The sequence below is a fragment of the Hyperolius riggenbachi genome, chromosome 3 (genome assembly GCF_040937935.1).
Source record: "Hyperolius riggenbachi isolate aHypRig1 chromosome 3, aHypRig1.pri, whole genome shotgun sequence".
In the NCBI taxonomy this organism is placed as follows: domain Eukaryota; kingdom Metazoa; phylum Chordata; class Amphibia; order Anura; family Hyperoliidae; genus Hyperolius; species Hyperolius riggenbachi.
In genome coordinates this window covers 38393391-38465479 of record NC_090648.1, presented here as the reverse complement: position 1 = coordinate 38465479, position 72089 = coordinate 38393391, and the positions used below count along the sequence as shown (strand labels likewise).

General features: G+C 45.8%; 1 protein-coding gene across 1 annotated transcript; it reads left to right on the top strand.

Moving 5' to 3' along the window:
- Positions 1–13540: 13540 nt before the first annotated feature.
- LOC137562065 (extracellular calcium-sensing receptor-like) lies at positions 13541–70506 on the top strand. The gene is made up of 9 exons (XM_068273405.1): positions 13541–13617; positions 16330–16551; positions 34912–35203; positions 39043–39873; positions 42657–42869; positions 44591–44714; positions 46506–47261; positions 70223–70330; positions 70433–70506. Exons 1-9 carry the CDS (start codon positions 13541–13543, stop codon positions 70504–70506), a joined length of 2697 nt encoding a protein of 898 aa, XP_068129506.1.
- The last annotated feature ends 1583 nt before the right edge of the window (positions 70507–72089 follow it).

Sequence of the window (72089 nt, the reverse complement as noted above, 5' to 3'; positions counted from 1 at the left end):
GGAACTAGTCTATAGCATAACATAGCATTGACACAGTATACTAGGCTTGGGTGTGAGGTCCGTAGTCACAACACCCCGAAACTAGTCTATAGCATAACATAGCATCGACACAGTATCCTAGGCTTGGGTGTGAGGTCCGTAGTCACAACACCCTGGAACTAGTCTATAGCATAACATAGCATGGGCACAGTATCCTAGGCTTGGGTGTGAGGTCCGTAGTCACAACACCCTGGAACTAGTCTATAGCATAACATAGCATAACATACGAGAATATTCTAGCTCAGTGTGAATTCCCAGGTCCTCAAGGTTCTAACACACTGTAGGATCTGACTGAGGTCTGTGTGCTAACACATAAAGCATTCGCAATGGCAGACAACCAGCAACTGACAAGCAACCTAAATATATAGCTGCTGGAGTCTGCCGCCCCGCCCAAGCCACTCAGCCAATCATGAGTCCAGCAGGAATCAGCTGATCCTCCTGATCAGCTGACACTTCCCCTGCTGGTATAAAGGTCCTGACATCTGGGCCGCGCTCGCGTAGCTCTCCATCTGCCTATGTGAACTAACAGACCCAGCCACACCAACCGCACGCCGCCGCGTACAAACCGCCGTGTTGGACGCGGAAACAGCTGCCTTGCTGTCAGTACCTGCGGCGGCTTTTCCGCGTTCTCTCGTGGTGCCAGGCGCACGTCTCCGCATGCCAGCCGCTGTGCTGGACACGGACTCAGCCGTCCTGCCGTTAGTACACGCGGCGGCTTTTCCGCGTTTCCTCACATTCAGCCACTGTCTGCAGCAGCCGCCGGACATATTTCAGAGGCCAGGGCAGGCAGAACAGATACCGGTCCGGTAGGTAGGATTATTTTAGGAGCATAGTTATATTTTAGCTATGTACTGGGCACTATACTAGCTATATACTGGGCACTATACTAGCTATGTACTGGGCACTATGCTAGCTATATACTGGGCACTATACTAGCTATATACTGGGCACTATACTAGCTATGTACTGGGCACTATGCTAGCTATATACTGGGCACTATACTAGCTAAATACTGGGCACTATACTAGCTATGTACTGGGCACTATGCTAGCTATATACTGGGCACTATACTAGCTATATACTGGGCACTATGCTAGCTATATACTGGGCACATATACTGGGCACTATGCTAGCAATATACTGGGCTCTATGCTAGCTATATACTGGGCGCTATACTAGCTATATACTGGGCACTATACTAGCTATATCCTGGGCACTATACTAGCTACATACTGGGCACTATACTAGCACTATACTGGGCACTATACTAGCTATATCCTGAGCACTATACTAGCTGTATCCTGGGCACTATACTAGCACTATACTGGGCACTATACTAGCTATATACGGGTCACTATACTAGCTATATACTGGGCACGATACTGGGCAATATACTGGGCACTATACTAGCTATATACTGGGCACTATACTAGCTATATACTGGGCACTATACTAGCTATATACTGGGCACTATTGTACTGCATTAAAGGCGGACAAGCCCATGAACGTGGCGATACGGTATATGGCCTACACTTATGGCTCTAGGCCCCGCATGTGACACTTGCCCCAGGCCCCACATACTCTAAGGCCGCCTCTGACTGTAGCTAATAGCAGGCCTGGCCTATGTGTACAGCACACACAGACACAGACAGGACCTAACTAGCAGCTGCTGCACTGCACAGAGTCTAACTATCACACACACTAACTAAAATCAAAATACAAGCTAGCTAACTAAAAAACAATAAAAGAGTGGTATAGTACAGGTGTTTATGTTCAAAAACGCTAGGTATTTTCACAGGTATTTTCACAGTATAAAGCACTTGCTTAGCCAAACAGCACTGGAGATGTCTCTCAATGAGCAAGCAAGGACGAGTTCCTCAACATGGCCGCCGCTTTATATACAGGAGGGGCTGGCCAGGGTTCCCCTCTGTGATTGGTTGCTAGGGCTTCTGCTGGGAGCCCTCTGATTGGCTCAATGACGTCATGGACGTCAACTCCATGGTTACGCTATCCGCATCTGGGTGCCCGAACTAGGTATCCGGATTGCTATCCGGATCCTCATTCCGGATTTGGTCCGCTATCCGGAATCCGAAGTCAGATAGCTGAAAACGTTAGGATAATCCGGGTAGTTTGGGTATCCAGAATCCGGATGAGCACCACTGAAGCCACCACATGGGTGCCACGCACTGACAGCCTGCAGTACCGCTACAGGACAACAGGTGTCATCATGCGGTGGTGACGTGATGATGACTTGATTTTGGATGCAGGCTGGAGGAGGAGTCAAGGAAGGTGATCGTACTGGTAATCTTTCTACTTCCATTTGGCTGCACCGCACGTCACAAGCTCCCTAGTAGTTATGTCCTTCTGCCTCCGCCCCCCCCCCCCCCCCTCTTCTACTTGTCATTCTGCACCCTGGGCAGTCGCCCTGCCCAAGAAACGGCCCTAGTACATAAGTACAGTGAACCGGAGACAATGACATTACATTTCTGGCCAATGTGCTAGCCCGGAGGTTGGGTAAGGTTATTAAGATTCTTATCCAATCTGTTCAGACTGGCTTCATGCAGAGGTATGGAAATCAATTTGAGATGCCTTTATACCAATTTGCAGGTTACACATGACAATCCCGACACTAGAACCATACCATCCTCGATGCTGGAAAGGCGATTGATTCAGTGGATTGGCCGTACCTCTTTGAGGTTATACATCTGTTTGGCGGTTGATGACAAGTTTATTGCCTGGGTGAGACTCATGTACTCTTCTCCCCATTGGCTAGGATTAGAACCAGTGATAAGGTTTCAGATCCCTTCCCCCTGGGGAGAGGCACCCGCCAAGGATGTCCTCTCTCTCCCCGCTTATTTGCTCTTGCAGTGGAACCAATGGTGATTCGGCTTTGATCATCTGCTGATGTTGCAGGGCTCCATGTGGGAAGATTGATTGAGAAAGTGCCACCGTGCGCAGATGACATGATGCTCTTTCTGGGTGATGGGGGACCCTCCTTGACAGCGGCTCCTCAACTTTTACGCTGTCTACTCAGGCATCTTCATAAATTGGGACAAATCCCTTCTGTGTCCTATAGACAAGACTGGCCCACCTTTGATCTCACGATCCCATCTTAAGTGGGTCCACGGATTTAAAGACCTAGGCATTGTGGGTGATGCAGACCTCCATCAATTTATTTAATTAACTCTCCAACTTGTCATTGATCACTTTTCTCATAGGGTTACAACCTGGAAGACACTTCCGCTTTCAGTCGTGGGGCGGGTGAATTTCTTTGAAATGTTGTTTCTCCACAGATTCAATTATGTTTTTAATCAGTCTCCCATCTGGATCTTCCAGTCAGTCTTCCATACACTTGTTTGTTTCCATCATATCTAGCATTATCTGGGGGGAAGGTGTTCCGTGCCTGTCACTTGCCATTCTGCAGCTCCCCATCGAATGACGTATGCATCGCCTCCCACGATGCGCTCCAAGCGCCGCATGCACCGGTCACGTGACTACAAACACTTCCTCCTTCAACCCGGAAGGAGGAAGTGTTTGCAGTTACGTGACCGGTGCATACAGCGCTTGGAGCGCATCGTGGGAGGCGACGCGTACGGACCAAAGAAGACGTCGTTCTGGTAAGATTGACCCCCCCCCCCCCGCCCAGCTTTACTGGGAGATATCCAGATAGCAACTATCCGCATGTCTCCCAGATCAGATTTGAGCATCCCTGGAGATAACACCATAGAAAAATGCCAAAAAAGTGAAAAAGTACTTAGAGTGAAGCATACCAATAAAAGTGCTAGCGCAAAAAGATGGCCAATATAGACAAAAAGTGTCAGTGCAAACCTAAAAGTGTCAGTGCGAACCTATACAGCGTATCCCCCATGAATATAATGCAACAGAAAGTATCAATAAGAAGTATTATAGAGGAAATACCACTTCTGCAGTGAATAGAAGCAGGAACCAAAGTGAAGTGATGAGAGACGCAGAGTAGTGAGAGTCAGTGAGGAATTCTGATTCTTGAAGTTGTTTGAGCATGTCAAGTGACAGGCAGCCTATTGGGCCAATCAAAGTGCAGGGATAATGTCCTTTAAAATGATTTGACCCGCAGGGGCTCAGGGTAGGATGAGTGGCGCTATTGTCATTGCTAATTAGCAGGCATATGTTCGTAGCGCACGCTATGCTACTCTGATAAGGCCCCTTAACTCTGATAGGGCCCCTTAACTCTGATAAGGCACGCTATTTGTCTTAGTGAATCAAGCCCTTTGTCTCTATTCCTGATGTGCCGTTATGGGCCTTTAGAGGCATTAAGCAGGTTGTTCAACTTGGATGGAGTGCTGATTAGGTTTGCCCAATTGAAAGCTCAGTGCCAGCTACCGAGCAACATGTTGTTCCGGCAGCTCCAGGTCTGCCATGTTTGGCGGGTCCAGTTTCCAAGATCCTGGACCTAGGAATCGGACCCACTGGAGGGCCTAGACCTGTGCCAGCATCTTGTTAGACCTTTATCTGAGATATAAACTGGAATGATCCCTCAGACTATGCCTAGACTCGATAAAGCTAGAATGGGGTGGGAGGTGGATGCCGGCCTCCTATCAGATGCTGAATGGGGGATGTCTTGAGCAATATGGCAGGTGTCACAATCTAGGCAGTCGACAAGTTTATACATCTTACGCTTATTTACAGGGTATATCGCACCCCAATCCAGTTACATGCCATCTACCCGGATAGATCTGAAAAAGGAAGGACGGCTCTTTTTTCCACATAGTCTGGACCTGTGACACTGTCCAGAACAACTGGGTAATGGTCAGTACATTGATAACTGCAGTCATGGGCGAGTGGATTGTGGTGGACCCTAAGAGTCTTCCTCTAGGCCTCTATACTGATGCCACGTCATCCAATCACCATGGTCCAGATCCTCAGTATGTATGCCTGGAAGGAACTGTTTCATAAATGGATCTCTGATAGCCCCCTTCCAAGGACTTATGGATTAGAGGGTTAATAAAGCTATGGTATGGTATAACCTGATGTATATGAACAGGAAATGCCCTCAGAAGTTCAACAAGGTGTGGCCATCAGGATCTTCACACACATAGTGAATATCACTAAGTAATCATAGTGAAGATCAAGTGTAATCACAAAACACCCGATCTGGAGTACCATAGAAAGGGAAGGTTAGTAGTGGGGGCCCCCTGCAGCTCTGAGCCCCCCTGTACGCGCAGGGGCTGCTCCCCCCTAGTTACTACGCCCCTAGTTATTCGTGTGTGTTTCTAAAAATAATGGGATTAAATCAAGACTGAAAGTCACTGGTATCTCTCTCACTTTTTCTTTCTTCTGCACGGAGGGATTTGTCACTTTTGACACGTGGTGTACAGAGACCAGTAATATGCGGCCCCAGTGGTAAAACATACAACATAATAATTACTTGTCCTGGTGGAAAGGAAATGACTGTCAGTTTTAGCACAGGGATATACAGTTCTATATATGCAGGTTAAACCTGGCGTGACATTTCTGAACAGAAGCTGGCATACAATGAGGTCGGTCATAATGTCACCTGTCCAAAGGTCTTATAGATGTCACTTATTCTCAGTCTAATATTTCCTGTTTCTACACAGGGAGAAGGAAAAAAGCCCAAGCACATCTTTTCATACATGTGTGCACAACTCACAGCTGAAGAGGATGTTTTGTCTATGTTAGCAATTATTTGTTAATATCAAATAGATCACTTTGAAACACTGGTGTAACAATAGGGGATGCAGCTTCTGCACCCACTGGGGGGCCTGCTCAGGGCCGTTTTGAGGGGGAAGGAGGGTTTCAGCCTGAGGGGAAAGCGTGGCCACACATTGGCGGGGGGGGGGGGCAGCCCCCCCCCCTCACCTCGGGCTCTCTTCTCAGCGCGTTCCCCTCCTGCGTCAATCATCAGTAGGAGCAGGCGGCGGGCAGGAACACATACCTCCAGCTCCCACCGGAGGTTCTGATCTCTAAGTGTCTGATGCTACTTCCTGTTTAAACAGGAAGTAGTGTGAGGCACTTAGAAATGGAGCTCCATTGCGGATAGAGGTATGTGTTCCTTCCCGCCACCTGCTGCCACTGATGATTAATGCAGGAGGGGATCCAATTAAAAAAAAAAACGCACACCAAGAAGTGGAGTAATGCTGGCGCTGGGCATCCCCTAGCAATCTAAATCCAAGAATCAAAAATGGGATCCGCACACAGACTTCTTAAGGAACAATTAAAGGGACTCCGAGCACCTCTCATGGGCATGCCTTAAAGGTGGCCACTAATGATCCAATCTTTTTCAACCAATCTTACCATTTCTATGTAATATAAGGTAACTGCCTGAAGTATCCATTCAGTATATTCACTTAATTTACCCTTATACTACATAGATTTGGTAAGATTGGATGAAAAAGATTGGATCATTAGTGGCCACCATTAGGCAGACGACTTCCAACAAAGTCATGCTATGACCCCTCTGGAGGAGCCTTTCGCAATGGCCATGCGTGTCACTTCCTCTTCCTGCTTCATTCAGTGATGCACTTCTCTAACAGAGAAGACCGGGGTGAACCAGAAGTTATAACATAGCCAAGATGGCAGCCGCGATTTTTAAATTGCAATCAAATGAAAACTATTTGGTGTAGAATGGTGATTCTGGCAACAAATGAAAGAGGAGAGCACAAGCTACAGAAAGGTATGCATCTTTAAAGAGTAACTGTCAGGCTGCAGAAGCTAATGTAAACTTCTATTCTCCTGTGTTAAACAGTTTAGAAGGAAGCTCAAAAGCCATTAGTGAAGATAAAAATCTCAGTTACCTTTGATGTGTGCTTATCAGCAAGTCTGTTATAGACCCATAAAGACGCAAGCCGCATACTAAACTGCAAAGCATTCTGGGGCCCTCCCCTCGGCTGCTAATGAGACGTTACAGCAGCTTGTGTAATCAGTCCAGCGTGTAGCACTGATAAATCTCGGGCAGAGTACACTGCAGGAGTCAGCTATTGTTCCTAGCCACATGGCTCATTAATATTCACTGCACACTGTGTTGTTCAAGTACGAGCTTATCTGTGATCAGGAAGCAGGCAGGACATGACGACACATTTGACAGAAAAACATGGAGCCTGCCATGAGCTGTCAGGAGCATCTATCTCTGCATATACTATATACAAATTCTGTGAAATCCAAACGTGGACAGTGAAATGCATATGTAATGTAAGTACAGCCAATCTTTAGCTACTGATATATGTGTTTATTTTCTCTGAGACCTTATACCTAACAGCTCCTCTTTAAGTACTTTGCAGTACTGGTCAGAGTCTTAATGGCATGCCCATCAGAGGTGCTCGGAGTCCCTTTAAGTTTATTGTTCCAATGCACACATATACAATTACGATTCGTCCAATCTGACGATCGTTTCGGGGCCAGATAGTTCCCCTTTGTTAAGGCACAAACAGAAAAAGCATATACAACCACCACAGTGTAAAGCCACAATATATCTTGAACACAATTGAAACTCCCATATCACAAGGCAAACGCCTCCCTGGCTGCAATATGTCATTCAAAAGGCTCTTGCAATATCATTGGTTTCCAGGCCTGTTGTTTACCTGCAATACAAGGGGCTCGATTCACAAAGCGGTGCTAACCCAGTTAGAGACTTTAGGCGTGATAACCATTGCCCCACGCTGGTGAAAAGCCAGTTTAGGCGTGATACGTTTAGGTGTGATAAGTTTAGATAAGTTTAGATCGTGCGCAAAGTCCCGCACGCAAAGCAGCGCCATTAAACTCTATGCAAAGCGCACCAGACTTTGCTAGCGCAAAACTTTTGATCAGCTGTGCACTGCGGTGCTAACCCAGTTGGTGCTTAAACTTATCACACCTAAACTTATGCCACCTAAACTTATCACACCTAAACTTATCACGCCTAAACTGAGTTTAGGCATGATAAAGGGCTTTTCACCAGCGTGCTAACTGTTAGCACCGCTTTGTGAATCAGGCCCTTTAGGAGTGATAACCATTGCACCACGTTGGTGAAAAGCCAGTTTAGGCATGATAAGTTTAGGCATGATAGGTTTAGGCATGATAAGTTTAGATAAGTTTAGATCACGCGCAAAGTCCCGCATCCAGAGCAGCGCCATTAAGCTCTATGCGAAGTGCACCAGACTTTGCTAGCGCAAAACTTTTGATCAGCTGTGCACTGCGGTGCTAACCCAGTTGGTGCTATAGTTATCACACCTAAACTTATCACACCTAAACTTATCACACCTAAACTTATCACGCCTAAACTTATTACGCCTAAACTTATCACACCTAAACTTATCACACCTAAACTTATCATGCCTAAACTACGTTTAGGCGTGATAAAGGGCTTTTCACCAGCGTGCTAACTGTTAGCAACGATTTGTGAATCAAGCCCAAGGTGTTTGTAAATCGTTCCGCAGGGGGAGGAAAGAAGACCATGTTCAAAAACGGCATGGTAGAGAGTGTATGTCCATTGGATGTCAGAAGGGTTGCTGGACTAGCAAACCACGGACATCTGAAAGCACTGACACGCAAGGGAGGCGCTTTCCCATTGGAGGGGAGTGCTGGTGCTGGTCATGTGACCCGTGCTGCATTACATCACATGGGCCAATCGTCGCCACTCGCCTGTTGTCATGGCGGCAAGTCGTGGGGCTACAAGTCCAAGCAGCAAATTAACAGGGGCTGCAAAACCTTGTTGCAAACGCAATCTAGTCATTATCAAGCACAAAACAGCACATCACTGATGCAAGCAGAAATCCAGACATAAATACACAACAACACCACGAGTTCTAAGGATATAAGTTTTGGCACAGATGCAAAATAATGCTAGATGCATGTCAATGAACTTGTCGCAAGACCTAATCGCATTAAGCACTCTGGTCATTTTATGGCACTGCACAGCACATCACACATGACCGCATTGAATTGGAGGCTAGCCAGATCTCTCTGCTGCAGTAGTGGCTGAATCACACACCTGAAACAAGCATGCAGCTAATCCAGTTAGACTTCAGTCAGCGCACCTGATCTGCATGCTTGTTCAAGGGCTGTGGATGAAAGTATTAGAGACACAGGATCAGCAGGAGAGTCAGGCAACTGGTATTATTTTAAAAGGAAAAATCCATATTCTTCTCAGTTTAGGTTCCCTTTAACAATGAGCAACAGGAACTGATTTTGGTATACTTTCATGTGCAATGACCAGTCTTAATTTTTTATCAGTGAGGGTCACTTCCTGTCTGAGTCAGGACTGAGTCAGCCACTTACATACCTGATATTTAACTATTTCAGACAGAGAAAGAAAATAGGAACACAGCATAGTTAATTGTGTGCTAGGCGGCACTGTACATACACATGTCTATCTCATCATGTCACATGTCACTTCCGATATCCTTTAACCACTTCAGCCAACAGTGTTGTTCACTTTATGCAGCTGAGCATCTTTCTTTCACCTCCCATTCATTCGCCAATAACTTTATTACCACTTATCACACTGAAATGATCTATATCTTGCTTTTTCCGCCACTAATTAGGCCTACTTTGGAGGGTACCTTTTGCTAAGAATTATTTTATTCTAAATCCACTTTAACAGGAAGATTAAAGGAAAGGTTCAGGGAGGGTGGGCAAAAAATAAAAATCAAATTCCACTTACCTGGGGCTTCCTCCAGCCCGTGGCAGGCAGGAGGTGCCCTCGCCGCCGCTCCGCAGGCTCCCGGTGGTCTCCGGTGGCGCGCCCGACCTGGCCAGGCCGGCTGCCAGGTCGGTCTCTATTGCGCTCCAAGGCCCGGAACTTCTGCGTCCCACGCCGGCGCTCTGACGTCATCGGACGTCCTCCGTGCTCTACTGCTCATGCGCAGTAGTTCTGCGCATGCGCAGTAGAGCCCGGAGGACGTCCGATGACTTCAGAGCGCCGGCGTGGGACGCAGAAGTTCCGGGCCTTGGAGCGCAGAAGAGCCCGACCTGGCAGCCGGCCTGGCCAGGTCGGGCGCGCCACCGGAGACCACCGGGAGCCTGCGGAGCGGCGGCGAGGGCACCTCCTGCCTGCCACGGGCTGGAGGAAGCCCCAGGTAAGTGGAATTTGATTTTTATTTTTTACCCACCCTCCCTGAACCTTCCCTTTAAGAAAGAAATGGAAAAAAAAATCATTATTTCTGAGATTTTGACCATTATAGTTTTAAATTAATACATGCTACCGTAAATAAAACCCATGTATTTTATTTGTTGATTTGTCCCAGTTATTACACCGTTTAAATTATGTCCCTATCACAATTTATGGTGCTGATATTTTATTTGGAAATAAAGGGGCATGTTTTCCTATTTGCGTCCATCACTATTTACAAGCCTATAATTAAAAAAAAAATATATTAACATACTCTCTTGAGATGCATATTTAAAAAGTTCAGACCCTTAGGTAACTATTTATGTTTTTTTTTATTGTCATTTTTTTATTTTATTTTTTATTTTATTAAAAAAATGTATTTGTTTAATTTTTGATGTGGGAAATAAACAGCTAATTTTAAATGTAATATAATGTTTTTTTTTTTTTTTTATAAAAAAATGTATGTGGGTGTAGTTTTACTATTTGGCCACAAGATGGCCACAGTCAAAAAGTCCTGGAAGCGAACGATCATGCTTCCAGGAACTAGAAAGAGGACAAGAAACTTTTTTTCACTCAGAAAGATCACGGCCTCTGATAAGAGGCCCTCGGTTTTTCTGCGGGGGACTAAGATCGATGAATGGGAATTATATTCCCATTCATTGATCGGCCGGCTAATGGCAGGCGGCGGGAGCACGCACAGGAGCACGCACGATCATGCGCACTGGAAGCAGCACAGCCTACCTGGACGAACATATTCGTCCAGATAGGCTTAAATGGTTAAAAGGAAACAAATATGGCTGCCTCCATATCCCTCTCATTACAGTTGTCCTTTAAAGGACAACTGAACTGAGAAGAATATGGAGGTTGCCCTATTTAGTTCATGTTACCTGTTGCTGGGATGCCCTGCTGGTCTACTTGGCTACGGTAGTGCCTGAATAACACCAGAAACAAGCATGTGGCTATTCTTGTCAGATCTGACAATAATGTCAGAAACATCTGATCTGCTGGATGCTTGTTCAGGGTCTATGGCTAAAAGTATTAGAGGCAGAGGAACAGCAGGATAGCCAGGCAACTGGTATTGCTTAAAAGCAAATAAATATGGCAGCCAGGCCCGGCCCTAGACTTTCCGCCGCCTGAGGCAAGCTTTTAAGCAAATCACCCCCCCCCCCAAGCCGTGGGTGTGAGGGGCCGCCAGAGCTGGAGGGGATAGCGGGCAGGAAGGGGGTGTTGGGCCTAGCAGCGGGGAGTGGGGTCGGACCCCCCCCCCCCTCCCTCGCCTGGGTCCCCCGTCCTCCGCTCCCCTCCAGCATTAAAAAGTTGCGTGGCTGGGTGCAGCTGTAAGAGGCAACGGGCGGGGATCACTCACCTCTTCCTCATTCCAGCCTAGCCTGCGCTCCACTGACATTACTTCCTGCTATGGTGCAGGAAGTGACATCAGTGGAGCGCACGCTGGAACGAGGGAGAGGTGAGTGATCCCCGCCCGTTGCCTCTTACAGCTGCAGCCAGCCACGCAACTTTTTAAAGCTGGAGGGGAGCGGAGGACGGGGGACCCAGGCGAGGGAGGGGGGGTCCGACCCCCTCCCCGCTGCTAGGCCCAACACCCCCTTCCTGCCCGCTATCCCCTTCAGCTCAGGCGGCCCCTCACACCCACGGACGGGCGGGTGCCGCCCCCCCAGAAGTGTCGCCTGAGGCAAAAGTTTCACCCCGCCTCATGGGCGGGCCGGCCCTGATGGCAGCCTCCATACCCCTCTAGCTTATTTGAATTACATATGACAGCAATGGATTCACACAGACCTGGTCACATAGATAATAATATGAGCAGCACTGGCAGTGCCAAGATCTACCGACATAAAACAGCACTGGTCACGTACATGAGGATTTTTAATGTTAGTTTGGCATACTCGGTCACGTTAGGCAATGTAGATGGCCGCGCATTCAGAACGCGACACATGCAATCTCACATCATCTGCGTTTCCGTGCATTGCTCTGCTGATCCCATTCATCACAGGGAATGGACTCTGTGCTGCATTTTGCCAAAAATGTGTTCAGCAGCAGTGTGATAGTGCATCATACTGCTGCACAGCCCCTGCAGTCTGAACATCAGAGGTGCTGCCTATGCACGTCTGATGTTCCTGCTTGTTGCACACCATATATGCTGCCAAAATGCATAACGCAGCACACATATTGTGAACGAGGCCTAACTGTATCAGTGGAGACACTGGGCACCATCTTCAGACCTTGCTTTTAGTAAAGTGCTATGCAAATACAATGCAGGAATAAGGACAAGAATAGGAGGAAATTTTTTTAGTGTTTTTAAAGTGTTGTATATCTACTGGGCGCCTCTTCACCCTCCGTGCTGTCTGTGGAGAGACACATATTCCATGATGCAGCATGGCAGAGCATTGGGGAAGAGAGTGAAGGGAGGGGATGAATTTAGAGAGGTGTTAGGCTGGCTGTGAGCTGCACAATGAGGATGATTGTTATCAAACTTTCCTCAGACTTAAAATATAAGAAATAGGAAATAAAGGTATACCCAATCTACTCCAGTATAGTCCAAACATATGTATTTATTGCACATTACAGTATATGGACTTAGCCAGAGGCGGGACAAGGTCCTCCAGCACCCAAGGCTGAGACACCAAAGTGCGCCCCTCCATCCCTCCCACCCCAGCCATCACACACTGATTAACTGACTAAGTGGCGCCCCAGGACCCCCCCCCCCCCCAACCGAACACAGTGAATTCAATGCAGGAGACTTGGGCGCAGCCAGTGCCACCATAGGCCGTAATAGGAATTGCAGCTAAAGCAGCGCACAGGGAGTAACTTTGGTGCCGTCAGAAGACGGAGCTGAAGTTACTTTTAAAACACAATAATTATATCATTCCCCACCATCCATGGCAGCCTGGAGGGGGAATAGTATTTAATACGGCCGGGACTTGTGCAGCAGCAGGATGAGTCATATACAGGCTGTATCCTGCGCCCAAGTCTCCTGCGCCGATTCCTCTCGTATGCCCCCAACACCTTAATCTCTAGTTATCTGGATTTCACCCCCAACACCTTAATCTCTAGTTATCTAGATTCCAAATGGGCTAAATTCTGATCTAAAACTTGTCCATTTTTTGCCTGAATATAAAAAGTAATTGAGTGCAGTAAGGGATTGTATGTGGATGGCTGTGTGGCAGAAAAAGGCGTGTTTCCCCTTTAAGATCAAAACGAAGAACCTGCGCTTAGAGTTCCCTGCTTTTTAGAATTAGCATGTATAGTAATAATGTGAGACTAAGAAGCTTTATAGGTTGTTGGTCCAGCAAGAGACCACAAGTAATAAAAATGTCATACTGTGTTGGAAAAATATATTACTGAGCGGCAAGACGTTTTAGGGGCAGAAATAGGGCATTTTCCTGGCTGCAACACACAACGGAAATGAGGCTTGGTTATAACGGAGGAGGTGATGGAAGTACAGAGTTGAATACGGATTCCGGAAGCCAGAACGAGGCCTGGTTAGAATACCTGCATAAGAGAGAGAGCACACCCATTGCCTTTCATCCACAGCGTCATCACACTGAAGAAGCTCACGTGATGTGGGCGTAACGCGTATGTGGGCGTGGCTAGCTGCTGATGGCTGACGGGACGCTCCTGCACGATACACATGCTGGAAGTTTGATGTCCGCATCCTGGGCAACTTAAACCGGGTACCTGGTGTCGCGGGACGCCGCGACGGAAACCGTGAGCATATATATCCTCATACATAAAAAAGGTATAGTCTTGTTACCACGCGATGGCCATATGAAGAGGAATCTTTTGCCAGCGTGACTGGGCTGCTACATGGTGGCTTGAATAGCTTATGTTGCTGAACCTATAGCTGCTGGCTTACTACTAAGGTGAAGATTACCATTGAAGCAGTGGAAGTAATAGACTATGAAGTAATATATAACGCTCTATTGTGATCTTATCAAGATTAAGGTACCAAACGAACAGTTATTGAGCCCAATAGACGCGGACACTTGAACGCAGCCCCATAGGTCTCATATGACATTTGATCTTGGAAGATCGGCCGATCTAGATTGCATGCATGTGGTGTGGCTGTTTATGGGGGTGTATGTCCAGGAGCGCTCCTGTTGTTGTAGTCCATGCAGCTTTTTATGGGGGGGAGGTAAGAGGTTTAGGGAAATAGCTGGTGAATAGAATTGATATTGAGAATAAAGTTTTGTATTTTTATAGTTCCTTGAGTGGCGGTCACTTTGTATTTTGCTAATTGAATTGTGGTTGAGACCAGCCTTCCCCTTAATTAGGTGAACTAATACATTAAGGACCTGTGCACCGGATATATTACATTTGCATACTCAAAAAATTGACTCTCAAAGTCTGAGCAGGCAGCCAAGAATTCCCACACTTAAAGGGGAACTGAAGTAAGAGGTATACGGAGGCTGCCATATTTATTTCCTTTTAATCAATACCAGTTGCCTGGCAGCCCTGCTGGTCTATTTCCCTGCAGTAGTGTCTGAATCACACCAGAAACAAGCATGCAGCTAGTCTTGTCAGATCTGACTTTAAAGTCTGAAACACCTGATCTGCTGCATGCTTGTTCAGGGGCTATGGCTAATAGTATTAGAGGCAGAGGATCAGCAGGGCTGGCAGGCAACTGCTATTGCTTAAAAGGAAATAAACATGGCAGCCTCCATATACCTCTCTCTTCAGTTGTCCTCAAGCAAACACATGCAGGCATACAGCAGCTTGAACCCTCTAATAGGGATAAGGGCTTGTTTAACCACTTGAGGACTACAGTACTAAACCCCCTAAAGCCCAGGCCATTTTTTGCTTAATAGGCCACTGCAGCTTTAAGGCCAAGCTGCAGGGCCGCACAACTCAGCACACAAGTGATTTACCCCCCCCCCCCTCCCTTTCTCCCCACCAACAGAGCTCTCTGTTGGTGGGGTCAGATCGCCTCCCCAGAAGGTTTTTTATATATATATATATATATATATATTTTTGTTATTATTTTACTAATAAATATTCCTATTTTTTTTTATTTGCACTGTCTCCCATCCCTCCCTCCCCCCACCAGCCAATCAGCATGATCAGCTGTCATAGGCTTCAGCCTATGACAGCCGATCACTCCCCAGTCTATGGAGGGGACAGCCATGTCACTAACTGAAAAGACATCGGTTTCGCCGTCTAACAGTCTCCCGAGACTGAGGGTGGGGCGGTGCTCCGCCCCTCAAGCAGGAGATGCATCTCCTGCAGTAGCTGGCCCCAGGACTTGAGGCTGATTGGCGTTAGGCAGTCCCGGGGCTGCCGCCGCGGCTACGCCCATTGGCGTGGGGCGGTCTTTAGGTGGTTAAACAATGCATGCCTCAGTAGTTGTTCAAAATTTTTCTAGTTTCCATAGTGTCAAAGCTGTCTAGTTTCCATACTGTCAGTTGTCCTTTAATTGTGAGTTACCTGAATAAAGAAACAATTTAAAGTGTAACTGTCAGGCATACAATCAAAAATCAATTCTTTATTTTTATCTGGTAAACAAGTTATAATGATGCTAACCAGCCAATCCAAAAGTTAAAATCACTATTACTTTTCTTGTTGATATTCCCCAGTTTACCTGACTCTTATTTGGTACGCAAAAAGGAAGTTGCAGGACATGCTGGGTTGTCCTTTTTTGCTTCTCTACTTCCCCTCAGACTTAACTAATGCAGCCTGATTGGCTGAATCCTCTTTCACTCCTGTTTTACCCTTCCACACCTCTGTTCCTCTCTGATTGGCCAATATTTCTCATGCTGAGACAATGCACTTTCTATAGTGAAGGCTGGAAATGACATCAGGATTGGCTTCAAAATAGCCACACTTAAAATGAGAAATGCTAAGAAGGATTTTCTCTTTTTCTACGGTAGAAAAATCACTTACATTAAAAGGTGGACAGTGCAATACATATGTTACGTAAGTAGAGCAAGTAATTTATCTACTTATCTATGTGTTTTGTTTTGATTTTTGTTTTGTTTTTCTGAGATAGTATGGCTGACAGCTCCTTTTTAACAGCTAAAAACCTGCTCTTGATAGCTGTACAGTCTTTACTCTGGTTTACTTTCTGCTTGTCTTTGTAAATAGAATTATCAGAATGTTTCTCAAACAGATTAAAGAAACATATGAAACAAAAGTCATTTATCGATCTTAGAAATTGAATAACGGCTATTAATTATCTCATGTCACTCTGGTTCCAGGCTGGTGACTTTCTTCTACAAGACCTTGTGGCAGCTCATTCTTCACTACCTTGTCCCAGCGCTGTACTCTAATGGGCAGTCCTGTTCCCTAAGCACACCTGAGCTTTCTGGAATCTTAATGAGTGGAGATGTGCTATTTGGGGCAGTATTACCCCTCCACATGGAAAAGGTGTATCCCAAACTCCTCTACACGGAGAAACCGACAGGAGCTGCATGTAGAAAGTAAGGCATGGTCATTGGTCAACAAAACATTTGTTTTTCTGTAATTTGTACATATAAATATATGTGAAAAAAAAATCACAATTGGAATGGAAAAGTGCCTCCGGTTTTCCAGGGTTCAGTGGTGGATTTATAATAATAATAATTCTAACATTTGTGTAGCATTTTTCTCCTGTAGGACTCAAAGTACTTGAGAGCTGCAGACACTAGGGTGTGCTCAGCAGGCATTAGCAGTGTTAGGGAGTCTTGTCCAAAGATTCCTCACTGGATAAGTACTAGGTTACTGAATAGGAAGAGCTGAGATTTAAACCCTGGTCATCAATGTCTGAGGTGTTGCCCTTAACCAGGGTCAGCTGGAATGTGCACTGGTTAAGGATGTTGTCTTTGACATAGGGTTGGAGAATTTGACCATGGTGTGATTCCTGGCTTAAAGGGATACTTAAGTGAGTAAAAAAAATGAGTTTAACTCACCTGGGGCTTCCCTCAGCCCCCTGCAGCTGATCGGTGCCCTCGCAGCTCCGCTCCAATGCTCCTGGACCCGCCAGCGACAACTTCCGGTTTCGCCGTCACTGGCTGACAGGCATGGGAACGCGAGTGATTGTTCGGGTTCCCAGCCACAATAGCACCCCCTATACTACTACTGCGGCCTTCTAGGCCAGTCTAGCTTTGCCCTGTAATGATTATAACTGAGTCAGTGTTCCATGATGTCTTTTTAAACCCTAGCCTGCCCCCTCCTGGCTCTGATTTACTGCTAAGAGGATACATAGCAGTAAAGCAGAGCCAGGAGGGGGCAGGCTTGGGCTTGAAAAGACATCACAGAAGACTGACTCAGCTATAATCATTCCGGGGCAAAGCTAGACTGAATGCTCAGTCAGGGATTCTTATCAGGGCTGATAACAAGAAGAATGAGCAGTGAAAGATGCAACAAAAAGCAGAGTAGGTGTTTACTGTCATGTTCTCATTTAAATATATGGTAAAATACATGAGGGTGCTTCCTCGCTGGTTCTCTTTAACCTCTAGAGCACTTATCTACATATAAAACACACTGACATCATAGGCATTTAAAATAGCCACGGCCCTTTACTGTTTTGGGGTTCTGATTAAAAAAAAAACATTAAATAAATAACAAATAACTTTATTTGTAATCAATAAAACCATTTGCCACCCAGTTGGACAGCACGAGCAACCAATTACCAACAATGTAACCACATAAGCAAACAATAACCAATTCAGGTCCATTAAACACTTTGGGGTTATCATCATATACTAGGACACCCCCAAAACAAGGAACAGCGACAAGGAAAGGGGAGGGAGGGTGGGCAGCCTGGTGCCTCTCTCAGACTGAGATGAAATTGAGCTGTCAGTCATATATATAGAAGTCTCTGCCTCCATCTCATAGGTCAGCTCTCCCAGACCTGTCCTGAACCAAACACCTTCAAAGGCAGATTTGCCTTGATTCATTAAGACTTATTGAATCAATTACCGACAGCTCGGTAAAATACCGAACTCGATAAGTTGATTTCAGGATTCATCAAAGTTATCTACAGCTGTTAGCAAGCATTCGGTAATTATTCGGTAATGATACGATAAAACGGAAGAAAGTGCAATTCATGAAAATGAAAGTGGGCGTGGTTTAGTGTTAAATGTAGGATTAGTTATCTCCTTCACTGCTCTGTCGTTATCCCTGTCAGACCAGATTGCTTACAGAGAAGATGGAGCCATTTGAAGTGGTTATGTATCAGCTGAGAGTGATTCAAAGGCGCAGAAGGGCAAGAATAAGGTCTAGAACTACATCAATTTGCAAGAGAACAGGTTTATTTGCTATACCAGGACATAAGCATTTCTCTTGAATCATCTTGTAAGAGAACACAGGCAGTTCCAGGGATAACTAATTTGCTAGCTGCAGTACATTTTTTGAATCATCTTGTAAGAGAACACAGGCAGTTCCAGGGTTAACTAATTTGCTAGCTGCAGTACATTTTTTTTTAGAAAAGGCTCCTATCAAGCCGTAGCTGGCGAAATTGTGGGATTGTCCCAAGCCACTTCCAGAATCCTGGTCCAGGTGTTAAGCCCTATTCCGAATGTTGCTATGTGGTGTTCAAAGGACTGCCTTTTACCCACAATTCCATGGGAATCTTATGGCCTTCTGTTAAATTACCGCTGTTAAATGGAAATATCGACACGTTAACAAATGGTTACCGCATTGTTATCAATATTTTATCGAATTCACACCAAATGCGGAAAAACCTTGATGAATACAACTAGAAATCGATAAACTTCGAATTCGGTAATTTAACAAACTGAAAAAAGTTATCGCAATTCGCAAAGACAATGATGAATGGAGGCCAATCTTTTACTTGAGAACTGTAATCTTCTGATGTGATAACCTGTGAAGAGAAAGAAAAAAGAGCCAGCACCACACAGAAACATATGTAACCCTATCATGTCCTTCTGAAGCAGTCTACCAAATCAAACTCTGTCATATGCCCCGCGAACCAAATACCTTATAAAAGATGAATAAAACTTTATCATTCCAGCAATAACATTCCCGGGTCATCCGACACTTATGTGTGTCTCCTTTTCACTAGTGATCATCGTGAGCATCACAAAATGTGATCACCACATTTTTTTTATTTATTTTTTTAGTCATAGATTCAATACAAGTGTTGGTATTGAATCTAATATAAACACGTTTTTGTTTTTTCCCACTCACCACGACTGTGCCATATAGAAATTGGTAATGGAGTGCGATTGCAACGGGAACCGTGCAAGCTTCCAATTGTGTTGCATGAAAAATCTGCACACACTGATGGGAAATGTGTCCAGGATTTTCATGTAAATCATGGTGCATTCGCAAAACTGTAAAGCGGCTGTGATTTTTTTTGAAGAGGATCGCAGCCAGTGGAAAAGGGCTCTAAAGAAGTGGCACGTCAGATCTATAGCGGTGCCATTGCACCAGAATGACAGCATCACTTTTTGTGGCTGCCGGAAGCCGCCCCATTTCAGGCACTTGTGATAGCCCCCTCAGCCCTCCCTTTTCCCCCATATAGCAACAGACACGAGGTCTGTTGGAGCATGCGTACAGCACTGTTAGTGTCCTGTCCAGGGCTGTTTCTTGGGCAGTGTGGGAGGGGTTACCGCCCGGGGCGCTCACTGGCAAGTAGAAAATGGTGGGCGTAGGCAGAAGGACATAACTGCTAGGGAGCTGGGGAGGTGACATGCGGTTCAGCCAAATGGAGGAAGAAAGAAGATTACCAGCGTGATCACCTTCCTTGACTCCTCCTGGGCTGCCTGTGCCAGATGTCAAGTCGTAATAATCATGTCACCACCGTGTGATGACACCAAATGTCCTGTAGCAGTTATGCAGGCTGTTAGTGCGCGACGCCCATGAAGGAGTCGGCTTTCCGGGCTTTCTTTGTCTGTGTGTTTTCCTGGTCCCTGCTTCCTCCTGGATGAGCGGCTGGTCACTAGTAAGTAGGCAGATCTACTTGTGACCTGTGGCTGTGTGACTGTCCCTAAAGAGTAAGGGGTCGCGAGTCCCCAGGGGTGGGGGGGCGCAATTTTACATCCTCGTCCTGGGTGCAATTTAGCCTAGAAACTGCCCTGGCCCTGTCACCTGGCAGGGATCACTGAAGTTTCATGCTCACCTTCAGATGTCTTCTGGATCTCTGTCACTGAAGGGACCCGGTACCGATCCCTAATGCCATTATGTGATGCTGCTTAGACATTGGTAAAGATTCAATATGCCTGATCTTCAGCGATCAACGTATGGCTGTTGTACACACACTGTTCTGACACCCGATTCCAGGTCATGACGGTCGTCATCATCCACCACGGCTGGATTCAAATCAGCATAGGTATGACCTTTAGGGCTGGTTCAAACTAGTCTCTGAACCGGCCCCCCTTGTCTCGTGTAAATGATTTTTTGAAAGCGTGCAGAAAAACATTTGACGGCTTTCAGTGGAGCTTCCCTGCAATCGTCATTTTTTCCTCTACAGCACAGGAGTACTGTTTCTCCCATGGTTGGCTCAGACGACTGGAAAAATAAGGATCAAACGTTTGCGTTTTTGCTTGCAAGTTTCTGTTTGTGATTATCACATTTACAAATTTAAATTTAATCTCTCTTACATGATTTTGTGGTTGCAACTTATACTCAACATGTTTACTAGACCCTTGCTTGTCGCATTTTGGTAAGTTTAACTGCTGTTTACACAGAAATCCTGCAAAATTGAATGCTAGGTAGGTTAAAGCAGTAATGAGCGAAAATGCAAATATTCTTTTCGACGAATTTTCGCGAAAATAATGACTATTTTTGTTTCGGAAGGCGAAAATTCGCCAAATATTTTCGCATTAATTTTCGCCTAAAGTCTGTTTTTTTCGCGTTAAATATCTAAGCCCCCTTACAAGCTAGAATCACCAAATTTTCAGGGTATATTAAGGAGATATGTGGGTACAAGAGGAAAAACAATTTGCAAAAAGACCTTATAGTTTTTGAGAAAATCGATTTTAAAGTTTCAAAGGAAAAAAGTTTACATTTAAATGCAGTAAATGACAGTTACTGTAGCAAGCCTAGCGGTAGTGTAAATTTACTAATATCAAATGAAAGGGCCAAGTGCAAAGTGCAAAGTGTCAAATGCAAAGTGCAAAGTGCCAAGTGCAAAGTGTCAAATGCAAAGTGTCAAATGCAAAGTGCCAAGTGCAAAATGTCAAATGCAAAGTGTCAAATGCAAAGTGCCAAGTGCAAAATGTCAAATGCAAAGTGCAAAGTGCAAAGTGTCAAATGCAAAGTGCCAAGTGCAAAGTGTCAAATGCAAAGTGTCAAATGCAAAGTGCCAAGTGCAAAGTGTCAAATGCAAAGTGCCAAGTGCAAAGTGTCAAATGCAAAGTGTCAAATGCAAAGTGTTAAATGCAAAGTGCACTTTGCACTTGGCACTTTGCATGGCCCTTTGCACTTTGCATGGCCCTTTGCACTTTGCATGGCCCTTTGCACTTAGCCCTTTGTGCTTGCACTTGGCCCTTTGCACTTGGCCCTTTGCGCTTGCACTTGGCATTTTGCACTTTGCATGGCCCTTTGCAGCTGGCACTTGGCCCTTTGCGCTGGCACTTGGCCCTTTGCGCTGGCACTTGGCCTTTGCGCTGGCACTTGGCCCTTTGCGCTGGCACTTGGCCCTTTGCGCTGGCAGTTTGCACTTGGCACTTGGCCCATGGCACTTGCACTTGGCCCTTTGCACTTGGCCCTTTCTTTTGATATTACTAAATTTACACTACCGCTAGGTTTGCTACAGTAACTGTCATTTACTGCATTTAAATGTAAACTTTTTTCCTTTGAAACTTTAAATCAATTTTCTCAAAAACTATAAGGTCTTGCACTTTATAGTTATAGCCCTTTGCACTTTGCATGGCCCTTTGCACTTAGCCCTTTGCACTTGGCCCTTTGACCTTGGCGCTTGCACTTGGCCCTTTGTGCTTGTGCTTGGTACTTGGCCCTTTGTGCTTGCACTTGGCACTTGGCCCTTTGTGCTTGCACTTGGCCCTTGGCCCTTTGCGCTTGCACTTGGCCCTTTGTGCTGGCACTTGGCCCTTGGCCTTTTGCGGTTGCACTTGGCACTTGGCCCTTTGCGCTTGCTCTTGGCACTTGGCCCTTTGCGCTTGCACTTGGCCCTTTGTGCTGGCACTTGGCACTTGACCCTTTGCGCTGGCAGCTGGCACTTGGCCCTTTGCGCTGGCACTTGGCCCTTTTGCGCTGGCCCTTGGCCCTTTGCACGTTTGCACTTGGCCCATGGCACTTGCACTTGGCCCTTTGCACTTGGCCCTTTCTTTTGATATTACTAAATTTACACTACCGCTAGGTTTGCTACAGTAACTGTCATTTACTACATTTAAATGTAAACTTTTTTCCTTTGAAACTTTAAAATCGATTTTCTCAAAAATTATAAGGTCTTTTTGCAATTTGTTTTTCCTCTTGTACCCACATATCTCCTTAATATACCCTGAAAATTTGGTGATTCTAGCTAGTAAGGGGGCTTAGATATTTAACGCGAAAAAAACTGACTTTAGGCGAAAATTAATGCCAAAATATTCAGGCGAAATTTCGCCTTTTAAAGCAAAAATAGTCATTATTTTCGCGAAAATGCGGCGAAATCGAAAATGGGATTTTCGATGCGAAAATGACTTTGGCGAAAATTCGCAAGCAACACTGGGTTAAAGGCAGGGGCATAGCAGTAGGGGTTGCAGAGGGTGCAACCGCATTGGGGCCCTTGGGCCAGAGGGGTCCCGAAGGGCCCTCCCTTAGCTACAGTATTAGCGCTCTATCGGTCCTGTGCTCATAATAATCACTTCTATAGATACTTTGAATTGTGGTAATCATTAGCAAAGTGCTCCCCATCCCCTTCTTGCACCTCTGACACTGTAGTTGCCATTGGCAGGTTTTGGTGCATCATATCAATTGTTATGTATAGAGTGTTTGGGGTGCCCCATTGTAAAACTTGCATCGGGGCCCACAGCTCCTTAGCTACGCCACTGGTTAAAGGACCTTTGTAACCCCATATATGTGTATTGCACCCTGCATGGTACTTGACTGCCTGTGTGTGTGTGCGTGTGTGTGATGCTTGTTCAGTGTCTATCGCTAAAAGTATTAGAGGCAGGGGGTCAGCAGGGCTGCCAGGCAACCAGTCTTGCTTAAAAGGAAATAAACATGGCAGCCTCCATATACCTCTCTCTTGTCCTTTAACCTCCTTCTGTGAGGGGAGGGGATGTGCCTGGGTGCTGCTGGGTAGGCTTGCTCATCACTGATGAATCACAAATAACCATGGTGGTTACTCATGATTCAAATTAGCCTCCTGTTGTGTGAAAGCTGATACTGGCATGACTCATTCTTCTCTCTGCAGCCAGAATGTGTCTCTTATCCATGACGATTAAGTCCTGCTAAAAGCTAATTAATAATATGCAGACTCCAGGTGGGCGTGGCTTTGGCCTTTAAGGCTAAATTATTTGGATTCAAGTGGAAATAAAAGCCATTTTTTCCCTACAAATGGATGTACTCTATACATTGGTGGTGAGCAGTTAAGGACCTTACAGTTCCTTTTTAAGACACAGGCATAACTAGAAATCACTGGGCCCCCATGCAAAACCTTGGATGTCCCCTTCCGACTCCTGCTCCTCCCCCCCACAGGTCTCTTCTGTTTCGTCAGAATATCAACAACAACCTGGAAAACACGCACGCACGCACGCACGCATGCGCACACACACACACACACACACACACACACACACACACACACACACACACACACACACACACACACACCTCATGAAACAAGCCTAAGTTTTAAAGAGGAGCTGTTAGGTATAAGGTCTCAGAGAAAATAAACACATATATCAGTAGCTAAAGATTGGCTGTACTTACATTACATATGCATTTCACTGTCCACGTTTGTACTTCACAGAATTTTTATATAGTATATGCAGAGATTGATGCTCCTGACAGCTCATGGCAGGTTCCATGTTTTTCTGTCAAATGTGTCGTCATGTCCTGCCTGCTTCCTGATCACAGAAAAGCTTGTACTGAATAACACAGTGTGCAGTGAATATTAATTAGCCATGTGGCTAGGAACAATAGCTGACTCCTGCAGTGTACTCTGCCCGGAGATTTATCAGTGCTACGCGCTGGACTGATTACAAGCTGCTGTAACCTCTCATTAGCAGCCGAGGGGAGGGCCCCAGAATGCTTTGCAGTATAGTATGCGGCTTGCGTCCTGCTTGGGTCTAACAGCTTTTCTGATAAGCACCCATCAAAGGTAAGAGAGATTTTTATCTTCACTAATGCCTTTTTGGCTTCCTTCTAAACTGTTTAACACAGGAGAATAGAGGTTTAAATTAGCTTCTGCAGCCTGACAGTTACTCTTTAACTAAATGTTTAAATCAAACCCAAAGCAGATTGGGCCCTAAGAAACAGATACTTACCTAAGAAGAAAACCTCTGGATACTCGGGAGGCTTTCTGTGTCCTCCTCCAGACCACCATCGCTGCCTGAGATGAATTTCACACTGCCCTGCTCTAATGCACGAATGCAGCCGTACTACCCCTGCACGAGTACAGACGTGCCTGAACATTAAGATAAATGGCTTTGGCTGTATGCACAGGCATGGCCCAACTCACACAGGTGCAGTATGGCCACACTCATATACGAAGAGGAACATAGCCAAGTATCATATCCAACAAGCTCTTGTCCTTACCTGGGGCTTCTTCCAGACTCCCCACAGTCTATCAGGTCCCTTGCTGTAGTTCCAATCCCCTCCAGAGAACCACTGTCCCCTCCGAATGATCCCCAACTAGATTTGGGTCATGGCTACTGCGCATGTTGGGCCCGTATATGGGCCTTCTTGATTATGCTCTCACAGATGAGATTGTTCCGCTCTTGCACAGTTCACAAAGACTGTGCATGTGCAGAATGCTCCAGGCCACAGGAATGAGAATTATGCTGGATACACACCATGCGTTTCCGCGTTCGATGCGGCCGTCGATACGCGTCGATTCGATTATTTCCGCCATGTCCGATTCAAGCTTCGATGGATCGTTAGTTCGATCTGCCATACTTTACATGGCAATCGACCTAAAAATCATCGAAATTCATTCGGAAATGCTCGGAAATAATCGAATCGACGCGTATCAACGGACGCATTCGACGCGGAAACTCATGGTGTCTCATGGTGTGTATCCAGCATAAGGAGACGCACAGTTGCCAGATCTTATGGAGTGGACAGCAGCATCCTGGAGGAAATTGAAACTACAGCAAAATAAACGATAGACTGAAGGGGCAAGAAGCTCTGGGAAATTCAGAACTCCAACCCTCCACTCCAATGCCTGTCCCAGCTCTGACCCCTGACACCATACTTACATACAGCATCTCCCTGCTACCTTTCTTTACCCTCCGTCACCTGTCCCAACTCAGTCTCTTGCAAACAGCCAAATACCCCTGCCTCACAACTGCTCCCATCCCCAACTGCAATCAGCAATGTGAAAGACACAGTGACAGCATATATAAACAAACAATATACTTGCACAGCAGGAGTCTGTCCACATGTTTCAGACAGCCCATTCTCTCTCTGTCTCCTTCATGTCTTAGCAGCTCGGACAGGCTATCACAACGGCAGTGCCTGCATCCTCTCTCTCTTCTCCTGGGTCCAAAACGTGCGTGAGGGGGTGGAGCAGTAAACAGAACTGTCAAGTCTGATGGGAGGCAGCAGCACCAAGCATGCTGCTCCGCCTCTGCGTGTCACTGTGCGTCCTGCGTGTCACTATCCTTCCTGTGCGCAGGCAAGTGATTAAAATTCAAATGTATAGATTGCCGAGCCCACCTGCTGTTAATCCATGTACACAGGTGGGCGCTGGGCCCCTGAGTCCCCCGGGCCCTACGGCGCTTGCAGGGGCTGCAGGGGCAGTAGTTACACCAGTGTGCTAAGATTAACTTTAACATGGTCTCTAAGACCTACCATAAGTCCCTTTCTATTGAGATTCTTACATTTATTAATATGGCTTTGCACATCTTTTTAATGTTATTGGACTGTTTTCTATATGTTAAGGAGCCCCTATATTGTTTATTTACATACACCATTATCATTGATCTGAAGAAGCAGACTGTGTTCCGAGAAATGCGTTTTCCTACTAGTGTATGAAACCTAATGTTACAACCTCATACAGGCTTTGCCTTTTTTAGAGGTAATATTTATCTTTTTTATACATTAAATTCAAGCCTATACCACCTGGGAGCCCCCTCTTCTCCAATCTCCAAAGTAAGGATGTATTGTTATTGTGGCTTTATAATTGCAAACCTTTGGAGAGACATGATAAAAATTACCAACAGTGGCGTCGCTACACTGGGGCTTACTGGGGCTGAAGCCCCAGCAGACATGTAAACAGCCCCTACGAAAGCCCCCCTCCCCGACCCCCGAACTTGCAGGCAGCCACAGCAGGACAAAATTCAGCCTGAAGAAAGGGCACAGACAGATCCCCGTCCACTGAGCTGCAAGGAGGGGTACTAGGGTGACCATATTTTGATTTCCAAAAAAGAGGATGATCACAACAGCATGTGGGCATGGTCATGGGTGGGGACAAATATACAAGACCTTAGCAGCGTGCTGTCCAACTTCGCGGGCATGGAGGGCCATTTTTTTCCCCCAGACCACATGGTGGAGGGCTAGCCGACCACAAAATGCAATCAGATTTGCAGAAGATTTCCCCACAAAATGCAATGAGATTGGCAACAGATTTCCCCACAAATGGAATCAGATTGGCTGCATATTTCCCCGCAAATGCAATGAGATTGGCTGCAGATCTCCCCACAAATGCAATGAGATTGGCAGCAGATTTCCCCACAAATGCAATGAGATTGGCAACACATTTCCCCACAAATGCTATGAGATTGGCAGCACATTTCCCCACAAATGCTATGAGATTGGCAGCACATTTCCCCACAAATGCAATGAGATTGGCAGCACATTTCCCCACAAATGCAATGAGATTGGCAGCACATTTCCCCACCAATGCAATGAGATTGGCAGCACATTGGCAGCACATTTCCCCACAATGCAATGAGTACAAAAGTATAAAATTCACAGGTGCAGTCTTGCAACAATCACAAAATGGTTTTGCACATACTAGTCATTAGTCACTAGAGGAGGCAAATTGATGGTGGGTGGGTGCTGGCTACAGGATGCCTGGCGGCTGTTTTGCACACTGCTACGTTTCTACGGATGTAGCTTCAGGCATCCTGTAGCCAGCACCCACCACCATCACTTTGCCTCCTCTCATTACTGGTATGAGCAAAACCATTTTGTGATTGTTGCAAGACTGCACTTGTTTATTTTATACTTTCGTACCAATAAATCAGCATCTACAGCAGTGCCAGCTTTACATCTCTTCTATCTACTTTATGCATTCTGCTGGTTACTTGAGCATGCTTGTGAAGCTGAAAAGGAGGCAGGGCCGGGTCGAGGCAGAGGCAAGAGAGGCTCCAGCCTCAGGGTGCAGTGTAGGAGGGGGCGCAAAACTCACTCAGGTACCATTCCCCTATTGTGTATAAAGCAGAGAGAAATAAGAAAAGGGGATACATGGCAGTGACTGCAAGCCAGATAACTAGAGATTAAGGTGTTGGGAGGATTGGGGGCCCTGGGGCGTCTTTTAGTCTAATAGAAATCAGTGTATGACGGTTGGGGTGGGAGGGATGGAGGGGCGCACTTTGGTGTCTCAGCCTTGGGTGCTGGAGGACCTTGTCCCGACACTGAAAGGAGGAATCTCTATTACGCCATTAGTGCACAACTCACCACGCTTGTGAGTATACTGCAGTGCCAACCTGTCACTACCTGCTTGAGCAAATAATACAACCTGTACAGAAGCAGCATTGTGTGCACTGCTTGCCTGCTTCCCCCTCCCTGTGAAAAAAGTTCAGTACTCTGACAAAAAAAAATCACCTCTGACTCCTGCTCTATTTCTCCCTTTAGCCGCGATCATTCCTGGACTGGCAGCTCGTGTTTACTTCTGGCCGCTAAGCTAATGGATTAGGCTGCTGGTTAGAGAGAAGGAGAATAAAGTAAATGGCCACATTCCATCCCTGACTGACCCTGACCATTCCAGCATTTTATCACTCACATTCTTTACTCAGAGAGCAGCGGCTGTTCTGAGTGACGGAGTAAGGCTGAGCCAGACATGTTAGCTGGCTCAGCTGGCTGCTGCAGTGCTGTGTGACATGCTGGACAGAGAAAGGCTGGGGGAGAACACAGGATGAGCCAGCGGCAGTGTCCAGCAGCCCCTGGAGTCTCTCACCACATGGTGTTCAGGTTTAGCAGCATTAGTTCCCTCTGCATAGCCGCTTCCTAGACTTCTCCTTCACTGCCTCGGATGATGTGCGTTCTGGGGGCGGGGCTGGCTCTCCTGTCTTTCTCCTCATTTGTTGGAGAGAGATGCCACTCCAAAAAGGCTGTAGGTGATTGGATGGAAGAGGAGAGGGACAGAGAGAGGAAGACTCCAGGCTGGCTCAGCTGTCTCTTCAAGCGGCTCTTCTGCCGCTCAGCTCTGTTAGGCTCCTGAGTCCTGACTCAAACGGCTCGTCTGCCGCTCGGCTCCTGACTCAAACGGCTCTTCTCTTCTTCGCTCGTGTTCGGCTCTCTTCACCGGACATTTCAAAAAGCCAGGAGGACGGCCCGGACAGGTCTGAAAAAGTGGACCTGTCGGGGCAAAAGAGGACGCCTGGTCAGCCTAAGGGGTACTCTGTGCTGCCCTCTGTCTGATGAGCGCTGCCCGCTGTCTTCCTGTCTGCAGTGGCCACTTGCATTGGGAGAAGGGGGCGCACCACTTTTACCAGCGGAGGGGGGGGGGAGTTGCAACAAGCTGCTGCTTCTGAAAATTAAAGTACTTTTAGATCAGGCTGGAGCCTGATCTACATTTTCCTCCTGCTCAGAATTACAGCTTCAGCTCAGCGCACTGCTGAGCTGATAACACAAATGAGAGGAATGTGAGCCTGTCCAGCTCACCCCCTCCCTCGGGAAAATGGGGACGCTGGGAGAAGAGGAGAGAGGCACACAGAAACACGTGCACGGGAGACAGCGGGACAGAGTGCAGCAGTGAGATGGAGGTGCTTCTTTTATGTATGCATTGTGTGCTGTATGTATGTGTGTGTGCATGTGTATGCTAATGGCTGCCGGTATTTACTGTATGTGTGTGTGCGTTTCTATGGAACTGTGTGTAAATGGCTGCTTGTATGTGTGTGTGGGTGTGTACGGATCTGCGTGTAAATGGCTGCTTGTATGTGCGTCTGCATGTGTACGGATCTGTGTGTAAATGGCTGCTTGTATGTGCGTGTGCATGTGTATGGATCTGTGTGTAAATGGCTGCTTGTATGTTTGTGTGCGTGCGTGTGTGCGGATCTGTGTGTAAATGGCTGCTTGTATGTGTGCGCGTGTGTACGGATCTGTGTGTAAATGGCTGCTTGTATGTGTGTTTGCGTGTCTATAGATCTGTGTGTAAATGGCTGCTTGTATGTGTGTGTGCATGTGTACGGATCTGTGTGTAAATGGCTGCTTGTATGTGCGTGTGCATATGTACGGATGTGTGTGTACATGGCTGCTTGTATGTGTGTGTGTGCGTGTCTATGTATCTGCAAGTAAATGGCTGCTTGTATGTGTGTGTGCGTGTGTACGGATCTGTGTATAAATGGCTGCTTGTATTTGGGTGCGTGTATATGGATCTGCTTGTAAATGACTGCTTGTATGTGTGTGTGCTTGTGCGTGTCTACAGATCTGTGTGTAAATGGCTGTTTGTATGTGTGTGTAAATTGCTGCTTGTATGTGTGTTTGCGTGTGTACGGATCTGTGTGTAAATGGCTGCCGATATTTACTGTATGTGTGTGTGCGTGTCTATGGATCTGTGTGTCAATGGCTGCTTGTATGTGCGTGTGCATGTGTACGTATCTGTGTGTAAATGGCTGCTTGTATGTGTGTGTGCGTGTCTATGGATCTGCAAGTAAATGGCTGCTTGTATGTGTGTGTGCGTGTACGGATCTGTGTATAAATGGCTGCTTGTATGTGTGTGCGTGTATATGGATCTGCGTGTAAATGGCTGCTTGTATGTGTGTGTGCGTGTCTACGGATCTGTGTGTAAATGGCTGCTTGTATGTGTGTGTAAATTGCTGCTTGTATGTGTGTTTGCGTGTGTACGGATCTGTGTGTAAATGGCTGCCGATATTTACTGTATGTGTGTGTGCGTGTCTATGGATCTGTGTGTAAATGGCTGCTTGTATTTGTGTTTGCGTGTGTACGGATCTATGTGTAAATGGCTGCTTGTATGTGTGTGTGTGCATGTATACGGATCTGCTTGTAAATGGCTGCTTGTATGTGTGTGTGGGTGTGTACGGATCTGTGTGTAAATGGCTGGTTGTATGTTTGTGAGCGTGTATACGGATCTGTGTGTAAATGGCTGCTTGTATGTGTGTGTGTGCGTGTGTATGGATCTGCGTGTAAACGGCTGCTTGTATGTGTGTGCGCGTGTGTATGGATCTGTGTGTAAATGGCTGCTTGTATGTGTATGCGCGTGTGTACAGATCGGTGTGTAAATGGCTGCTTGTATGTGTGTGTGTGTATGGATCGGTGTGTAAATGGCTGCTTGTATGTGTGTGTGTGCGTGTGTACGGATCTGTGTGTAAATGGCTGCTTGTATCTGTGTGCATGTGTACGGATCGGTGTGTAAATGGCTGCTTGTATGTGTGTGTGTGCGTGTCTATGGATCTGGGTGTAAATGGCTGCTTGTGTGTGTGTGTGTGTGTGTGTGTGTGTGTGTGTGTGTGTGTGTGTCTGTGTGTGTGTGTGTGTGTGTGTGTGTGTGTGTGTGTGTGTGTGTGTGTGTACGGATCTGCGTGTAAATGTCTGCTTGTATCTGTGTGCATGTGTACGGATCGGTGTGTAAATGGCTGTTTGTATGTGTATGCTGTATGTATGTGTGCATGTGTATGGATCTGTGTATAAATGGCTGCTTGTATCTGTGTGTTGTATGTGTGGACTATCTGACTGTGCATGGTATAAATGTATGTTGTGTGTCTGTGTGTAAATATATGTGTTACTTTGTGACATGCAAGTACACAAATTATATATGTTTTATATACTTATATAGCGATGTTTCCCCCTTTATGGGGCCCCTCCCTCCTCCCTTGTATCCAGTGTTGCATCCCTCCTTTACCCCCATATAGCGTGGACAATAAACCCCCATCCTCCCCTTCAATAGCAAAGTGTGCTTAATTTAATCTCAGAAGTGGGCTTCCATGTGCCTGTACTGTACTGATAGTAAGCTAGCTGCAGTGTGTGCTGATCTCTGCTGCCTCCAGTATGTACAGTATAAGCTGTTACTCTGTGCCTGTACTGATAGTAAACTAGCTGCAGTGTGTAATGACCCCTGCTGCCTCCAGTATGTACAGTATAAGCTGTTACTCTGTGCCTGTACTGATAGTAAATTAGCTGCAGTGTGTGCTGATCTCTGCTACCTCCAGTATGTATAGTATAAGCTGTTACTCTGTGCCTGCACTGATAGTAAACTAGCTGCAGTGCGTGCTGATCTCTGCTGCCTCCAGTATGTACAGTATAAGCTGTTACTCTGTGCCTGGACTGATAGTAAACCAGCTGCAGTGTGTGCTGATATCTGCTACCCCTAGTGTGTACACTATAAGCTGTTACTTAATCAGACAACAATGAAAGTGAAAAAGGATGCTGTTTTTACAGGGGAAGGAGGCTCTGACCGTGTGTGTGTGGGGAGGTCGCAATCGCAATTTCAGTGTTTGCAATAGGTACTTTGTTGCCCAGATACGCCTTTGCCTCTTCTATAAAAAAAAACACAAAAAAAAACAGTTATAGCCCCTCCCCCCTTAAAGCTCCGCCCCCACCTGTGAGCCCCACCTGCCAGCTATTGTGCCCCTTTTGAGCCCCCCCAAAAATCTGAAGCTGGAGCCGCCACTGATTACCAAATTAGTGTTTTTAAAAAGATATATATATATATTGTATATTGATCAGGCTTCTTGGAAAATAAGACTTCTTGGCAGGGCCAGATTTGTACTTTCCAGTGCCCTAGGCCTGCTGTCATCTACCCCCCCCCCCACCCCCCCCGCCACCACCACTACCAAAAAACATTCTGACCAACACTGACTATCGATCATTGGTTTGAATGGGCTCATTTCAGTTGTGCTGCTCTGCCTCCCATTCAGCCAAGAATCAGAGGATGCTCTGCCTGCTCAATAATTCCTGCAATTTGTGCTCCTGCCCAAAAGTGCACAGCAGCCAATAGTGTTCTGGGCTTGCATACTTGAGAAATGACGCTGATATATGTACTTGTCAAAAATGCATAACACTATACTGGCGTTGGTTGCTGTGCACATCTGGGCAGGAGCAGAAAACTTGCGCAAGTCGCAAGTGGCCAGAGCATGCGCTGCTTCTTTGTCCTCTGTGCGACTGGCTGCAGTCATAGCCACAGACAGGTGACAGGGAGCGTGAGTGGCCAGAGCATGCACTGCTTTTTTGTCCTCTGTGAGACTGGCTGCAGTCAGTGCCACAAACAGGTGACAGGGAGCGTGAGTGGCCAGAGCATGCGCTACTTCTTTATCCTCTGTGCGACTGGCTGCAGTCATAGCCACAGACAGGTGACAGGGAGCGCGAGTGGCCAGAGCATGCGCTGCTTCTTTGTCCTCTGTGCGACTGGCTGCAGTCATAGCCACAAACAGGTGACAGGGAGCGTGAGTGGCCAGAGCATGCGCTGCTTCTTTGTCCTCTGTGCGACTGGCTGCAGTCAGAGCCACAGACAGGTGACAGGGAGCGCGAGTGGCCAGAGCATGCGCTGCTTCTTTGTCCTCTGTGAGACTGGCTGCAGTCAGAGCCACACACAGGTGACAGGGAGCGTGAGTGGCCAGAGCATGCGCTGCTTCTTTGTCCTCTGTGCGACTGGCTGCAGTCATAGCCACAAACAGGTGACAGGGAGCGTGAGTGGCCAGAGCATGCGCTGCTTCTTTGTCCTCTGTGAGACTGGCTGCAGTCATAGCCACAAACAGGTGACAGGGAGCGTGAGTGGCCAGAGCATGCACTGCTTTTTTGTCCTCTGTGAGACTGGCTGCAGTCAGTGCCACAAACAGGTGACAGGGAGCGTGAGTGGCCAGAGCATGCGCTGCTTCTTTGTCCTCTGTGCGACTGGCTGCAGTCATAGCCACAAACAGGTGACAGGGAGCGTGAGTGGCCAGAGCATGCGCTGCTTCTTTGTCCTCTGTGAGACTGGCTGCAGTCATAGCCACAAACAGGTGACAGGGAGCGTGAGTGGCCAGAGCATGCGCTGCTTCTTTATCCTCTGTGCGACTGGCTGCAGTCATAGCCACAAACAGGTGACAGGACAGCTTAATGGAGAGAAACAGAGAACAGGTAAGTAGCAAACATCCTGTCAATACCCACTTTGGATGTTTGGTTGTAATTAGAGCGGACCTGAACTCAGAGCTTCCTCTCTGCTTCAAAAGATACACAATAATATAACCTTTAAAAAACATTTCTTTGTTACAGCTGATACAAATCCTGCAATAAATCGGCAGTGTCTACTTCCTGCTTTCATGGAAGCAGACATATTGTTAACATCCTGTGCTTTCAAATTAGCTTAGATGTTGTGGCAGTCAGGGGACACAGGAGAGATCAAATTACAACGTCAGATTAGACACAGATGAGGGGGAATTACACAGGCTCTCTAAAAAAATACAAGGTACATTTTTCTATGTTTTCTTTCTGTCCTGTGCAAGAGTTCAGCTCCACTTTAAAGCATCTGAATGATATTTATTTATATTTGAAAAATCTATGTATCTCTTTTGAATGTTGAAAGTGCATATGGTGGTTTGCTCTAACATATTGACAGTATACAGGAACAAAGTCTTAAGAAGGCTTATTCACAGAAAGATTACTTTTTTTCTTTTAAGCCAATAAATGGTATCATCCTCATTCAAAACTCTCTGCTTTCGCTGTGGCTAAAACGGTACAATGCTTTACTGCTACAGGAAAGGAGAAGGATGCCAAACTATACAGACTAGCATAGAGGTAGTAACAGCTCAGGTGACAGTGACAGTTTAGCAATGAAAGTAAAGCAAACAGCATTTTTATTCCTCTCATAGATGGTAGGAACAGAAAATGAGTCAGGAAAGAGTTAACTGAGACCACTGCTGGCTAGGAAGAAAAAAAACCCTAAAGCCATAAATTTAAGTAGACTAGAGATAAGAAAGTGTAATTTAGAGCTGCTGGGGTCAGTGTCACAACTATAAAGGAGAAAGTGAAGAAATTAGCAGGGTTCACTCATGTCTTTGAATGCCTGCATTAAAACTCAGCGGAACTTAGTTCTTTCTGCTTTGTAATGTAAATCCCTGGTATTTCTCACATCAACTTGTATGATCATGATAAGAGGAATTGATCATCAGATGAGGTGACAGTAGATGTTGATTGAGAGAGAGACTTGCTGGAATTGGGGAACTCTGGAATTCAGCTATTAGTGCAGAGCAGGGCGCAGGCTGGCTGCGCTGCGGGACCAGAAGAGGTGATTAATTTTGACATATGACCTCTTCTCTCTCCAAGTCATGCCGCCCTTCTTATCTTATCTGATTTTATCGCCCTAGGCCGTGACCTTTGTGGCCTTTCCAGAAATCCGGCCCTGCTTCTTGGAAAATTTCATTTGAGCAGCTGGGAAAGAAGTGGCCAGGATTTCTTAGTATTGTACTACATTGAAGTCTTGTGTCCTACACACTTGCTAGCAAGGACATTGTCATTTTTCATCATCTCTTTAAAGTAACCCAGTGGTTTTATTTCTAACCCTGCAGATTATCTCTGGAGACCTACCTGCAAATTCAAATTGTTAAATTTGCCACAACGGAGGTAAACAAAAACTCAGAGAGTCTTCCAAACATCACGCTAGGCTTTCAGGTGTATGACTCCTGCTCCATGCTTCAACGGGAACTTCAAGGTACTTTATGGATGTTGACGGGACAGAGCCGAGCTATCCCCAATTTCCAGTGTCAGAGGAAAGAGAAGCTGGCGGCAATTATTGGACACTCCACTTCCACTTACTCAATCCTCATGGCTCACATTCTTGGGCTTAGCAGGTATCCACAAGTAAGATGATTTTTTTTTAGGCCTAAACCAGTTCTAGTGTGGCGTATGGACTCTTCAATGACAGGATACACATTACAGCCAATCTCCTAAAAAACTGAAATACCGTTCAGAAATTCACAGCTAAAGGGATTTTCATAAATAACCTTTTATAAAAAAAAAAAAAAAGCATTATTAAATTAAAGCAGATTTCCATAAAATGTTATTGGATTGGGCAGATACTGTAAGAAAAATACTGTTTACTTCATTTAATTAAATTTTTATTTCTTCTAACCCGTGTGCGTGTGTGCGTGCGTGCGTGCGTACGTGTGTGTGTGTGTGTGTGTGTGCGTGCGTGCGTGCGTGTGTGTGTGTGTGTGAAGTATGTGTGTAGTGTGTGTGTGTGTGTGTGTGCGTGCGTGCGTGCGTGCGTGTGTGTGTGTGTGTAGTGTGTGTGTCTGTGTGTGTGTGTGTACTGTGTGTGTGTGTGTGTGTGTGTGTGTACAGTGTGTGTGTGTGTGTGTGTGTGTATGTGGTGTGTGTGTGTGTGTGTAGTATGTGTGTGTGTGTGTGTGTGTGTGTGTGTGTGTGTGTGTGTGTGTGTGTGTGTGTGTGTGTGTGTGTGTGCGTGTGTGCGTGCGCGTGTGTGTGTGTGTGTGTGTGTGTGTAGTATGTGTGTGTGTGTGTGTAGTATGTGTGTGTGTGCACGCGTGCGTGTGTGTGTGCGCGCGTGCGTGTGTGTGTGCGTGCGTGCGCATGTGTGTGTGTGTGTAGTGTGTCTGTGTGTGTGTGTGTGCGTATGTGTGTGTGTGTAGTATGTGTGTGTGTGTAGTATGTGTGTGTGTGTGTGTGTAGTATGTGTGTGTGTGTGTATGTGGTGTGTGTATGTCGTGTGTGTGTGGTGTGTGTGTGTGTGTAGTATGTGTGCGTGTGTGTGTGCGTGCGTGCACGCGTGTGTGTGTAGTATGTGTGTGTGTGTGTGTGTGTGTAGTATGTGTGTGTGTGTGGGTGTGTGTGTGTGTGTGTGTGTGTGTGTGTGTGCGCGCACGTGCGTGTGTGTGTGTGTATGTGGTGTGTGTGTCTATGTGTGTGTGTCTGTGTGTGCGTGCGTGTGTGCGTGTGTGTGTGTGTTTGTGTAGTATGTGTGTGTGTGTGTGTGTGCGTGCGTGTGTGTGATGGCCCAGCGTTGCCTGGGTATGTATTTGGCTGGTATTGGCTCCGCCCATTTTTCTAACTATAACACACAATTACGCGTGCGTGTGTGTGCGTGCGTGCGCGCGCATGTGTGTGTGTGTGTAGTATGTGTGTGTGTGTGTGTGTGTATAGTATGTGTGTGTGTGTGTGTGTGTGTAGTATGTGTGTGTGTGTGTGTGTGTGTGTGTGTGTGTGTGTAGTATGTGTGTGTGTGTGGTGTGTGTGTGTGGTGTGTGTGTGTAGTATGTGTGTGTGTGTGTGTGCGTGCGCGCGTGTGTGCGTGCGTGCGTGATGGCCCGGCGTTGCCTGGGTATGTATTTGGCTGGTATTGGCTCCGCCCATTTTTTCTAACTATAACACACAATTACTTAATTACTTAATAACCTAGTTTGTGAGCTTTGCGGTCTTTGGCATCATTAATTTGCATTGAAATGAAACAAATCTGATTGGCTGTGGCTTCACCCCCTTTTCAGAAATTGAACCCCAGTCACCCAATGACCAACTGTACCAGGTTTGAAGCATGTGCAATAAACACTGCAAGAATAGCAGCAATTAAATATATTCCCCTTGAAAATCAATAGGTGCATTTTGATTGGCAAATTTAGGCTCCACCCACTTGTCTAAATATTAATTCCAGTCACCCAGTAACCAACTGTGCAAAGTTTGAGAACCCTGCCATTAACAGTGTAAGACTGGCTGTGTAATGATCTGCTCTGCTGTCTGCACAGACAGACAGCTTTTTGACCATTTTTTAGGTCTGTGAGTTGCAGAGCTGCTGTTCTGGTGAGGAATTTGCATCCACTTGTCATGCAAATTGCTTAGCTGCTTCCTTTGATGGCTTGCAGTATAAATACCATTTCCTCCCAGAATTCCTTGCTGGTCATGATGGTTTGTTCCTGCTAACTTGCCTGGAGTCTCAGCCCTCTGCTCATTGTAGGCTATTATTGCTGGCTTAGAGTCGTTACCCTTTGGGAGTGTTCCTTGCATTCCTATTTAGTGCAGTCAGGTTGTGTTATATTTGTACTGCCTATTCTGTCTTGTCTTGTCCTTGCGATTGCACTGTTGCCAGCGGTTGGCGGTAGTGAATCGTTTTGTCTTTCCATTGCGATTGTTCTGTCGCCAGCGGTGGCCGACTAAAAATCGCTCTGTCTGTTTAAATCACACTTGCCCTAGCATTAGAGGCGGTGGATCTCTCTGTATTCTGTCTTGGAGTTTAACCTCAGCTGCGGTTGCTGCTGGTTACTTCTTCTGTCTCTTTTGTTATTTGGATTGCACTTGCCCTAGCGTTAGAGGCGTGGATCTCTCTGTATTCTGTCTTGGAGTTTAACCTCAGCTGCTGGTTACTCCTTCTGTCTGTTTTGGTATGCGGATCGCAACTCGTTCTTGCGGAAGAGCAGTGGATTCTTTCAGTCCTGTTCCTGTGTACGGATCGCACTCACTCTTGCAGAAGAGCAGTGGATCCTATCTGACTTGTTTCTGTTGTCTGTTTGTCCGGAGCAAACGCTTGCTGTTGCCTGAGGTAGGCAACCGATTAGCAAGCGTTTCTGTTATTTGTTTGTTTGTGTTTCTGGGTTCATGTGTTAGTTAGGGTCCGCGTGTTTTGTCTCTGTTGCACTACTCGTGCGGAGACCGCGCCATTAACGTGTTTTTGTCGCTGTTGCGCTTCTCGTGCGGCGACCGTGATTAGATAGTGCGCTTGTTATTTGCTTTGGCGTTCTGATCATTGTTCTTTGCTGTGTCCTTCTTACTACACCTCTGCTCTGTCTTTACTATCTCGTGTCGCTATCAGCAATCGCCATTCTTGTGATTGCTTCCCACTTGGTCTTCGCTGGTGTGTGGTCACCGTCGCCAGGGGCGACTAGATTGGTGGACATACATACATTCTGTCTCTGTGCTCACTCTCTTTCACTAGGGGCTATCTTGCCTTGTATTGCTTCCCCTCGTACAATTCCTACCTGGCATCTGTGGCAGTGCAGAGGGTTTATTCCTCTGCACTCCACAGCTCCATCTGCCAGTGGGAATTCCCCTCTACAGGTGCATAGCACCAAAGCTGGGTTCTGTTATTCAGATGTTTGTGGAGGATTTCCGCAGTGTCAGCGCACATCATGAGCGCTGGCCACGGAGGTATTCCACAATCATTACAGGCTGCAGTTTACACTTTCCCAGGGAAATTTGTATTTGTCTCCACCCACTGATAACCCGGCATTGCTCGAGTATGTATTTGGCTGATGTTGGCTGCGCCCACTTTTTCTAACCCTAACACACAATTACTCAATTACTCAATTACCTAGTTTGTGAGCCTTGCGGTCTTTGGCATCAATAATTTGCATTGAAATGAAACACATCTGATTGGCTGTTTGTGGCTCCACCCCTTTTCTAAATTGGAACCCCGGTCACCCAATGATTGGTGGGAATTGGGTGATTATTTCTGACCTGTCCAATCCATTTCCGATTGAGAAAGAGATTGATTTTGCAAAGTTATCATTGGGAAACCGATCCCTTTATTGAAGTTTGGATATGTACACCCGCTACAACTTTTTGTCCGATTACCCGTCGATTGGACAGGAAATTGCATTGCGTGTTCCCAGCATTAGCTACTAGTAATATTGTAGATTGTGCTTAGACTTGGACCTTAAGGAAAAAAATCATGTTTTGTTTTTAATTAACAGATAAGTCACTTCTCAACCAGTGACCTCCTGAGTGACAGAACACAGTTTGCATCCTTCTTCAGAACTGTACCCAGTGACGCATTCCAATCTAGAGGGCTGGCCAAACTTGTGTTACATTTTGGCTGGACATGGGTTGGTTTCGTAGCAGTTGCAAATGACTATGGGCAACGGGGCATTCAGGTCATTAAGCAAGAAATTCTGAAATTTGGAGCCTGCATTGAGTTTACTGAATACCTTCACCTTAACCTACCCAATCACAACATTCCTCGTATAGCTCAAGTCATCAAAGATTCCACTGCCCAAGCAGTAATTGTCTTCAGCGATGTCAACGTCTTTCCCGTGCTGGATGAACTTCTGAGACAAAACATAACGGGGAAGGTTTGGGTGGCGAGTGAAGCATGGTCAACCTCACTCTTATTTTCTTCAGAAAAATACTCCAGCCTTCTTGATGGAACTATTGGTTTTGCATTTTACAGTGGAAATATCCCTGGATTCAAACAATATCTTGAACAGACTAATGTTGATGATCTTCCCGAAAGACCTTGGAATTGGATGCTTTTGGAAGACAGTGTCGGTTGTAGTTTTGTTGATTTTCAAAAGTTCTCAGTCCCTCGAGAGAGACCACCAAGAAACTGCACGAGGGAAGATAAAGTAGAGAGTTTTCAAGCATACTTGAAGCATGTACCCAGCATGAGGATTGCCTATAACCTTTACACTGCCATTTCTGTCATCGCCAAAGCTTTGCATGACATGATGATGATCTGCAAAACAGGGAATAGTCCTCTCATTAACAAAGGCTGCTCAGATATATGGAACTTTAAGCCATGGCAGGTGAGGTCCAAATAATAATAACAACAACAATGATGTTTAACCACTTTACCCCCGCGCGTACGTATTTCTCCGCCCCTTTTTCCATCCTTTAAAAACCAGGGACGGAGAAACACGTACTTTCCGCGTTCCCGACGCTGCCCGCGCTCCCGCTCGTAAACACGCCGCCCGCCGCTAGTAAAACCGCCGCCGCCCGCTCGCCCAGAGATCAATGAACGGGAAAATCCATTCCCGTTCGTTGATCTAAGCCCCGCAATGATCAGCTGCTCTCCTATGGGCAGCGCGATCATTGTGAGAAAAAACTCACGTGTCCAGCCTCCTTATACTTCCTCCAAGCTTCCGGAAGGAAGCTTGGAGGTCGCATTAAAACAAAAAGTTACTGTGGCCATCTTGTGGCCAAATAGTAAACTACACCCTACACATTTTTCACATACAAATAAATGACTTTTACACATAAAATTAACTCATTACCTCCCACACTCCCCATTTTTTTTTTTTTTGTAATTAAAAAAAAATTAAAAAATTTACAATTAAAAAAAATACATAAATAGTTACCTTAGGGACTGAACTTTGTAAATATTTATGTCAAGAGGGTATAACACTGTTACTTTATAAACTATGGGCTTGTAATTAGGGATGGACGCAAAACTGAAAAAAATGCACCTTTATTTCCAAATAAAATATTGGCGCCAAACATTGTGATAGGGACATAATTTAAATGGTTTTATAACCGGGACAAAAGGGCAAATACGTTTCATGGGTTTTAATTACAGTAGCATGCATTATTTAAAAACTATAATGGCCGAAAACTGTAAAATAATTATTTTTTTCCCCACATTTTTCCTATTTTCCCATTAAAACACATTTAGAAAAAAATAATTCTTGGCATAATGTCCCACCTAAAGAAAGCCTAATTGGTGGCGAAAAAAACAAGATATAGTTCATTTCATTGCGATAAGTAATAATAAAGTTATAGACGAATGAATGGAAGGAGCGCTGAAAGGTGAAAATTGCTCTGGTGCTCAGGGGGTAAAACCCCTCAGTGGTGAAGTGGTTAATATGCCTAATAAAACATTTATTCTCCTGTGAATTTGAAAAGAAAAATATTTTACCAAAAATAATGTAAACTTTTTTTCTGCGCTATATGAAGACACTAATAATGAATTATATGCACATATTTTTGAAGCAACTGTGAAATGAGGATAACAAATATTGGATAAGCCTTGGCTGGGAGCTTATAGTGAAGTCTGGGAGCCACCTTCACTAATGAGGGTCAATAATGAACGAAAATGCTGACATTCTTTTTGCATTCAGTTTTGCAAAAATTATGTAAAATTAGAGCATAAATGCCATTGAATATTGTTTTGTACTTATTCACATTATTTGCAAATTTTTGCGGTTAAAAAAAAAAAACATTTCAAATTTTCGTAGTAAAAAAGTTTAAATTTTTTGAAAATGTTTGCATTGGAAAGAAAAAATAGTTTTCTTTAGCCATAATGTGAAAATACAATGTACTTTCATAAATATTTGCAAGCAACACTGATGAGGGTACCTCCTGTCTGCACTCAAGTAACAATATAACGCAGATAATTTTTATAAAGGTTACGTAATACAGTTTTTTTTTTAAATGGGCAACAAAGTGGTCATTAAGGTAATACAATTTTTTTTTTCACTTGTTTTCTTTCATTTTCTCTTCTCTACCCTCCTTTGTTATTCTGTACAGTACAGGTTGCTGATGTTACGGTCTTCTGTGTACCTCTTTCTTTATTTTCATCAGTTAACTTGTTTCTTTTTCATCTTTTGGTCTTTTATTCTAGTGTTTTCCTCTACTCTTTTTGTCCTTTTTTTTTCTTGAAGAAGGGGGACACACACCTGCTCTTTCTCACCACAATGCTGGCCTCCCCTACAAGGTTCCCTCACATGTAAAAAGCCATGTGAGTTGCTATTGTCCAGAATGCAAAGCCACACACTTACTGGCTCAATTATCCTGTCCATTCAACCAACAAGGTTAATTAAAATGTACCACAGGTGACATGACGACGAGATAGACATGTGTATGTACAGTGCCAAGCATACAAATAACTATTCTGTGTCCCTTTTTTTTCTTTTTGTGCCTAAAATAGTTAAACTTAAGCTTGCAAGTGACAGCTTCTGTTTTGTCCCTTGTTGGCCAATAGTGTATCCCTCACTGATAAGAAATTGCAGCCATAAAACTCTTTCCTGCAGAGAAGAGCATTGAGAGTAGGGAATAGATAAAAAAGGACAATAGTTCATATATTTTAGCTCTGGGACACTTAATAGACTGCCATAGAGCAGAGACAATAAAACATTGAATATGGGGACACAAAAATGCCTATATACATCCACTGAAGACAGAAGTTGATTTGCGCTAAAATGCTCGCTACATGTTGAAAATTTAAGAGGTTGGTAGCGTGGTGGGCATGCGGGGGGGGGGGGTGCCAGAGACTGGTGCATAGGGGACACAGAGGCATGTCATGGATCAGGGAACATATTCTAATTATTCATGTTTTGTTTTACGCCCAATACAGACTCTCACCAAGACAGACACCCAAGTGGAAAAAAATCTGTAAACCAACTCAATGAATTCCTGATTTGTCAATAATTAATATGTCCCTGAACTGATCTCAGAATAGGCACATGAATTGTTACACCTAGAATGCTGGGGGGGGGGGGGGAGCATTGTAAAACATGCACTAAGCCCACAGCTAGCTACACCACTGAATAAACATTAAACAAACAATATTGTATTTGCTTCTTGTTCACAGATACTAAAATATATAAAGAACGTCCATGTGAATTTAAGCAATGGACAAGAGATGTTTTTCAGTGACAATGGAGGTCCACCTCCTCTGTACGATATTGTCAATTGGCAACTGAACTCTGAAGGTGCAGTAAATCCGGCCGTGGTTGGAAGATTTGATGCAGCAACACTAAGTATTAATGCAAGTGCTCTAAGATGGGCCAGAAATAGTCAAAAGGTAAGTTCCTCAGCACACAGGAGCAGCACAATCGTAAATGTGTAAAAAAAAATAAAAGTATTGCAAACAGGCATATTAATATTTTAGAACATACAGAAATTAGAAGAAGAAAAGTGACACCATAATGTCACACAGTAAAGTCAGGAGGGCACTGTACACACTGGTTTCTTTCAAGATTCTCAGTCAAGGTGGTCTATATTGTATGCCACGGCAGAGTTCAAGCTTGCATGTGTATGTAGCTTCAGGCTGGCAAAATACCATACAATCTTGATCAGTCAATCTTAACCACTTAGCAACTTCTGCCACGCTTTTCTAAGTACTTGTTTATAACCACCTGCAAACACATGTAAACACTTGGTTCTGTGTTCTATTTTTAGAAAACAACGTTAATATAGCACCATCTTGTGTCCAAAAAGTACAACTACTTCTAAATACACCATTAAACACTTACCATGGAAAAATTAAATGCTTTTTCATTATTAATTTAAACATTGTAATAACTGGGACAAATGGGCAAATAAAATGTGTCTGTTTTATCTACAATAGCACATTTTATTTTTAAACTATAATGGCTGAAAGCTGGGAAATTGTGATTTTTTTTTTTCATTTTTTTCTTCTTCTTCCCTGTCAAATGCATATAAAATAATATAATTCTTAGCATAAACTACTGCCCAGAGAAAGCCTAATTTGTTCCACAAAAATTAATAAGATCATTTCAGTGTGATAATTAGCGATAAAGTTATTACTGAATGAATGAGAAGAGTTTTTGAAGAGGAAAAAAACTGTGGTAGAGAAGTGGTTAAAGGGATTCCGAGCTGTAAATAACAACAAAATTGGTACTCACCTGGGGCTTTCTGCAGCCCACCGTAGGTCGGGAGGTCCCACAGCATCCATCTGGCTCTTCTCCCAGGGCCACGTCTGTTGACACCACGCCGGCCACCTCGTGTCATCACGGCGGCCGGCGTGAGAGTACTGCGCATGCACGGTTTACGTGATGATGCGAGGTGGCTGGCGTGGTGACGACAGACGTGACGTTTCAGGAAGAAAGAGCCTGACACTCGGGCCCAGTGTCGCCGGGAGCCGCCGGGGAGCCGTTTCTGGCCAGGCCCTGGGAGAAGAGCCAGATGGACGCCGTGGGACCTCCCGACCTACGGTGGGCTGCAGTAAAAGCCCCAGATGACTACCAATTTCATTTTTATTTAGCGCTCAGAGTCCCTTTAAAGAAAATCCATAAGTAAAAAAACCCTATGGGGGATATTTACCTCGGGAGAGTTTGAAATGTACCTACCTCAATCCAGTGCAGGTGCAGTATCGGCTCTCTGCTCGGGCTCCAGCGTAAACAGCTGAGCCCAGTTGGGTCCACTCTACTGCGCAGGCATGAGTCCTGTGCTGCAGCCCAATCCGATAGCTACTACTGCGCCTGAACTGGAGCCGGGAAAGGTACATATGGCAGGTGGTTCGGTGCCTGCGCTACAGTTGACATCCTTGCTGTGGTTTTGGGGGCTTCCAGCGCTGAATAGCTAGGGTGGGGGAAGCCTCATTAAGATCCAAAGGCTTTCCCCTCCTGAGGTAAGTATCCCCCAGAGGTGTTTTTTTTTCTTACAGTTTAACGTTAATGAACTGGTTTGTGCACTATGCATTCCTAAAGTTTTAATATGGGTACATTAAAATGAATGCTGGAAAGACATTTGCATCAAAAATAAATATTTTATTTTTCATAGATCCCCACATCTGTGTGTAGTGAGAGTTGCCCACCAGGTTTCAGAAAAGCGGCCATCACTGGGAAACCCAACTGTTGCTTCCAGTGTGTCACCTGTCCACTTGGAATGATCACCAATCAAAGTGGTGAGATGATACATACATTGGAAAAGGCTTTGCAATACTAATACTTTTCATTTTATTTTCCTAAAGTGAACCTGTGAGAAAAAAGGGTAAAGATAGATACTTACCTTGGTAGAAGGAAGACTCTGGATAGTTCAGTGGCTTCCTCATCCTACTTGACCTCACTGTTGCAGCACTGGGACCCTCTAAACATATTCAGTAAGGCATGTGAAATATGTTCTCATGGGCACCCTTCCATCCGTGTATAAGTGCAGCTGCACTGTGCATGTACAGATACGGCCCTTGCTTGCACAGTAGCATGGGGCTGCTTGTGCACTGAGAAAAACGCTGTGAACATGCGGCTTTGTGCCACTGCACAAGTGTGGGCTGTACTCACACCTGTGCAGTGCAGTCATGCTTGTACATGCCTCTGATAAGTCCAGACGGACGAAACGCGTAAGGCGGAGTCTGGAGCGCCTGACGTCACTGAGAGTAGAGCGAGGAGCGTGGTTCGGCCGGAACTGTTGATCGAGCGGAAGCGCCAGAGTGGAGACGGGACACCGAAACAACAGCGGAGGTGACACCGCTAGGCTGGTATTGAGCCTGATATGCTCGTAAATCAATTAACTAAGTGAGTGCAATTCTACACAGGGCAGTGGCAATCGTTTTTATGGTTTTACGCTATGTGCTGTTTTTTTGTGATTTTTTAAGTGATACTTGGATTAAAGCCGATGGATGTATACTGCTACAAAAGACGTTGAGTGATTTATGTGATAGACCCACCTGTACTTGAGGTGGATTACGTCTGGTGAGCCTGCAATTCTTAAGGGGATCGAGTGGTTATTGCACCAGGAGTGAATACACGAGTGGAGCACTGGTTTGGCACTTGGGTGTTTGTGAACATAAATTTTGCAAATCTAGCAGTAATGCACTATGTTCAGATCTCTCTGATTTTGCAGGTTGTTATTTCATAAGAAGAGGAGCGCTGTCATATTATAGACTTTAAGATACAGTGTGGACTGACGATAGCAAATACTCTGAACTGGGTTTTATAAACTGTGGGGGTCAATTGGTTTACTGGTGGGCGCATTCTGTATTACTATCATTTTTTATGCTTGTACATGGAAGGGAGTGCAGCCACAAAGAAGAAAAGTCACGGTGGGCAATGATGGGATGGAGCAGGATCAGAGAATCTTCTGAATCAAGAGGCTCCCCTCTACTGAGGTAAGTATGTAACTTTTCTTTTTTTTTTTTCTACAGGTTTGTTTTAAGGGAATTAAGACTTCATGTGTAGGGATACATGAAAATGCCAATATTCTTTTTGCATTAATTTTCACAAAAATAACAATCAAATTCAATTTTCAAGCGAAAATGCCATTGAAAAATGTATTGTTCGCATTTTTAAAAAATATCGATTTTGTTGCATTTTTGCAGTTAAAAATTGGTAAAAATATAGTTTTCCGTTTCTTGCGAATGAAATTGATTTTTCGTGTTAACACATTTTTCGTGTTAATGTGCTGCAGGTTTGTGGATGCAGCAATATGAGAGCTTTCACTCCAATCAGCTCTTCCTTACTCTTCTGAATTATTTTTTGCCTTTGCCCTTGTTCAAAAGATTAAACCTACTTGTTGTTGTCCTGGTCCAGGGAAGTTGCTTTTGATGGGGAAACAAAAAGTAATAAAGCCTGAAAGAGTTTCTAACTTCCTTATAATTTTTTTCTTAATATTTTCCTTGAGCAAGGCTTTAGCTTAATGTCTTCTTTCTGGTTTCAATGATTGTGGTTTATGTAATAACCCATCTTGTCAACTTTTTTAGATTCATCTGAGTGCTTCCAATGTCCATGGGATCAGTGGCCAAGTCAACAGAAAGACAGATGTCTACTAAAGGTCATAGAGTACCTATCCTATGAAGAAACTCTAGGAGTTATCCTAATGTCTACCAGCATTACCTCTTCCTTGATTCCTTTGGCTGTTCTTGGTGTATTAATTTACTACAAGGCAACTCCTGTAGTCCGAGCCAGTAATTACACCGTCAGCTGTCTTCTCCTTGTCTCCATGTCTCTTTGCTTTCTTTCTTCACTGGCCTTCATCGGGTACCCCAACCGTGAAAAATGTCTTCTACGCCAAGCTACCTTTGGGATGGTCTTTGCTTTTTGTGTTTCTTGTATCCTGGCCAAAACACTTATGGTTATGATTGCCTTTAAGGCCACAAAACCAAACAGTGATTTGAAGAAATGGGCCAGTCCCCACGTCTCATATTTGGTGATTGGCTTGGGAACCTTTCTTCAGTCTGTGATTGTTGCTACATGGTTGAATGTATTCCCACCATTCCCTAAATACAACGTAAATGCCAAACCTGAGATTCTTATTTTTGAATGTAATGAAGGATCCCCTATTGCCTTTTGGTGCAATCTAGGTCATCTAAGCCTGCTTGCACTAGCCAGTTTTGCAGTTGCTTTTTTTGCCAGACAACTGCCGGATAGTTTCAATGAAGCCAAGTACATCACCTTCAGCATGCTGGCCTTCCTTACCGTGTGGGTCTCCTACATCCCAGCATCAGTAAGTACGAGTGGTAAATACACAGTAGCCATGGAAATCTTTGCCATTCTCTCCTCCACCTGGGCCATGCTGTGTTGCATGTTTGCTCCCAAATGTTATATCATTTTGTTTCGTCCAAAACTGAACTTAAGAAAGCAACTTTTAGGAGTTAAAGACTATATGCGCCACAGACACTAAACCAGTATGAAGATCAGGAACTCTGAGCCCACTGGTTGTATGCTTGTTTCAGCGGTGGAACTCCATATTAAAGCTTAGAGATAAGCATCACAATCAGGTCATTTGCATTTTGCAAGGAAATAAAGATATCAGCTTTTTGCTTTTTATTTTGCCACATGTCCAAAATGTCATGCACAAAATATCAGTGTTAGCACACATTTGCAAATATCAAATAAACACTTGTGTTCTTTATGTCTTGTGTTTTCTTTTTTTGTAACTTGGATATCTGGTTGGCACTAGACCTGGGGTGGCCACAGATGATATAATAAAAAATGATTTCATTGTATAGGTTTTCCATAAAAATGATCAGTTGTACAGAAAAAAATGATTTTTTTTTTCATTATTATTATTTGTTCAAGTTCCTTGGTTTTGTTTTGTTTTTGCTTTTTCAGAAAAAAAAAAAAAAAAAAAGATTAAGTGGTGGATTTTTCTGATCAAATTTTTTTATGAAAATTAAATGCTGTAGGGTAGATTGTCAATTAATGTTTTTGTTTTTGTTTTTTTACTTAATTGGTGAAAAATATAATACAACATGTTTGTTGTGATTAGATTAGATTTTTGAAATGTTGCAATGAATAAGAAAAAATGACTGTAATTCTGGAATTGATGAGGGAATTTATGGGTAATGATACAGACAGTATCTGACGTCTCAAATTATGATACCATAAACTCTACATGCTAATATAGTGCGTTGGTGTAGAGGCTGGAAGATGACATGCGACAAGAACAGAGGACCTGTCATCAATATTGTTTTTTTATCATGCAACCAATAGCTTGGCACAGTGGTCATTTCAGCACTGGAGCTGTCAGACAGTGTCAGTGCTAACAATTAAAGCAGACCTGAACTCAGATTGTCAACTTTGTCTGCTCTAAAAGATACACAACAGCATACTAACCTTTAACCACTTCCCTACCACAGTTTTTTTCCACTTCAAGACCAGAACAATGTTCACATAACGCTCCTCCCATTCATTCACCAATAACTTTATGACTACTTATCACACTGAAATTATCTATATATTATGTTTTTGTGGGACAAACTAGGCTTTCTTTAGGCAGTACATTTTGCTAAGAATTATTTTATTATATATGCAATTTACAGGGAAGAAGAAAAAAAACTGCAAAAAATCACAATTTCTCAGTTTTCAGCCATTGTAGTTTAAAAATAAAATGTGCTTTCGTAGATAAAATGGACACATTATATTTGCCCATTTGTCCCGGTTATTACAACATTTAAATTGTGTCCCTAGTACAATGTATGGCGATAACATTTTATTTGGAAATAAAGGTGTATTTTTTCAGTTTAGTATTTTTTTTATAGTATAAAAATAATTATAAGCTTTTATTTACAAAAGCAACAGTAATAAATCCTTATAACATACATACATACATACATATTTAAAAAGTCCCTTATGTAACTATTTATATAGTTTTTTTTTGTTTGTTTGCTTTTACTGTTGTAATTTAAAAACATCTTTTTACAAGTTTTATGTTGGTAGCTATATGGTAGGGGTGGAAGGAGTTAAAAATAATAAATATTTAATAAATGTTTGAAAGTAAAAGTGTCTTATGGTATATTTGTGTATATCTGTGTGTATTTTACTTTTTTAGCCACAAGATGGCACTACACTTAGGTCACCATCTGCTGTTCACAGCAGATAGGAACCAAAGTGTGTGTAACACTTTCCTTGCCAGTTACGAATGAAAGATGCATCTTTCTCCCATTCATAATGGCACAGTGATCGGGACTGAGCTATGCAGATTCCCATGCCCTGATCACAGAAGAACAGGGATGCGGCGATGGTGAATGGAAATGGCAGGGGAATCTCGATTGGCGGTGGTAAGTAAATAGTGTGTATATATGCACCCCTGATCTGCTAGTGGTTAACACAGGGGCGTATATATATGTACCAAAGATCCACGACTGTTTAGAGAAAAACATTTATTTGTTACACCTAATGCAAATCCTGCAATAAATCTGCAGTGTGTCTACTTCCTGCTTTCACTGAAGCAGACATGTTGTTAACATCCTGTGTTTATGAATTAGCTGTGCTGCTATGGCAGAGCAGATCCCTGAGCTGACACAGCTGAGAAATCAAATTACAGTGGTGATTAGGCACAGATGGGGGGGGGGGGAATTAGACCGGCTAAACTCTTTAAATACATACAAGGTGCATGTCTTTGATTTCCTTCTGACCTGTGCAAGGGTTTAGGTCTACTTTTAAAGGGTGCTTTTTCCTAATGCCCTGACACTAAGCCTGCACCCCAAACAATGCCCACCACCCTCCCCCAGACTTGATGATTGACCATAACTAATTTATTTTCCTGGACCTTCATGCTAACCTCTCACTTGTGAATAATGTGAAAACGCTACAATTCTCTTAATACCAAAGGCAGGAGTTCCATTCTGTACAACAGCAAATTCTTTCATGGCTGAGATGAAGCGAGAGACATGCGGAAATCACCTGCCGGCAAGACAAATAGAACCAACATTTCCTAGAGAGCAGTGTAAGCAGTGTAAGTGTAATCAGGCTACAGGAATACTGCGCAGGCTACAGGAATACTGCGGCATTGATGGCATAGTACTTCAGTGGTTCCAATCATTCTTGAGTGGCAGAACCCACAAAGTGTCTATGGGGCCCTTCCTGTCCACCCCTGTAACACTTAAGTATGGGGTGCCTCAGGGCTCAATCCTCTCTCCCCTGCTTTTCACGATTTACATGCTACCGTTGGGAAAACTAATCCAAAAACATGGTCTGACATACCACTGCTATGCAGACGACACCCAACTATATCTTTCCTTCAAGCCTGGTGTGACAGACCCAACTCTAACTATAAACGCCTGCTTACGTGAACTACAGGAATGGATGAATGACAACTGGCTGAAACTAAAACGAAGACAAAACTGAAGTCCTTCTGATTGGAGGGCAGAGCATGATAACAAAACAACTTAACTTGCAGTCTTCACCACTGGGAATAGGAGGCACGGATCTACGCAGCTCTGATCATGTGCGTAGCCTGGGAGTTCTAATTGATGGGGATTTAAACTTCAGAACTCAAATCTCTGCTGTGGTGAAATCATCCTATTTTCACCTGAAGAACATTGCAAAAATCAAGCACCTCATCCCCCCAGAAGATCTGCCAACCTTAGTTCATGCCTTCATCACATCCCGACTGGACTACTGCAATGCTCTCTACACTGGCCTTCCAAAAAAGGTCTTGTACCGCCTGCAGCTGATACAAAATACTGCTGCCAGACTGCTAACCAACCAACCCCGTCACTGCCACATAATGCCAGTCCTGCATTCCCTTCACTGGCTACCTATAGAATGGAGGGTCCTATTCAAGATCGGCCTACTGACATTTAAATCCCTGAATAATCTGGGCCCTGGATACATGAAAGATATGTTACAGCTGCGTAGCAATCCCTGCATTCTCAGATCCACAGGTTCTAATAATCTAGTCATACCCAGAGTCCACTTGGAAACTTTTAGTCCCAGAGCCTTCTGTCATGCTGCCCCTAGGTTTTGGAACTCCTTACCTCAACAGATCAGGACAGCCCCATCCCTGGACGTGTTTAAATCCAGACTGAAAACCCACCTGTTCAGTCTGGCATTTGCAGAAATATAACTTTTGTTGTGTGAATACTTCATCCTACTACCAATTACTGAATCTGAGAGAGCCTAAGCGCTTTGTGTCCTATGGGAGAAAAGCGCTATAGAAATGTTATTGTATTGTATATTGTATTGTATAATCTCAGTGTAGGTATTATGGTGGAATGGAAGGTCTGAATCAGCTCATATTTGGAGCCTAGGTCATGTCAATGTTGTGGACTCAGGCACTCTATTCTTAGAGGTGGAACAGATGGTGTCTAATGTGATCCATATTCTTTGAACATTAAGACTGACTTAAACCTTGTTTAGAGTTGACCACAGGGATGGTGAGTATGGCTCGTTAGATAACCTCATCCACAAGTACCACTCTTTTTTTTTTAATAGATAAATATGATACACTTTTTTACTTACGCAAGCCATCCGGGTTTTCATGTTCATATATGGTATTCTCACTTGGGATCTAAAGCATGTTCTCCACCATGCAAATCAATAGTCATTTTGTATGTTTGAATGTTCACCTCAGTGGTCTTCAAAAAATACATGGGCACGATCCTCCTGTGATGCATTGCATATAAATAAAAGTGTCTTTCCTGATGTCCTTATTGATATATGGTCAAACAGGAAATTTTGGAGCTGTTCATGCTGTGTTGACTAAGGGTCTGACACTTGGCAATGGTTATTTTACACTAAGATTCTTATGAACATTAGAAAACGGAAGTACACACAAGAGCATAGGTAGCCAAATCAACTTAAACTAGATTTATTGAACAGTTGTATACTTTTATGGTGGCCATACATGGTACAATAAAAACATTCGATTTTCCCGTTTATTCAATCTAAATAATTGAATCGAATGAAAGTTGAAAATATTTTTTTTCCGATCAAGAAATTTGAACGATTATCCCGTTTTTTTGAGAAAAATCTGATCGGACATGCTGGAAATTTTTTTTTATATTCGATCTAACGGAATAATCGAACTAAATTATCTAATCGAAAAAAAAAATTTGAAAAATTGTACCATGCATGGCCACCCTTAGGAAGCAACCATGGAACACTTGTGGCTAGTGTTGGGCGAACACCTAGATGTTCGGGTTCGCGAACGTTCGCCGAACATCGCCGCGATGTTCGGGTGTTCGCGCCGAACTCCGAACATAATGGAAGTCAATGGGGACCCGAACTTTCGTGCTTTGTAAAGCTTCCTTACATGCTACATACCCCAAATTTGCAGGGTATGTGCACCTTGGGAGTGGGTACAAGAGGAAAAAAAATATTTGAAAAAGAGCTTATAGTTTTTGAGAAAATTGATTGTAAAGTTTCAAAGGAAAAACTGTCTTTTAAATGTGGAAAATGTCATGTTTCTTTGCACAGGTAACATGCTTTTTGTCGCCATGCAGTCATAAATGTAATACAGAGAAGAGGTTCCAGGAAAAGGGACCGGTATACCCCTTTTTAAAATTCGAGTTTGGTCGAATTCGAATAGTAAATTATTCGAAGTCAGTCGAATATTCGAGTCGAATAATTTTTACTATTCGATTCGACCTCGGACTTCGAGCTCACTATTCGAGTCGGTATTCGAGCTAACTATTCGAGCTGACTATTCGAATTGGCCTTAAATAGCTTCCAACACTTGTTTTGAGGGTGAATGATGCAAGAAACCTCTTTTTTTCCAAGTAACAACAGCAAGTGATTATGTGGGGATGTTCCTTTAAAAAAAAATGTGGAAAGAGAAGTTGTGTCCTTAATTTTGTTCAGTAGTGTTACTGTATATACTTGTTCTTCTTCTTCTTTATCTTTCTTCTTCTTCTTCTCGATCTTCTTCTTCTATATCTTCTTCTTCTTCTTCTATATTGTCTTCTTCTTCTTCTTCTTCTTCTTCTTCTTCTTCTTCTTCTTCTTCTTCTTCTTCTTCTTCTTCTTCTTCTTCTTCTTCATCTTCTTCTTCTTCTTCTTCTTCTTCTTCTTCTTCATCATCATCATCATCATCATCATCTTCTTCTTCTTCTTCTTCTTCATCATCATCATCATCATCATCATCATCATCATCATCTTCTTCTTCTTCTTCTTCTTCTTCTTCTTCTTCTTCTTCTTCTTCTTCTTCTTCTTCTTCTTCTTCTTCTTCTTCTTCTTCTTCTTCTTCTTCTTCTTCTTCTTCTTCTTCTTCATCTTCTTCATCTTCTTCATCATCTTCTTCATTTTCTTCTTCTTCTTCTTCATCTTCTTCTTCATCTTCTTCTTCTTCTTCATCTTCTTCTTCTTCCTCTTCTTCATCTTCTTCTTCTTTTTCATCTTCTTCTTCATCATCTTCTTCATCTTCTTCTTCATCTTCTTCTTCTTCTTCATCTTCATCTTCTCCTTCCTTTTCAATATCGTCTTCTTCTTCTTCACGTATTTCTCTTTTCAATTTTTTTTTTAAAGAAATGCAGCTATTTTTGAGCGTAACAAATAGCTGGTGGGCGCACGCATGTTGGAAGCGCCATTGTATGTGCTCCCTGGCAGTGGAAACACAAAGACAGCAGGAGGTAAATTCAGCAGCAGGAGGAGGAGGATGAGTGTGTGGCAGCAGGCAGTCAATGAGGCAGGCAGCTCGCCGTGACATAATAGCCCTGGTACCTAGCGGTGATACCAGGGCTGTAAATAAACACAACAGGAGGTCCCAGACAGCGGTCGTGCAGCCCACATTGTGTCCAATACACAACTGGGACAACACAGTTTTCTACCCGGGCACCTCAGAAAAATTAAACCTTTTTTTTTTTTTTAATGGTTTGTTTGGTTTTGGTTTTGCAACCAATATAGCTATTGTTTGACGTAATAGCTGGTGGCAGAGTGGCAGCAGAAGGTAATTCTGTGTACCCTGGCAGTGGGAAACACAGACAGACAGCAGCAGCAGGAGGAGGAATGGAGGAGTAGGCGAGCAGCTATTGTTTGACGTAATAGCTGGTGGCAGAGTGGCAGCAGAAGGTAAATCATCTGTGTACCCTGGCAGTGGGAAACACAGACAGACAGCAGCAGCAGGAGGAGGAATGGAGGAGTAGGCGAGCAGCTATTGTTTGACGTAATAGCTGGTGGCAGAGTGGCAGCAGAAGGTAAATCATCTGTGTACCCTGGCAGTGGGAAACACAGACAGACAGACAGCAGCAGCAGCAGCAGGAGGAGGTATGGAGGAGCAGTGTGAGTGTGGCAGCAGGTAGGCAGCGTGACATAATAGCCCTGGTACCTAGCGGTGATACCAGGGCTGTAAATAAACACAACAGGAGGTCCCAGACAGCGGTCGTGCAGCCCACATTGTGTCCAATACACAACTGGGACAACACAGTTTTCAACCCGGGCACCTCAGAAAAATTAAACCTTTTTTTTTTTCATGGTTTGTTTGGTTTTGGTTTTGCAACCAATATAGCTATTGTTTGACGTAATAGCTGGTGGCAGAGTGGCAGCAGAAGGTAATTCTGTGTACCCTGGCAGTGGGAAACACAGACAGACAGCAGCAGCAGGAGGAGGAATGGAGGAGTAGGCGAGCAGCTATTGTTTGACGTAATAGCTGGTGGCAGAGTGGCAGCAGAAGGTAAATCATCTGTGTACCCTGGCAGTGGGAAACACAGACAGACAGCAGCAGCAGGAGGAGGAATGGAGGAGTAGGCGAGCAGCTATTGTTTGACGTAATAGCTGGTGGCAGAGTGGCAGCAGAAGGTAAATCATCTGTGTACCCTGGCAGTGGGAAACACAGACAGACAGACAGCAGCAGCAGCAGCAGGAGGAGGTATGGAGGAGCAGTGTGAGTGTGGCAGCAGGTAGGCAGCGTGACATAATAGCCCTGGTACCTAGCGGTGATACCAGGGCTGTAAATAAACACAACAGGAGGTCCCAGACAGCGGTCGTGCAGCCCACATTGTGTCCAATACACAACTGGGACAACACAGTTTTCAACCCGGGCACCTCAGAAAAATTAAACCTTTTTTTTTTTTTTAATGGTTTGTTTGGTTTTGGTTTTGCAACCAATATAGCTATTGTTTGACGTAATAGCTGGTGGCAGAGTGGCAGCAGAAGGTAATTCTGTGTACCCTGGCAGTGGGAAACACAGACAGACAGCAGAAGGGCAGTACACAGCAGCCCACTGTAGGTGTAAAATGTGTGGCTGCAGGCGACGTAATAGTCAAAGTGAACCAGGCTGGCTTAGTGAGCAGGAGCCAGGAGGTGGTAAAGGGTGGTAAGGCACATTAACGATGGTTCCGGCAGCCAGTTCATGTCCCCCTCTCGCCGACAACAGGGGCCAGGAACTCGCCTTCCACCCACGCCTGGTTCATCTTGAGAAACGTCAGTCTGTCCACAGACTTGTGAGACAGACGTGAGCGTTTCTCGGTGACCACGCCACCAGCTGCACTGAAGCAGCGCTCGGACAGCACGCTGGAAGGGGGGCAGGACAGCACTTCCAGGGCGTACTGCGCCAGCTCGCTCCAGATCTCCATGCGCTTGACCCAATACTCCATGGGATCAACAGGGGCATCGCTGTCAAGCCCGCTGTACGACCCCATGTAGTCAGCCACCATGCGGGTCAGGCGCTGGCTGTGACCGGAGGAGGATGCTGCTGCATGCATCTCCTCTCTAGTCACTGCTGCCGGAGCCTCTACAGTCCTGTAGAGCTCGTGGCTGAGAGACAGCAGGTCTGTGGGGCGCTTGCTGCTGCTGGATGCAGGCACCTGCTGCTGCCTCTGTGCTGGCTGCTGGACAGTGGGGGTGGAAGGCTGGGGGAAGGCTTCCTCCAAGCGCTCAACAAGGGCCTGCTGCAAGCTCCTTATTTGTTGCGCTGGGTCTCCTCCTGCAGGCGGCAGGAACTGGCTCAACTTCCCCTTGAGGCGTGGGTCCAACATCATGCTGATCCAGATGTCCTCCCTCTGCTTCATCTGGATCACCCTGGGGTCCCTGCGCAGGCACGTCAGCATGTGCGCTGCCATTGGGAAGAGGCGGGCCACGTCTGCTGGCACATCGACGTCAGTGCTGTCCTCATCCTCCTCCTCTGCCGCCTCATCCTCTCTCCACCCCCGCACCAACTCAGCTGCGCTGTGCTGATCCCCCTCATCAGCAGCCAGGTCAGGGACCTCCACCAAGTCCTCCTCCTCCTCCCCCTCAGAGGTGGACTGCGCAGCTGGTTGCCGCTCCTGCTGGTCCAAGGCTGCCGCTCCCTGTTCCAGCAAAGCATCGAGGGCCCTGTTCAGCAGAGAAACCAGGGGCACCCACTCGCAGACCATAGCATGGTCCCTGCTCACCATGTTTGTGGCCTGCAGGAAGGGAGCCAGCACTAAGCACACCTGCTGCATGTGCCTCCAGTCATCATCGGGGACGATGGACGGGAAGTTGCTGGTCTTGTCCCTTCTCTGAGCTGCGGAAACAGTGGCCAGGGCAAGGTACTGTTTGACAGCGCGCCTCTGTTCAACCAGACGCTCCAACATCGCCAGGGTGGAGTTCCAGCGAGTCGGAACGTCAAGGATCAGCCGATGGCGTGGCAGATCCAGCTCCTTTTGCACGTCTTCCAGGCTCGCACAGGCTGCAGCCGAGCGCCGGAAGTGACGCACAACATTCCTTGCCGTTTCCAGCAGTTCGCCCATCCCCTGGTAGGTGCGCAGGAACTTCTGCACCACCAGGTTCAGCACGTGGGCAAGACAGGGGATGTGCACTTTCCAAATTCAAAAAAGCTGCGCACTAATGTTCCCATGAACAGATTCCTCTCATGTAAACATAAGTTCAATCCCAGTATTCAATCAAGTGTGCTGTCTTGCTCATGCAGTTGGTGATCACTGTCTCCGCTCCGGCAATACACCACCACCACACCCCAAGCAGTGGGCACTCACCAAATCGTATTGACCCTCTATTAGATGGGTCTCCAGCGCCTATGGGGTCATATGGCCACCCCCTGCCTTCTCGAGCACTCTCGTCCACTTGTTTCAACCTTTCTCATGGGATCATCACACCTCAAAAGACAACATTCGGGATAGCCATAGCGTAAAACCATAAAACCATTTATTAATAAAAGAAAATTGCACTCACAAGCATGGAGGTATTCATAGAGCGCAGAGTTTTTGTGGGCTCTACCCCAATCGGTGGCCGCTGGGTGGGCTTAGTTGCGCTGGTATGGTCAGCTCCTTCCTGCGTCCCCCTCTGCCTCCACGTCCCTCCTTGGCCACTAGCTAGTGGCCAAGGAGGGACGTGGAGGCAGAGGGGGACGCAGGAAGGAGCTGACCATACCAGCGCAACTAAGCCCACCCAGCGGCCACCGATTGGGGTAGAGCCCACAAAAACTCTGCGCTCTATGAATACCTCCATGCTTGTGAGTGCAATTTTCTTTTATTAATAAATGGTTTTATGGTTTTACGCTATGGCTATCCCGAATGTTGTCTTTTGAGGTGTGATGATCCCATGAGAAAGGTTGAAACAAGTGGACGAGAGTGCTCGAGAAGGCAGGGGGTGGCCATATGACCCCATAGGCGCTGGAGACCCATCTAATAGAGGGTCAATACGATTTGGTGAGTGCCCACTGCTTGGGGTGTGGTGGTGGTGTATTGCCGGAGCGGAGACAGTGATCACCAACTGCATGAGCAAGACAGCACACTTGATTGAATACTGGGATTGAACTTATGTTTACATGAGAGGAATCTGTTCATGGGAACATTAGTGCGCAGCTTTTTTGAATTTGGAAAGTGGACTTTGTATGTGTAATTTTAGCTGGTGCACCACCGTATTGAATACACCTGAGTTTTAATATCAGCGCGGTTTTTGCAATAAGACAGGGGATGTGGGTCAGGTTTCCCCTGTCTATTGCGGCAACCAGATTGGCCCCATTGTCGGCCACCACCTCTCCGACTCTGAGGCCTCTGGGGGTCAGCCAAATCCTCTCCTGCTCCTGGAGTTTGGCCAACACATGGGTTGCCGTCAGCTTGGTCTTCCCAAGGCTGACCAAGTGCAGCAGCGCTTGGCAGTGGCGGGCCTTCACGCTGCTGCTGAGGCGGGGGGTTTGGCCAGGTGTGCCGGAGGATGGCAGAGGATCGGAGGAACCTGCTGCAGTTCCCCTGAGCCTGCGGGGTGGCACCACCCACTGTGTTGCTGCTGCTGCTGTGCCCGCTGCTGCTCTCCCATCCTCACCCCCTTCCACCAAGCTGACCCAGTGGACAGTGAAGGACAGGTAGCGGCCTGTCCCGAAGCGGCTGCTCCAGGAGTCCATGGTGACGTGGACCCTTTCACCAACCGCGTGCTCCAGCCCTCGCTCCACATTGGCCATCACAAAGCGGTGCAGTGCAGGAATGGCCTTGCGGGCAAAGAAGTGTCTGCTGGGGAGCTGCCAGTCTGGGGCTGCGCAAGCAGCGCACGAATGTCGCTCCCCTCCTGCACGAGCGTGTACGGCAGGAGTTGGGAGCACATGGCCCGTGCCAGCAAGCCGTTCAGCTGCCGCACGCGACGGCTGCTGGGAGGCAGAGCCCTAACCACCCCCTGGAAGGACTCGCTCAAAAGGCTCTGGCGTGGCCTTTTGCTGACACGGGAATCAGCAGACACAGCAGAGGAGGCCACTGAGGACTGGCTGCCAGAACAGGCCTCAGTGTCGGCGGCAGGAGTTGCAGAGGGGGGAGGAGCAGTGCGTTTCCGCACTCCTGCTGGTGCTGCTGGAGGAGCAGGAGGGCAGGTGGCTGCTGTTGCTGCTGCTGCTGCTGAAGGCTGTGCAGTGATGGGTGTGGTGCCACTGCCAGCACCAGATGCCTTCAGCCTCTGGAACTCCTCATGCTGGTGGAAATGTTTAGCCGCAAGGTGGTTGATGAGCGAGCTGGTGCAGAACTTTAAGGGGTCTGCACCTCTGCTCAACTTCCGCTGACAGTGGTTGCAAGTGGCGTACTTGCTGTACACAGTGGGCATGGTGAAATATCGCCAGATTGGTGACTTAAACATCCCCCTACGGCATGGAAGCGCTGCTGCCTGTCTCCCTGTGGTGGTTGGGGGGGGGGCTTGGGGGGCTTGGGTGCGGCTGGTGGTGGTACTGGCAGATGCTGCTGCTGCTGCTGCTGAGCCTGAGACACCAGCAGGCTGTGGGACCTGCCTACTGCTGCTGCCAATGCTTGCAATGATGCGCCTCCTTGCAAGGCCCACAAGAGCATCCTCCTCCTCCTCCTCAGAGCTGCTGAGGACGACATCCCCTGGAGGTGGTGGCACCCAGTCTCTGTCTGTCACCGGGTCATCATCATCCTCCCCCTCCTGAAACATGTCCTGCTGGGATGAGGACCCCCCAAACTCCTCTCCTGATGCATGGATGGGCTGCTTGACTGTCGCCACAGTCTTGCTGTCCAATCCCTCATCCCCCAAAGTGCCCATCAGCATCTCCTCCTCAAGATCGCCAACAACAGCAGACAATTTACTCATGATGCCTGGGGTCAAAAGACTGCTGAATGACAGGTCGGCGAGTGACGGTGAACTGGCCTCCTCCCCAGACCCTGCTGGGCGGCTGCTGCGAACAGGGGTGGTGGTGGTGGTGAGGGTGGAGGCCTCGGATGCAGAGCTGATGGCGGGCTGCTCATCCTCCGTCATGAGTTGCACCACAGTGTCTGCATCCTTTTCCTCAATGGGACGTTTCCGACCCGGCTGGAGGAAAATGGGAGCAGGTGCTACACGCTGCTGCTGCTGTGTCTCTGCAGCGTGAGTTGCAGATGCTCCTGCTGGGCGGCGCCCAAGGCGTCCACGGCCAGTGGCTATGGGAGGAATGTTAGCCACTGACGCTGCTGCTGCTGCTGCGGAACTGTGCATGGTGGCGCGCCCGCGGCCGCGGCTTGCCACAATGCTGCTCCCTCTCCTCCTGATTCCCTTGCTGCCCTTCCCCTTGCCCAAACCGCGCTGGCTGCCACTTCCAGACATCTTAAATGTTTTGGGCGTATAGACAAAAGTTTTGTAAAAGGGCGGGTGAAAAGTGGGGTACTTTAATGGAGTGGGTTGGTTGGTGAGGTGACTGAGTGAGTGTCCCCTAGTACAGTAAGTAAGTAGTAACAGTCAGGAAGTACAACTAGCAGTTACAATAATCAGTAGTAATCACAAGTAAATTTAGTGTGTGTACACTCAGACAGTGAGTGCACGCACGCAGGAGCTAGTAGCCTATGAACACAGTGACTGAGTGTCCTAGACTCCTAGTACAGTAAGAGTAAGTAGTAACAGTAAGTAGAACTAACTAATTACAATAATCAATCAGCGATCAGAAGGAAATGGAGTGTGGGTGTGTGTACACTCAGACAGTGAGTGCACGCACGCAGGAGCTAGTAGCCTATGAACACAGTGACTGAGTGTCCTAGACTCCTAGTACAGTAAGAGTAAGTAGTAACAGTAAGTAGAACTAACTAATTACAATAATCAATCAGCGATCAGAAGGAAATGGAGTGTGGGTGTGTGTACACTCAGACAGTGAGTGCACGCACGCAGGAGCTAGTAGCCTATGAACACAGTGACTGAGTGTCCTAGACTCCTAGTACAGTAAGAGTAAGTAGTAACAGTAAGTAGAACTAACTAATTACGATAATCAATCAGCGATCAGAAGGAAATGGAGTGTGGGTGTGTGTACACTCAGTGAGTGCACGCACGCAGGAGCTAGTAGCCTATGAACACAGTGACTGAGTGTCCTAGACTCCTAGTACAGTAAGAGTAAGTAGTAACAGTAAGTAGAACTAACTAATTACAATAATCAATCAGCGATCAGAAGGAAATGGAGTGTGGGTGTGTGTACACTCAGACAGTGAGTGCACGCACGCAGGAGCTAGTAGCCTATGAACACAGTGACTGAGTGTCCTAGACTCCTAGTACAGTAAGAGTAAGTAGTAACAGTAAGTAGAACTAACTAATTACGATAATCAATCAGCGATCAGAAGGAAATGGAGTGTGGGTGTGTGTACACTCAGACAGTGAGTGCACGCACGCAGGAGCTAGTAGCCTATGAACACAGTGACTGAGTGTCCTAGACTCCTAGTACAGTAAGAGTAAGTAGTAACAGTAAGTAGAACTAACTAATTACAATAATCAATCAGCGATCAGAAGGAAATGGAGTGTGGGTGTGTGTACACTCAGACAGTGAGTGCACGCACGCAGGAGCTAGTAGCCTATGAACACAGTGACTGAGTGTCCTAGACTCCTAGTACAGTAAGAGTAAGTAGTAACAGTAAGTAGAACTAACTAATTACAATAATCAATCAGCGATCAGAAGGAAATGGAGTGTGGGTGTGTGTACACTCAGACAGTGAGTGCACGCACGCAGGAGCTAGTAGCCTATGAACACAGTGACTGAGTGTCCTAGACTCCTAGTACAGTAAGAGTAAGTAGTAACAGTAAGTACAACTAACTAATTACGATAATCAATCAGCGATCAGAAGGAAATGGAGTGTGGGTGTGTGTACACTCAGACAGTGAGTGCACGCACGCAGGAGCTAGTAGCCTATGGACAGTGACTGAGTGTCCTAGACTCCTAGTACAGTAAGAGTAAGTAGTAACAGTAAGTAGAACTAACTAATTACAATAATCAATCAGCGATCAGAAGGAAATGGAGTGTGGGTGTGTGTACACTCAGACAGTGAGTGCACGCACGCAGGAGCTAGTAGCCTATGAACACAGTGACTGAGTGTCCTAGACTCCTAGTACAGTAAGAGTAAGTAGTAACAGTAAGTAGAACTAACTAATTACAATAATCAATCAGTGATCAGAAGGAAATGGAGTGTGGGTGTGTGTACACTCAGACAGTGAGTGCACGCACGCAGGAGCTAGTAGCCTATGGACAGTGACTGAGTGTCCTAGACTCCTAGTACAGTAAGAGTAAGTAGTAACAGTAAGTAGAACTAACTAATTACGATAATCAATCAGCGATCAGAAGGAAATAGAGTGTGTGTTGTGTGTGTACACTCAGACAGTGAGTGCAGTGCGCACACGCAGGAGCTAGTAGCCTATATGAACAGTGACAGTGAGTGTCCCTACGGGTACAGTAAGAGTAAGTAGTAAGTAAGTACAACTAACTAACAATAATCTATCAGTAATCAGAAGGAAATAGAGTGTGTGTACACACAGACAGTGAGTGAGTGCACACACGCAGGAGCTAGCTAGTAGCCTATAAACAGTGACAGTCAGTGAGTGTCCTACTCCTAGTACAGTATAACTACAATACTATTAGTAAAGGACAGCAGAAATACTGGTATAGATGAGAGAAATAAACAGAGGACAGCTGCCCACAGAGGCAAGGCCCCCCTGATGCCTAAACCTGTAAGCTTGCAGCAGCTGCCTGTCTCTAATGTAACACACAAGCTACTAACTAAAATACAATGTCTATCTAACTAACAACAATATAGGTGTATATGGCAGGTGTAGGTGAGCAAAAACGCTAGGTAAATGATCACAATAGAGCACTTGCTAAGCCAAAGCACAAAGGAGCAACTCTCTCTCTGTACAAGTCTCAGGCAAGCATGGAGAAACGGAACATGGCGGCCGCTATTTATAGGGTAGGGGCTGGCCAGGGTCCCCCTCTGTGATTGGCTGCCGTCAGAGGGCCTGGGAGCCCTCTGATTGGCTCTAAGGACATCAATCTGGGCTATGACGCTATTCGAGCTCGGTACCGAGCTCGAATAGCGCCGAGTTGCTCGAATAGCTCGAATAGTGAATGGGCTATTCGAGTGTACTCGGATAGCCCATTCGAATAGCTCCAGCTATTCGGAGCTCGAATACCGAGCTCGAATAGCTGAAAAAGAGCTCGAATATTCGAGCTACTCGAATATTCGAGCTCTGCTGAGCACCACTGCCGGTAACGCTAACCCAGCACAAGCAGCAGAACACGTGATGGAACAGGAGGAGGCGCAGGAGGAGAAGGCCACGCTTTTTGAGACACAGCATCCCAGGCCTTGCATGAGGACAAATAGCGTGTGGATATAGCAATGCTTTTTGCCGCCATGCAGTCATAAATGTAATACAGATGAGAGGTTCAATAAACAGAGACCGGAAACGCTAACCCAGCAGCAGCAGCAGCAGCACACGTGATGGAACAGGAGGAGGCGCAGGAGGAGAAGGCCACGCTTTTTGAGACACAACATCCCAGGCCTTGCATGAGGACAAATAGCGTGCGGATATAGCAATGCTTTTTGCCGCCATGCAGTCATAAATGTAATACAGATGAGAGGTTAGATAAACAGGGACCGGAAACGCTAACCCATCACAGATGGTCATTGTTCATGTTACTTGGTTGGGGTCCAGGAGTGTTGCGTAGTCGTTTCCAATCCAGGATTGATTCATTTTAATTTGAGTCAGACGGTCTGCATTTTCTGTGGAGAGGCGGATACGCCGATCTGTGCCGATGCCTCCGGCAGCACTGAAACAGCGTTCCGACATAACGCTGGCTGCCGGGCAAGCCAGCACCTCTATTGCGTACATTGCCAGTTCGTGCCAGGTGTCTAGCTTCGATACCCAATAGTTGAAGGGTGCAGATGGATTGTTCAACACAGCTACGCCATCTGACATGTACTCCTTGACCATCTTCTCCAGGCGATCGGTGTTGGAGGTGGATCTGCACGCTTGCTGTTCTGTGGGCTGCTGCTGCATGGGTGTCATAAAATGTTCCCACTCCAAGGACACTGCCGATACCATTCCCTTTTGGGCACTAGCTGCGGCTTGTGTTGTTTGCTGCCCTCCTGGTCGTCCTGGGTTTGCGGAAATCAGTCTGTCGGCGTACAACTGGCTAGAGGAGGGGGAGGATGTCAATCTCCTCTCTAAAGTCTCCACAAGGGCCTGCTGGTATTCTTCCATTTTGACCTGTCTGACTCTTTCTTCAAGCAGTTTTGGAACATTGTGTTTGTACCGTGGATCCAGAAGGGTATAAACCCAGTAATTGTTGTTGTCCAGAATGCGCACAATGCGTGGGTCGCGTTCAATGCAGTCTAGCATGAATTGAGCCATGTGTGCCAGAGTCCTGCCAGAATCCTCATCATCCTCTTCTGAGCGTTGTGATAGTTGTTGTGATGCATCATAGTCGTCACCTTCCTCCTGGTCTGCTTCTGCTGACCATTCGCGCTGAATTGTGGAAGTCCAACGTGCACCGCTCTGGCCCTCGTCAGTGGTGGCAGGAAATTCCTGCTCCAACTCCAGCTGTTCCTCCTCCTCTTCTTCGTCATAGCTGCTGGGGCCAGCGTTTCCTGAGGCGGATGGCCTGATGTTGGTACCATCACCCTGATCGTTTTCTCCTTCAGATTCCCCCAGTTGCATCATGACAGCTGTTTCCTTGATTTTCAACATTGACTTCTTCAGTAAACACAGCAGTGGTATGGTAATGCTGACTGAAGAGTTGTCACTGCTCACAAGCAACGTGGATTGCTCAAAATTTTGGAGGACTTGGCAGAGGTCCAACATGTTGGCCCAATCGGATCCACAGAAGCTTGGCAGCTGTCCGGATGTGCCTCGGTACTGCACCGTCATGTACTGGACCACTGCACTCTTCTGCTCGCAAAAGCGGGCTAGCATGTGCAGCGTAGAATTCCAGCGCGTAGGGACATCACACAGCAAGCGATGGTGGGGGAGATTGAAGCGCTCCTGCATCTTGGCTAGTGCCCCCGAAGCAGTACTGGAATTTCTACAATGTTTGGCCACTCGTCGCACCTTCAACAGAAGATCGGCCACGCCTGGGTATGTCCTCAGGAACCGCTGAACTACTAGGTTCATCACGTGCGCCAGGCAAGGGATGTGTGCCAGCTTAGCCAACCTTAAAGCGTGAATGAGATTACTCCCATTATCACACACAACCATGCCCGGTTTCAGGTCCAGCGGTGCCAGCCACAAATCCGTCTGTTCCTTTATTCCCCTCTAAATTTCCTCCCCTGTGTGCTGCTTATCCCCAAGGCAGATCAGCTTCAGCAATGCTTGCTGACGCATGCCAACAGCTGTGCTGCACTGCTTCCACGATCCTACTGCTGCTGGGTTAGCGTTTCCGGATGAGGTACAGCTTTGAGATGCGTTGGAGGAGAAGGAGTCAGAGAGGTAGGTGCTGCTGTTGTTATCCAGTGGGAGGGACGGCGGTGCAGCTGTTTGCGGCGTGGGCAACACCCGCGCCGTAGCAGGTGAGGAATCTCTGCCAGGCTCCACAAGGTTCACCCAGTGCGCGGTAAGGGAGATGTATCGACCCTGGCCGAACGCACTCGTCCAGGTGTCAGTGGTGAGATGAACCTTGCAGGCAACGGCAATCTTCAAGCTTCGGGTTATTTTGCTGACCACGTGCTCATGCAACTCAGGCACTGCAGAGCGCGCAAAGTGGTAGCGGCTGGGATCCACGTAACGTGGGATGGCCACTGACATCATGCCCTTGAAGCTGTTTGTCTCCACCACTCAATATGGCAGCATTTCGCAGGCCAGAAGCTTGGCTATGCTGGCTGTTACTGCCACGGCCCGGGGGTCATTTGCTGGCAATTTCCTCTTGCGATCAAACATCTCTGAGACAGACAACTGAATCGTAGGGCTGCACACTGAAGGGCTGTTGGTTGTTGTGTTTGATGAACACTGGGAGACCTCAAGAGCACTACTCCGGAAAGTGACAGTGTCAGCGTCTGATGTTTGTGAATGTTGTGAACCACGCAATGGCTGGGCTACTGCTGCTGCTGAGGCGGGTCTGGTGGTGAGTCTGGTGACCCCAAGGGAGGCAGTGTTGCTGGTACCCTGTCCTGCCGCGTTTGCCCACAGAGTGGGATGTTTGGATAGCATGTGGCGGCTCATGCTGGTGGTGGAGAGGTTGTTAATACTTTTCCCCCTGCTCAGGCGGGTCTTGCACACCTTGCAAATCGCCATAGTACCATCCTCAGTGCAGTCTTCAAAGAAAGCCCAGACTTTGGAGCACCTGCCTTGCTGGCGATTTCTGTTTGCGCCTCTTTTGCCTCTCACTTGAACTTCCACGCTTGTGGTGCCTGAAATTGTGCGCCGCCTACCTTGTGGCACAAGGCGAACTCGTGCAGCAGTGGGTTCTTCAACAGACTTATCTGTGCTGCTGCTACGACGGCGATGTTCTCGCTCACAAACAAAATCTGGGTCTATGTCCACATTGTCCATACCCTCCTCTTCCATCTCCTCAAAATCTCCTCAAACTCGTCATATGTCATTGTGGGGGGCCGCCGCCGTGGAGTAGAGCTCCCCAGAACAACCTCTGTGCAGCTCACTCCAACGTCGTCTTCCAGATCTTGTCGGCCGACCTCCTGCAATTGCAACCCCTCCTGCCCAACTTGCTCTGGGATTTGGGTTTCCGAGTCCTCCTCGGACTCGCCTTGTATTTCAGTGCGCGGTGCATTTCCCACAGTTAATGGTTGTGAATCCGGGCACAACATTTCTGGCTGTTCCTCCATTGACCTTTGAAAGGTGGAAGTTTGTTGGGCTGGGAATAGCTCCTGCGAATACCCCATTGTGTCCTGAGGTAATTCATCGGACTGGTTATCTGGCAGTTGTGTGTGTGGTGTCGCTGACAGTTGTGTCAGCTTTGTGCCCACTGGCTCCTTGTAACTGGCTAAGGTCTCGGACCTCGTGCGTGATGTGCTGGTGCTGCTTAACCCACTGCTGGACGCTTGAGAGGTCATCCAAGTAATTATCTGGTCCTGTTCTTTTGGATTTGTGAGGGTTGTTGTCCTGGACAACATGGGCGGTATTGAGTGGGTTTTCTTGGGTGCTCCCCTGTGGCCTGTACGTGAACCGTCAGGGGAAACACCCCTTCCCTTGACCCTCCCTCTTTCACCGGATTTCTTCCTCATTTCACTTATCCTTAAAGTACACGCTGACTGGCAGCAGTACAGTGGCAGTACAGAAATGCTATACAGTGGTGGGTGAGCGGTGTACCACTATTGCCAGCAGCGACACAGAGCACAATGCTATACAGTGGCGGGTGAGCGGTGTACCACTATTCCCAGCAGCGACACAGAGCACAATGCTATACAGTGGCGGGTGAGCGGTGTACTACTGTTCCCAACAGACACAGAGTGGCAGTAAACACAATGCTATATAGTGTGGCTGAGCAAGGTACACAGAGTGGCAGTAAACACAATGCTATATAGTGTGGCTGAGCGAGCGGTGGTCTACTATTCCCAGCAGACACAAAGTGGCAGTAAACACAATGCTATATAGTGTGGCTGAGCGAGGTACACAGAGTGGCAGTAAACAGAATGCTATATAGTGTGGCTGAGCGAGCGGTGTACTACTATTCCCAGCAGACACAGAGTGGCAGTAAACACAATGCTATATAGTGCGGCTGAGCGAGCGGTGTACTACTATTCCCAGCAGACACAGAGTGGCAGTCTGCTGGTTTGATTATAATAGCAGGGTTGTTTTTGAGACTCTTAATAGCTTTCTCTTCTGCTTTGGTAAGATTGGATGTAGTTATGGTGGTATAGGGCTCGCCTTCTAGTTTCCTGAAATCCTCCAATCACTAAAAACAAGATGGGGACAGCACAGGAGGAACATTGAAAAAGGGTTTACTAAACATGGCCTATCCAGGCACTGTAAAGAGCTACACAACCAGGAACATAAAGAAATAAAGGTCTGTCCAATAGAACATATACCCCCACATGTGCAAAACAGAAACGAGAAACTCAAAGCAAGGGAAATGTACTGGGTCTTTAAACTCAGAACACTGCAACCGGAAGGACTCAACATATGTCTAGAACATAATTTGTGAACTGATATATATCCACAAACAAGTATAATATGTATGTGTGATTTCACACACACAACCACCGTAGAAGGATAATTTGACAACCGGTTGAGTTATATTCTACCCCATATATTGAAAGGGAATTTTTATTTTTATTTTGTCCCTTCCCACCCTCTCCGTTACCTTGAACTCTGCTTTCAACCCTTGTTTTCCTACCCTGTGTCCTCTTTCCCCCTTCCCTTCCCCCCTCCCCCCGGAACCCTAATTCCTCCTGTCCTTCTTTCCCCCCCCCCCTCTCCCATCTTTTCCTAGTTATATCCTTCCCCTTTCCCTGTCCCTATCCCCCACCCCCTCCCCCATCTGCTAGATGGTCCACTATGCACGATAGGAGGGATGTTGAAGAACTTTGACTATTATGTCATATACTGTAAAGAACTAGGAATGTGGAAAAATATTTTTTACTAGTTAGTACCTTTGTCCTCATTGGTTATTGTCATCTCACATAGTATCTGTAGCCATGTTGTTTTCATTTATGTCCCTCAGCTATATCTGACCTTTTTTAGTACATACTATTCTATATACTGTCCTAGGTGTTACAGTCCCCACTAGACTGCGATCTCAGTTATATTGCCTTCATACCAGAGTCACAGCAAAAATCTATATATTATATACCTGTACTGTTCCCCTATAATAGATACGCCACACTCTACCCATATCCTGTGTCCATCTAATTAGAAAGATATTATTCCTTTCTCTCCCAGTACAATTATTGGTCCACCCCAGGGTGTCAGTATTTCCTATCTACACAGGTTCGCTTATCGATCCTTATATAGTCTTTGTTAATTCAAATTTCTAAACCCGTATATTATCTGGATTTTTTGTCCCTCCTCATGCCCCCCCCCCGAAATATCCTTTGTTCAGCTATGTATGTGATAATTTCTTTCATATACTATCCTAATGCTTCTGACCTTATCTGGTCACCGCTAATTTTTTCTTTCCTCTATTCCTGCCCCCCCCGGAATAAATTACATACTATGTTATTTTAGCCACTATCCTTTACTCATGCCCCCCAACAGTATTTTCTAGTGTTCTGCATATATTATTTGACCCAAAACATTAGAACCTCTAGGACCAACCTATAGCCTGCCTTTACTGAAGCATAGAGAGGCATTGCTTTATTTTTCAGCGATACCTCCGTTCCACCACAGGGGGGAAGTATTTACACATTAATATAGTTTCATCTACAGGTCTGCGGATTGTTTCCAGTTCTTCCTGTTTTCTATACGTCCGCAATTAGGACTCACTAGACTTCTGCCCTGTACACTTTTGCCCAACTAAGATCAGGCAGACTAATCGAATTTTCCCTTATCATTTATTGTTATATCCCCGTCTCCCTTTTCAGTGCCCATTTACAAGATGGCGACGGGAGCTTCATACGCATGCGCACTATGACCATGTTACTGTGCATGACACGCTCCTCGCGCTATCCCAGCCTATACGGACACTTCCGCGTCATGCGGATTTAGTTACATTCTCTCCGTGACCCGACCCCTCTAGTCACATTATACCCACCCTGCTATAGGCCTATCAGCGGCCAGCTTCCCATAGGCCTATCGGCGGCCAGCATGTCCACGCCGACACGCCCACCCTACGCCACCCTCTGTTTCTCCCTGCACGGAGACACTTAACTATAAGTATGAGCGCTCACCACTAACACGGTTTGGCGCCCAGAGTATTCATCAATTGCTACAGGTAAGCTAATACGCGCTGCACAACGTTTTTAGACAACTTAGACTATACTATTAGTGTAGTTATAATTTTTTAACTTAGAACTGTCTAGGTCCAGTTATTATTATTTCTACTTTAGACCACAGACTTATTTGCTATAGGGGCTTCACTCCAAATATTTTTAAACATACTTTTTACCCTAACACTACAGGGACCCATTGAGAGTTATGACATGGTACCATATCTCTTACTATATATATTTTTAGCATGCCACTATTTTTTATGGGGCTCTGTTGCCCTCTTCTAAAGTATAACTTTATCCTGGCGTATTTGGCTAGCAAATACGGATATAAGAATAATCTGTCTTTTTTAGTTGGATGATTTTTACTTACTAATTGTCTATGTGGATATGTATTTGATATTGACTGATGTTTGAAATGTATATATGTACAGTGAGATATTGATGTGGTATACTGATGTGTCCAATATTACTTAATTTCTTTTTAAAGCACTATATTGACCTGATGAAGCGGTTTGTTCCGCGAAACGCGTTGTCCTAGGTGCTTATTATCATTAAATCGTTCAAATTCATCCTACCGAGTGGAGTGTCCATTCTTAAGGTAGGCGATCGACTTCATATACATTTACTGTTATAGATACGCATAAGTGCAAACATTACTACAAGGGCGCCTCCTACTGCTATCTAACCTTGAGTTTAACATCCCACGCTGTGGGAGTGTTATTTTCTGCCACAATCCGTGGCAGGAACCTTTTTTTCGAAGGAGCTGCGACCACAAACCATAAAGACCGAGTGGAGACGGGCTTTCTCCACCTGCGTACACGAGTGGTTGCCTCTTCAAGCAACCTACACTTGTGAGTAGCTTTCTTTATATATCTTGATCGTATCGCAAGGATAATACACTATAGGGGCTCCCGGTGTCTCTGTGGTTTTTTTCGTTTTTTTGTGTTACACAGTATCTTCATTCACGGTGAACTCCTTTGAGGACATCTCCGTTGCCGCAGAACTACTGGTCGAGACCCGTACGTGAGAGACACTACGAAAGAAATGGATCTGATGGGAGACAGATCCGATCTCAGAGCTAGACTTTTCGACCAATTCAAAAGGACGAATTTCAAGCCTCATAAAGAAGATAAGGACGAACTAAAAGCAACTGCAAGTAGCGACAAAAGAGACACTCCTGACCTTAGTCCGATATTCTTTGCCCTGGAAAGACTTTTAAAGACCAAATTCTTTAATATAGCAGATACTGAGATGCAATCTGCGTATATAGAGGAAAAAATCTCACCAGGAGGTCTTAGAGATCTCACAGAGTCCCCCTTTCCCACTGACGAGGTTTTCTCCAAAGACTGGTATGACTACCTAGAATCCTGCTCGAGAGGTAAAATGGAACGTATCATCAAGAAACGGAAATCCATCATTATGGAGCTCCAACCACAGATAACAGCACTAAAAACAGAACTGACACAATACAATCATACAAATGAGTACAAATCATTTACACATATCCTACATAACAAAGTAACCAAATTTGAATTGGATGTCTCAGAAAGCAAATTGAGCAAATTAAATAGGGATAGAAATCTATATCTACAAAACAAACAGAGAACTTCAAAGAGGAAACCAGGCCCCCCCAGGGGTCTACCGCCCGCACCACCAGAAGAACAGACCCTTATTAGAGAAGAAAATAGGGACCAAAGAACAGCTAGTGAAAACAACAGTCCAATTACGGTCCAAGGATATCAGAAAGGAAGAGAGGAGAAACGCCATACCCACAAAAGAACGACAGAAAGACCTCATGGAGCACCAAGAAACAGAGAGAGAAACAGATTGGATGCCACGGAGAGACATACACTTAGAGAAATCAACAGAAATCCCATCGACAGAGTGAAACATATGGAGACTCAAAAGGCCCCACAAACATCTGACAACTGTAAGGTGGTAAAATTGATACAGCAACAGACCCCAAGGAAAAGAGGGAGATCGACAGAAGAGGAAGATGAGGAGGAAGAAGATGAGGTCTATAGTACACCACTAATCCACCACAAGAAAAAGGAACAAAAGATTATGGATAATCGAGTCGAAAAAGCGGATGACCTTCTAGACCTCAGTATCTGTGACACACCAGAACAATCACCAACAGTACTGGAACCAATACCAAAGGTCCAACTAGACTCTCCTATCACAGGACAGAGAGCCATCACCAAAGTCTCCTCAACCTCCAAAATACCACTTCCAACTAAATCAATTAGAAGAACAAAAACTATCCAAACCAAGGATAGTAGGCACATTACTGAGTACTTTAATCCTACTCAGGAATCCATTAACAGCAGCTCAGACTACAATACCATGGATAACGCAACGACCAGCTCCTCTTTTTTAGAGTTACCAACGATCCTGGGGGAACTAACACCATTAAGACCAGCAATCCCACATATAGTGGACCAGAGGGGAATGCCGGTCATCTCCTCACCCTTGGGACCGGCTACAAGACAAGAGATCAATCAAGGAAAAGAGGGAAAAGAGGAGGAAAGAAAAACAAACATAAACTAAACACTAACATAAAAGGAGTATCCAGGAACGAAGAACTGAGAACGATCTACAATCTATCAT

Coding starts and splice junctions, on each gene's coding strand:
- LOC137562065 (XM_068273405.1), top strand. CDS start 13,541: ATGAGGCTTGGTTATAACGGAGGAGGTGATGGAAGTACAGAGTTGAAT. Junction 16,552..34,911: donor ACAGGAGCTGCATGTAGAAA/GTAAGGCATGGT, acceptor CTAACCCTGCAG/ATTATCTCTGGAGACCTACC. Junction 44,715..46,505: donor AATGATCACCAATCAAAGTG/GTGAGATGATAC, acceptor CAACTTTTTTAG/ATTCATCTGAGTGCTTCCAA.